At 37.3% G+C, this 72089-nt stretch overlaps 4 protein-coding genes and 1 pseudogene across 5 annotated transcripts; all 5 read left to right on the top strand.

Moving 5' to 3' along the window:
• The first annotated feature begins 7353 nt into the window (after positions 1–7353).
• Positions 7354–11930, top strand: LOC131532325 (protein-glutamine gamma-glutamyltransferase K-like). Its single transcript, XM_058763866.1, has 14 exons — positions 7354–7854; positions 8156–8295; positions 8392–8583; positions 8679–8930; positions 9035–9153; positions 9286–9393; positions 9522–9699; positions 9790–9928; positions 10255–10447; positions 10543–10696; positions 10783–11067; positions 11165–11325; positions 11493–11629; positions 11720–11930. Exons 2-14 carry the CDS (start codon positions 8166–8168, stop codon positions 11859–11861), a joined length of 2190 nt encoding a protein of 729 aa, XP_058619849.1. The 5' UTR covers positions 7354–7854; positions 8156–8165; the 3' UTR covers positions 11862–11930.
• Positions 11931–15962: 4032 nt separating this feature from the next.
• On the top strand, positions 15963–20100 carry LOC131532277 (protein-glutamine gamma-glutamyltransferase K-like). Its single transcript, XM_058763797.1, has 13 exons — positions 15963–16362; positions 16482–16673; positions 16801–17052; positions 17144–17262; positions 17626–17733; positions 17846–18023; positions 18119–18257; positions 18348–18540; positions 18626–18779; positions 18915–19199; positions 19336–19496; positions 19588–19724; positions 19953–20100. The coding sequence occupies exons 1-13, from the start codon at positions 15963–15965 to the stop codon at positions 20098–20100; spliced, it is 2466 nt and encodes an 821-aa protein (XP_058619780.1).
• An 8466-nt stretch (positions 20101–28566) lies between these two features.
• LOC131532278 (protein-glutamine gamma-glutamyltransferase K-like) lies at positions 28567–33878 on the top strand. Its single transcript, XM_058763798.1, has 12 exons — positions 28567–28978; positions 29088–29285; positions 29394–29645; positions 29720–29838; positions 30161–30268; positions 30398–30575; positions 30688–30826; positions 30917–31109; positions 31195–31348; positions 31484–31768; positions 33157–33317; positions 33407–33878. The coding sequence occupies exons 1-12, from the start codon at positions 28567–28569 to the stop codon at positions 33545–33547; spliced, it is 2340 nt and encodes a 779-aa protein (XP_058619781.1). The 3' UTR covers positions 33548–33878.
• Positions 33879–51132: 17254 nt separating this feature from the next.
• LOC131532388 (protein-glutamine gamma-glutamyltransferase K-like) lies at positions 51133–55738 on the top strand. Of its 2 annotated transcripts, none has more exons than XM_058763992.1 (14): positions 51133–51268; positions 51577–51965; positions 52081–52272; positions 52400–52651; positions 52726–52844; positions 53179–53286; positions 53416–53593; positions 53712–53850; positions 53938–54130; positions 54216–54369; positions 54505–54789; positions 54912–55072; positions 55164–55300; positions 55510–55738. In XM_058763992.1, coding segments are annotated over exons 1-14 (2457 nt in total). In that variant the 5' UTR covers positions 51133–51266; the 3' UTR covers positions 55658–55738. The 2 variants fall into 2 exon arrangements, with proteins under 2 accessions (XP_058619975.1, XP_058619976.1); XM_058763993.1 differs by having other exon boundaries at positions 51577–51959.
• Positions 55739–63793: 8055 nt separating this feature from the next.
• Positions 63794–68555, top strand: LOC131532279 (protein-glutamine gamma-glutamyltransferase K-like; annotated as a pseudogene).
• Positions 68556–72089: the final 3534 nt, after the last annotated feature.

A 72089-nucleotide genomic window follows, 5' to 3' on the forward strand; every position in this document is an offset into this window, starting at 1 on the left:
AATTTAGATCTCTTAAATCCCAACAACAATAAACTGATTGATGAGTTTATTGATTTAATGTTCAGTATGAGGTTTTTTCCACTAATAACTAAACCAAGCAGAATAACATCACACTGTGCAACTCTAATAGACAATATATTCACAAACAGAATGATAGTATAAAGTAGTAGTATAATAGTATAAAGAGTGTGTTACTACTTAATGATATGAGTGACCATTTACCAGTTTTTAAGACGTGACCATTAAGTTTTTAGTGACCATTTACCACACATTTTAAGACGTGTGCTTGTGATAATGTGAAGTTAAAAGATACTAATGGAATTAGCTACAGGAGAGTTAGAACAGTGGAATCAATAAATAAATAAGTGGTGAATTATTTAAACATAACTGGGAAAAATTGTATGAGGAAACTGATACTGATAAGGCATATGAAACATTCCTGATGATATTTAAATCTTTATATAATGAACAATGTCCTTTAAAACAATTAAAAAATAAGAATAAATTTAATGAGAAACCATGGATGACAAAAGGCTTACAATATGCTTGTAAAAAAAAGAATACCTTGTATAAAAATGTATAAAACACAGAACTATTGAATCAGATAATAAGTATAAAAGATATACAAATAAATTGACTAGTATTATGAGGATAAGTAAGAAAGATTATTATAATAAAATATTAAATGATAATAAAAGTGGTGGGGGGGGATTTCAACATTGTTGAAATGCTGCTTGATTTTGTTTCTGTTTGTCTTCCTTATGTTAACAGTTATAGGACGTGAATTGGAGTAGTATTTTTGTATTATGCAAAATGGTATGTCTGATTTATCATGGCTGATTGTGATTTGGTGTTGGTAATTACTGAGGGTAGGATCTGATAAGCCTAGGGCTTCTACCTACCCTTTTTCGAATGGGTTGAATATATGTAAAAAAAAATAAAAAATAAAAAAAAATAAAAAATAAAAAATAATAATTGTATTCGTTGATCTGGTTTTTAGTTTTTTGTTATTCACTTATATGTTTTTTTTTTTTTTAATAGATCGAAATAAAAAAAAAAAAAATCTGTGTGTACCTTTGGATTTATCAACTATATTAAAGAAGGCTTTGTCAAGTATGTCATGATTTTTTTTTTTTTTCTGAGACAACATAATTGTTCACCAACCTGAATGTTATGCTCCACCCAGAAGGCGTATGAGAAAATAAGGATATAGCCTTTAATGTGACCAATTAAATCAAAATGACCCAAAAACATCCATAACTCAACAGTTCAGCACATTATTAAAAGAACAATGGGCTTTAGATATTTGTTATGACATAACTATAGTCAGGGGTGGACAAAGTACACATCTTCATTACTTGAGTGAAAGTACAGATACTACTGGTCAAATACTACTCCACCACAAGTGAAAGTTGTAAAGACAGGTTTTTACTTAAGTAAAAGTACGGAAGTACATGCTTTTAAAAGTACTTAAGTATCAAAAGTAAAAAGTAAATGCATTGTTTTATTGTCACTTTGTATGTTTACAATACCTTATGCCACTAATCCAACCTACTGAATACACGGATTAGCTTGTATTACCTTTGGAATTAAGAGTTTTTACGTTACCAAACCAATAGAAATGGAACAACTGAATGAAGATAATCATCCTTGATTTTTATTTAACACTCCTACAGCTACATTGAACTCATTTTAATACTTGTTTAAAAGTTACAAAGTTATTTTTCAAAGAAATATTGAAGTCTATGATATGGTTCATTTTAGGCAAACAAAGCAACATTGAAAAGAAAACAAATCTTTAGTCTTTTCAGAAAACTGGAACACTCTCAGTATGGCCACGGGTGTGTACGTTGCACCATAGAACTTTTTGAATTTTGCCATCAACTGATCACTATTCATAAAATGCTAAGAAATCAGTGAACTTTACAACATGTGGCTAGGGTTGGGTATCGTTTGAATTTTATCCATTCTGATAATGATTCTGCTTATTGATTTCAATTCTTATCGATTTCCAGTTTAGATTCCGAAGTTGTAAAAAAAGTGAAGTAAAACATTTTGACCTGTGTGATCATTTAACCTACTTATTGATCATTTGTTTGCAAAAAAAAAAAAAAAAAAATATATATATATATATATATATATAAATGTGCAGTATTTTGACAATAAAATAATGTTCAGATTTATATACATCCTTGACCAGTTTTTAGCAGCAATTTACCAGTAGGCCTGAGTAGTAAGGTTTTTTTAATATATGGTAGCAGCCATTTTTGACAGATATATTAGCCTACCATTTGTATTGCCATAGCTTAGCTACAAATATTAAACTAGGCTATAGTTACTATAATGAAACTATGTTAAATGTGTAGTTACTGTAGTTTTACTACAAATAGCATAATTATGGTTACTATAGTGAGAGACTAAACATGTGGATACTGTGATTGTACTGCAAATACCATAGTTACACTAGTTACTATAGTAAAAACATGGTTAATTTTCCAAAGAGCTTTTATGTTTACGTTAGTTTAGTGGGGAAGGTCCCGAGGTTGCCAGATTTGCTTAAAAAAATCAGCCAAATATCCATTCAAATCTAGGCGGAAAACTCCAGGCTTAGAAATACTGTAAGACTTGGCAACACGGGAAGGTACTGGCAAATCGCAGGCCGGATTTTCTCAGAAAAAAAAAGGTTCAGTGAATCTGAAAATAAGCACACTGGAGAAACAGCTACATATAACGACTTTCTACTTGGGGACCTTGATATAAATGTAGCAGAGTAAAAAGAATGATATTTGTCTTTGAAAATCAAACAATAAATGTAGGCCTATTGAAGTTGAAATAGCAAGTTTACAGAAAAAATAATACAGATACTCAAAAAGTGTCCTTAAGTGCAGTACTCAAGTAAATCGTTGTTACTGTCCACCTCTGACTATAGTCTATCTAGTAATTCTGGTCAAACTTGACAGAAAACAACGAAAACAATCCATGCATCTATATGTGGGTCATTCCTGGTATTCGGTAACATTTCAACTTGGAATATCCTTTTTTTTTTTTTTTTCAACTGCATATGATTCATTTGCTAAATCCCCCACATCATTAGACACATATCAAACCTCAAAAAAAAAAAAAAAAAAAAATCATATTTTCCCACCTCAGGCATTAACTTTTAAAACTTTTATTTATTTATTTATTTTTTTTTCAGATTTAGACACCTTTTTTTCTCAACCCCGTAACGGACAAAATGGGATTGGTTTAAAAATAATTTTAAACAGAACTCAGTATAAAACAAACATCTATCTACTGCTCATGTGTCCTTCATAGCAATTTAATGATGAACAAATGCAACATTCATCATAATTTTCCACATTTTTATAGGACTGAAGCTAAAAATACACAAATTGTGTATAAAGACTGTAACACATTTTAAGTGGTACATTGCCTTAAATTTTGGTTTTGTTTCTCTCTCATATTGTCCCCATCATTCTGAGTCAACATATCTGCATGACCAACATTGTCTTTCTGCTGCAAAAGTGGGTACAATTTCTGATGTATGATGCTTGTCAAGGTATAAGTGGACATATTACCTGAAAAATTATATTTATAACAAAAATATCAGTTGGTAAGTATATATTCACTGAAACCATGACTTTAAAAAAAAAATATTAAAATTATTAATAAATGAAGTTAATAACTCACAAGTTTATAACCGTGTAACAGTAATAAATACATATATTTGTGATGGTGTTGTGGTTTTTCTCTTAAAGTGGCCACTTCTCCTCATGTAGTTAGGAGAGTTGACCATATATGGAAGCAATAAAATAAGTACATTGTATATTAGGGTACTTATGGATTAAAACAAAATGTTGAAAAATAATAATTTTCCATCTTAATTTTATGTGACAGGGCTGAGTTGTTAAGCTTGACAGTACCCTCCCTGACTATAATATGCCTCAAAAATATGAATAATACGTGTGATACTACTAACCATTTTCTGCACCACTATTAAAGAGATCTGAATGATGTCATTTCTGGTCAATGATGTCTCATGTGAGTGGAATCTAAATCATTATGGACTTAGATTGGTTAGTGTGAAGGGGTTGAGTTCAGACTGAGGGACATAACTTTTAAAGTCTGTTTTTTTTTTATAAAATATGCATTTTTTTTTTTTTTTAGAAAAATATTTTTTAGAAAGGAACACAAATAAATGCTTACATTATTGACGAAAATTTTGTAAATATTTTTCTAAGTACAGACTCAGTGAAGCGCCTCAGGGACATGACAAATTAATGAATGAGGCATTTATATAGCACTTTATTGTGAATTGCTGTGCACCCAAAACACTTTACAATCATGAGGAAGTCTCTCCTCAGCCACCACCACTGTGCAGCATCCACTTGAATGATGAGAATGGACCTCAGTTTAACATCTCATCCAAAGGATGGTGCTTGTTTGACAGTATAGTGTCCCCATCGTTATACTGGGGCATTAGGACCCACACAGACCACAGAGCAAGCACCCCCTGCTGGCCTCACTAACACCTCTTCCAACAGCAACCTAGTTTTCCCAGGAGGTCTCTCATCCAGGTACTGACCAGGCTCAACCCTGCTTAGCTTCAGTGGGCAACCAGTCTTGGGCTGCAGGGTGATATGGCTGTGATGACAAGGTGACAAAGTGACAAAGTGACAAAGTGACAAAGTGACAAAGTGACAAGATTCTTGTTTAAGATAGTTATGCATTGTTTTATGCTATTTAAAATAAATAAATAAAAAGATAAATATGATAATTATTTTTATTCAGTATAATGGGCATACTAAAGTATTATGAAAAGCTTCTAACAATTCATTTTGGTGAACCACCACTTTAAAAACTCCCAGGATTAACTCAATCCCAGTAATGACCCATGTATTGTTATACACATTGTTCTATACATCCATCTTTCTATTGTTCCATCCAATTCAAAATCAATCCATGTGAAAAGGTTTTAGTGGTTCTTGCAGTTACTAGCACTTAAAAATGTCCTTGTGTGAAGAAAAAAAAAAAAGTTCTTTATTTCCCTGACAATTATCTTGGAAACTCAAACTACAAGGGAATTTGCAAGGGAATAAATGTCAGGCTCAGTATGGCCAGGCTTGAAATGTCACTGAAAAACAATGAGAACAAATTATATAACCAATTACTGTATATGGTAACATGTAGTGCATCTCCCATTTCACCGTGTTTATCACAAACCAAAATAATTTAGTTCAGTCAGTGAAATCAATGTAATATGTGGCAAGCTGATGAAGATGTTGGGAGGAAACCAGAATAGCACAAGTGAAAAACTCTCAATAAGTGCCCAATGAGCTTACATCACTGTACTTTTGAAAACAGGGTTGCTCTGAAATGACTGTCTACTGTAAAGCATTTTATAATCTCCTAAATTGCTCTATTATGTATTACAGGCAATTATTATAATGCTTTAGTCAGTCTTACCCATAATTAATATGACATGCTGCAGACAAAGTCCATCAATACAGAAAAAAAGAAAAAAAAATCCAAGACAGCAGGAACCATACAGGACAGTGTTGATCGTCAATGCTTTTGTCTTGAAAAATAAAAACATGTATTTAGACAGGTTTGGGCATTTTCTCCTATTTAGCTACATCAGAGAAACTAGTAGACTTTTCGTGTTATGATCTGGTGTCTTTCTGTATCACTTCTCAGAGACTCAAATCTCTTAAATGTTGTGTGGAATTAAGTACTTAAGTTCAAGTTTCCATCTTTCACTTTCAGGCTTAATTAGTGCAGTGTACATAATTACTTCTGTTTTTTTAACCTCCTCTCTGCAGTCAGCTCTAGAGTATTAGGAAGGGTTGTGTTGCTCTGGATGCTTCTCTGTGGTCAACTTTACATTGACCGAATGTTAGGCAAGCATGATATGATATTTTTATCATGTAAAATTGGTGTTCTTTTAAATTTACTACATTTTATATTAATATTTATTGGCAGACAGTCCTTTCAAGAAAATAATCTCTTTAAGAGTTTTCCCTCTATGCATGCATGTACAGAAATAAAAGCATTCATTGTATTATTTTCAAGTTCATTATTTTTCATATCCTTTACAAATGTTATTTTGAAGCATAATGAAATAATTTCAGATCTAGATTGTTCTTGTTCAAATATATATTTAATGTATGCATTCATTTTGACAGTGTTCTGCATCATACCTTAAAATGTAATGTGGCATTTAGTATAAGGGGGAAACAATTATCTCTAAGCTACACATTCATAGCTTTATGTGTTACTTAATGTGTTTATCTTTATCAATTCTCAATGATCTCTACTCTCTAACAGGAGTCACTTAATTTGTTGTTGATATATTTAGTAAGAAATAACACAAAACAGCATTGTTACATAATATATTATAATCAACATTTTAAAGCCGCCTGGAAGCCCAGCTTCTCTATATGATGATCGGGTGAGCTCTCAAGTGGGCTTGCTATTAACAAATGACCAATAATTGACAGCAGTATGATTGACATTGACTGAAATTTAAAAACGCCACTCACAGACAGACACAAATGGTAGTCTTTCACAACTTGCAAAGGAGGCCACTCATATTATTTGGTGTCCATATTTTTTAATAATTGCCATTAATAAATATTGTAAATAAATAATTTCACAGATTAGTGGTAGTTTGAGCAGCAACAAGGTAGATTGTGCTTTTTTGTTGAACAAGGTTCATACAACTCCAGTGCCACAGTATGAACCAGAAAGCAAACTGTACGTGATTTAAATACAGTATCAGCCACCAACTTATATATATATATAGTGACAGGGTGAAGAATCACACGACAAGAGGACTTCAACAAAAAAAACCCCGGAGGGTGGTTTTTATTTAAAGACTGTGCTGGTGCTCAGTGTGGTGCTCCATGCTGTGCTGGCAAACACTCCTTGTGTGTCCTAGGTGCTGTGGGTCGGTGTCGTGCTCTCGTGCTCAGGCAGACCGGTCAAACACTGCTCTCTGGGAAAGGGCATCAGTAACAGCATCAGTAACAGCATCAGTAACAGCATCAGTAACAGCATCAGTAACAGCATCAGTAACAGCATCAGTAACAGCATCAGTAACAGCATCAGTAACAGCATCAGTAACAGCATCAGTAACAGCGTCTTCTGGAGATCTCTCTCCCCATTGTGCGTGCTACAGCGGCTTTTAAAGGCAGTGTCTGATGAGCCTCAGCTGTGGCTGGTCTGCCGGTGACGAGGGGGCGCAGGTGTTCCTCCTTTGTTCCCAGGGCGACGCTGATGAGGGCTCGGGACACGTGTCACTATATATAAACATGTAGGTCAATAGATATCACCTTTGTTACATAGGGAAAATACATAAGTAGGTCACTTAATCCTGAACATCTATCATTATGTGTACATTCTTCCATTATCAATAATCAGCATTAAGTTCACCTCAAAAATGAGATTACATTGATATAGCCATCTGGATACACAAAACAATGCCAGTGACAAAATAGTGTGTTAGAAAACTGCATAATTGCTTGCTTTTACATTTCTAACTGACAGCTCAGCACCACAGCAATTATACAACAATGTTCCTGTATTCTACACTATTCATTTGACTCATTATGTTTCGTAAAATAACAGTTTAAAGGAAAAACGTGACTCACCATGAAGAAAAGATTTTCACACACTATGTGCAGTTTGGGTGGAGAGGAGGTCATTATATACCGATGTGTTTTATTTGGAGTTGCAGCAGTTTGTCCCGGCAAGATCTTCTTTCACATGCTTTATTAATTCAAGCTCTCTGAGAACAATTACTCTTTAAATAAACTGATAAAAGTCAATTTCAGGGACAAGGACTACTAACATGTAAGTATTAAAACATTAATTATTTTAAGATTGTGACCTGGTTTAACATATAATCATTGCATTTAGAACACTGGCATCTGTATTTTATCTATCTTTTAAGATCAAGTAAGAAACAGAAATACAGTATCAGTCAAAAATTATATTTTAAATATATATTTAAAATTTTCATGTACTGTATATTAAGACTGACATTTTAAACAAATAAATAAATGAATACATTTCAGATCAACATTATTATCCATCTAAAATGACAGCTTTTATTCTATTTGTCCATTCTCTTTCTCATGTCTATTTTTTAAAGCTTTTAAAATATGTCTTGGGAAAATATTTGCACTGGAATCAAACTGGTATCGGAAGAGCAGGAGGGGGCATGTGGCCGGCCAGTTTGCAATATCAGCCCATGCAGTGATTTCAAAGGCATACAAGCGTGTGGAAGTGTTGGTAAGAGCTGTAAATCAGCTTATTGCACTGCATGGTGGGAATGAAACGTCTAATGTCAAGGTCTTTGATTGTTTTTCTGCTCTTGCTTGTCCTCAGATGCAGCACTGCAGGTGTGCTCTGTTGACCTCCTCAAAGGCAGAAAAGGGCAAAATCAACTGGAGCATCACACAGATTGTTATCAGAGTGATCACCTTGTCATCCGCAGAGGACAGTGTTTTCAGATGTGGGTTGAGCTGAGCCGAGCTTTTATTCCAAATAGAGACAAACTTCACCTGGAGCTGAAACTTGGTCAGCTATAGCCTTTTTTTTTTTAACAACCACATGACAAACAGTTTATTATTTCAGCCTCACTGGAATCTCTTGTTCTTCTCTGTGTTGTACAGGTCATATCCCATCCATTCGGGACGGCACTTATGTGATTGTTCCAATAGTGGAAGAATTCAAGAAAGACTGCTGGGGGGCAAAGATTGTGGAACATGGACAAAACCGAATCAAACTGTGTGTGCACTCTGTTCCGACTGCTTGCGTTGGACGATACCAGCTCAGTGTCGTGACACACTGTCCAGGAGGCAGATTCACTTTACCTTGTGTTCCTGAAAATGAAATTTACATGTTGTTCAACCCCTGGTGTAAAGGTATGCGTTTCATTATACAGTATATCTGAAATCCAAACACACATACACATTTGTCAGCAACAAACAAATGACTTCAACTATCTCTGTTTCTGTATCTGTATCAGATGACTGTGTGTACCTGGACGATGACTCAGAGAGATCTGAGTATGTGCTGAATGACATGGGCAGAATCTACTATGGAACTAAGCAGCAGATTGCCTGCAGAACATGGAACTTTGGTCAAGTAAGAGCCAGAATTTCACTCAAATTTTGCAGAACACAGTAATAGAAACTCCAGTCTGAGACTTTGCGGTTTGTAAAGTGTTTCTAAAGAAATGTTTCTATATTTTCTTCCTCTCTGCTGTCCGTTTCTTAGTTTGAGGAGGGAATCTTGCCTGCATGTATGTATGTGTTGGAGAAGAGCTGTACACCTTGCTCAGGATGGGGAAGCCCCATTAACATTTCCAGAGTGTTGTCTGACATGGTGAGTCTTCATTTTCTTCTTATCAGCACCCTGATTTGAAGTTGGAAAGCCCGACACAATGGTCTGATTTGCTTTGTTTTGAGTGCAGTGCATCTGCATGAATATTTTCAATCATCTCTCCTTATCAGGTTATTGCCAACAAAGACTGTGGTGTGCTGGCGGGTAACTGGTCAAACTTCTATGGAGATGGAACTGCTCCGACATCCTGGTGCGGCAGCAGTGCCATCCTGAAACAGTACCACAAATGTGGAGGAATACCTGTCAAATATGGACAGAGCTTGGCTTTTGCTGGAGTCACCAACACACGTAAGAGTTTCTGCAGACTGGACGAGGACAAAAAGTTTTGAGAAAGTGATTATAGATGTAATGCATTTATTTCTCCTCTCTTTCTCGTAGTGTTGAGGTGTTTGGGTATTCCTGCTCGTCCAGTTTCAAACTTCTGTTCTGCTCATGACACTGACGTTTGCTTGACAACTGACGTCTATTTAGATGAGAAATGTCAGCTGCTCGATCACATGAACTGTAATTCAATCTGGTAAGTATTATTCTTGCAAACAAAGTTTTTACACTGTTGCATATGTAGACTATATTGATATATAGTCTCTGAAGTTTCCTGTAGCTCAAATAGTAGAGCATGGCGCTAGCAACGCCAAGATCATGGGTTCGATTCCCTGGGAAAGCAAGAGCTGATAAAATGTAAAAAAAAACTGTAACTTGAATGCAATGTAAGTCGCTTTGGATAAAAGCATCTGCTAAATGCATAAATGTAAATGTATGAAGTTATTAATTTTTGCTATCACTCTTTTCTTTCCTTTCACAGTTCGTTTTCTCTTTTCATGATTCACGTTCTCTTCCATGTAGGAACTACCACGTGTGGAATGAGGCCTGGATGACTAGATCAGACCTGCCATCTGGTTTCGGAGGTTGGCAGGTGGTTGATTCCACTCCTCAACTGACCAGCCAGGGCTTCTTCCGCTGCGGCCCCACCTCTGTTGCTGCGATCCGCACTGGACAGACCTTCCTGAAGCATGACGTACCATTTGTTTTTGCTGAAGTGCGTCAGTTCCTTAATATTCCATCATGAGTGTTTTGACGTTTCTCTCCCATGTAAACACAAGTGCTATAGTAGTACTGTTGATTGTGTTTTAGGTGAACAATGATAGAGTGTACTGGCAGCAGAGATATGATGGGACCTTTGGTGTTGTTCACGTTGAAAAAAATGCAGTCGGTCACTGCATCAGCACCAAAGCTGTCGGTTCAGACAAACGCTTTGATATCACACACCTCTACAAACATCCACGAGGTGCAATTTCACACATCCTATTAAGGTAACAGTCACAATTAGGAAATGTCTTGATGTTAAATGTCGACTTTATTAACATTTATCAGGTACAGAGGAGGAGCGCATTGCTTTAGAAACAGCAATTCGTCATGGCTCCAGGAGGTGTACCTACCCACTGCCCTGTGCTGAGGACGTGACTGTTAAAGTCACCATGCAGGGTGATGGACCATGCGTGGGCAAGGATGCTGTGCTTTCCATCGTTTTGAAGAATAAATGCAACTCACCTTGTACCGTCACCCTGTACAGTCAAGTGGCAGCCACATACTACACCGGAGTCCATAATGCCTTAGTGAGGAAGAGCCAAATGAACATTGAGATGAAGGCCTGTGAGGGTAAGTGATGATAATCAACCCTGTACTGTAAGAGAAAGATTGCAACTGTTTAAAAGTATACTTGAATTAATTCAGTGTTTAACTCTTTGTTCTATAGTCCAGACTGTACCTTGGACCCTGCGATATGATGAGTATAAGAACCACCTAGTAGACCAGGCGGCCTTGATGCTCCATCTCTTTGGACACGTGGATCAGACCAAGCAGATTCTTGCAACCCAGTTCCACTTCAGACTGCGCACACCAGATCTTGTTATTTCTGTGAGTTTAGCAGGTTCTGTCTGTTAAACACCTCGTGGGTTGCTGATGGCCTAGACTAGAGGGTAACAATTGCAACATTATTGGTGGAAACTGGCCATTGATTGTGAGTTTTGCCTAAATGTGTCAAATGTTATGGTATATAAAATTGTGATATTTTTACCTTTCAGCCTGTATGTGATGCTGTTGTGGGTAAAGAAGTGCCAGTAAAAATCACATTCCAGAATCCACTTTCTTGCAGTCTAAAGAATGTGATATTCCGCATTGAGGGTCTGGGCTTGAAGCATGCCAGAATGGTTAACTATGGGTAAGATTAATTCAACCCTGACCTCACAGGAAAATGTACCTATTTGTATTTCTACATATAATATTTCTAATAATTCTCTCTCTTTCTTAGTGATATTGCAAGCCTGGCCACAGTGACCCTGACAGAGACATTTGTTCCAGTGCGGCATGGCACACATAAAATTCTGGCATCACTTGACTGTTCCCAACTTAATCAAGTGCATGGAGTTGCCAACATTACTGTTAACCAGTGAAAAAGTATTTAATTACCTGAAGAGAAGAAATGGCTGTTGCTTTGAACTGTAAACTTATTCATAATGATCTCAGATACACTGTTTTTTTCATGTTGTCATGAAAGAAAAACATTCATTAAAAACCTTTGAAAACTCAAATATTTGTGGTTGTTTTATGGTGGATATTCTTCATTTAGGTGTATTGTTAATTGCTGCCTCAGCATTAAAAATATTAATAATTTAATCACTTTGATATAGTTTTAAGAGTGGGTGAACTGAGAAACATTAATTATGAAAGTTATGCCTACTATGTTTCAGTACATTCAAATGATAATAAATGTATATACAGTATAAACACACCCATCTCTGTGTCAATATTTATAGTAGGTGTATAAAGGCAGTGGGTTGATCCATAGGTGTGTGCAAGTATATTTACAGTATAAGCGTAAGCCTTAAATTTTCAGTAATTCACATTCAAATTCATGTCCAAAGCCTGAGACTATATTGAAATACTGAGTTTCAAAATATAATAAAAACCTTGAATGAAGACCAATTTTACACTGTAAAATGAATAAGACATTTCATATTTTGCACTTTCAAATGTAAGTAAATGAGTGCCACGTAGTGTCATTGACTCCTTGTGCAGACAGTCAGATGTTCTTCCTCTGAACATCTCAAAGCTTGCTGGAGAACATAAGTAGTTTTTTCAGGTCAGATCCAGTGCTGCTGTCGAAAGAAAGAAAGAAAGAAAAAGAAAGTCAAATTCTGCAGACACTTTTTTTTTTTTAAATTCAAATTTTACTCAAATTATGTTGATCATATCATATGCAAAATATTTGTATTAAATTTTAACTTTTTATTATATACAATTACTTTCACTAACTCCACTTTGAGTATTAAAATGAACTGAAATACTAAAATAAAAAGTAAGTGTTATAGCTGATTTATACATATCCAGCATACACACCTGTAACATAACTCACAGTCAATTCTCTACTGATCAAAAGTGTAGACTTTTACTTCGAAGGATGCACACACATGCACACACTATTTCATTCTGCTTAAGGCATGAGAAAATATTTTGTGCAAGACTGTGTTTTATGTTTATGTATCCATCACAAGCTATTATCTGCTGGAAAAATGGTGGTGAGCTATAACAAATAAGGTTTTGTACTGGTTTTGTATAAATCACACCCTTCATTGTAGTAGGCTTACATTGCAGATCTGCATGATGACAGTATCTGTTCACATAATTGAATCCATGAACAATTTTTTTTTTTTTACACAGGAACCAGCAATTATTTTCACTGCATATAGTTTTGCTTTTGTAACTCATCACATTATTAATTAACTCTAACAGTTCAGTCCCTGGACACAATCTGGTCTCAACATCTCTCAACATGTCTTTCTGAAGTTATTCCTCTAAATAGTATCTGTTGACAAGAGAACCTGTTATACTTGAACAATGAACAAATAGTTTACATGAAGGGACCACCTCTGGCTCTGCACCCCTTTACCTAAATTCAGTACTTCAGACCTATGCCCTCTAGAAGCTTGCGTTCTGCAAGTGAATGACACATTATTGTGCCATCCCAAAGAGGCACAAAATCACTTTTATGGACTTTTTCATTAACTGTTCCCACCTGGTGGAATGACCTGCCCAACTCAATCCGAGCAGCTGAATCCTTAGCCATCTTCAAGAAACGGCTAAAAACACATCTCTTCCATCTTTATTTGACCCTCTAACTCAAGCACTCTCTATTCTAATTCTATTTTATCTATCTGTCTTCTTTTTATTAAAAAAACAACAACAAAAAAAAAAACACACACACACACACTTGACCCTCTATCAGTTGCATATTTATTCTCTAACTGCTAGCTTTTCTTGAAAAGCTCTACTTCTCTACTTGTTTCTTAAAAAACAACAAACAACAACAACAAAAAAACACTAGTAGTGTAGTATATTTTCTATATTCTATCTACTTGTTTTCTTTAAAACAAAAAACAAACAAACAAAAAAAAAAAACCTGCTGCGTGTACTGCGTTAGGCTAACTGAGACACTTGCATGTTATTGCTCTTTTGTTGGTTTTGATTGCTTCTATTGTCCTCATTTGTAAGTCGCTTTGGATAAAAGCGTCTGCTAAATGACTAAATGTAAATGTAAATGTAATGACTCAAAAATGAGTGCATGTTTAAAAACAAAGATGCAGACAGAGGAAGATGTGAAACTTCACAACTTATCCTACTAATTACACTAAGCAGGACTAGTACACACCCAGTGCATTAACACTTACTATGCAAATCTGAAATGCATTCGGTGATGATGGCTCATATGTCCAGTTAGTGGTTCAAAAGGAGTGAATTAATTAATGCCACGTATAACACCAATTTAATTTTTACTGTTGCTATGCATTTTGTTAAATATTTGAAACTAGGAAACTGCATGACAATTGCAAAGGAATGTATGTGCCCTAAAAAATGAGGTGCACTAGTTAAAGCTAGACTATGACTGTTTTCCAAAGGAAACATTTTAAAACTTTAAGTAGCAGATGTTGATGTATTTGCAATCAACGAGATGATTTTCCAGCGACATCATGTCTGTTTTAACCTAAAATGTATTTAATTCAAAAATAAAAACAACTTGAATTAATTTAGCTTTGGTTCTGTAATCAATGTCATGGCCTTTAAAGTAGAACTATACATTTCCACGAAACACATGAGCAAAAATGTTAATTAACCAGGAAATTAAGCAGGCAAGTTATTAATTTGGTGAAACACACTCTCTAAAAAGATAAATAAATATACAGAAATAATAAATCCATAGCACAGGTAAGCTGTTCTACCTGTGTGGCTTTTCAGCCTGACGCACCTCCTCTGGTGCCATTAGGTCAGCTGCAGGGTCGTCAGCTGGTTACCACTGTTCACCGATGTTTCGCCCCCTATACTAGTAAATCTCTCGGCAGGGGGGCAGTGGCATATTAGGGATGTCTCCCTGCCACCCCTGTAGCTGCCTTTATTGGGGTGTTAGCGCCCAGCTGCTCTCCTTCCTCTGGAGCCACAGCCAATAGTTGGCTTTCTCTGCCTCTTCCTCCAACTCCTTCACCGCCTTCCACAGGTTTGCACCCACCATGCCAGACTCACGGAGTACTTGCACCGTTGCTCTACTGACGAAGTTCCGGCATCTGACCTCCATGGGGTAAACCTTAGCGTTCCAGCCTGCCTCCTGGTACTCCGCTGCCAACTCAGAATACTATAGATGTTTCCTTTCATGGGCTTCTGTGATGTTTTCTTCCCACGGGACAGTCAGCTCAATGATGAAGACTCTCTTATACTCAGCTGACCATATGACAATGTCTGGAAATTACTTTAATTCAGATTAAATCCTTTTTAAAAATTTAACATGCTTTTTCAACATATGCATATAAAAAATCCATTATATGAGAATTAAACCAGTGACCTTGCCATTACTAGTTTAGCATTGGCATTTTGTCATCATTATAAATAAGCATTTTCTCCTTACTCTGGGATTTCTCAATTACATCGCTATCAGTCCACAACAATTAAACTAAGACATTAATTTGACTTTATTCCCTGAAACAGAGCATTCAAATTAACATGTGACTCACCCAAAATCCTTTCTTCTTGCTCACAGAAGATGCGGATGGAGTGGAGACGAACATGAAGTATATATACATCCAGGGCTGCAGTGGAAAGATGAGCTGGTTAAAGTAGGACTTACTGTTCACTTGCTTCAGTAAATCAACTTCTCACTTCATTTACTTGTTAACAACAAGGACAAGGACTAAAAACATGTAAGTAATCAACTTTGATGTTACTTCATGCCTATTATATGCTTTTACTTTGCACATATTCATTGGTTTCATGGATATTAAATAAGCCACAAGAAGACAGTTAACATTATTTAACTTGCTGTCTAATAAATGTAGCTTGAGAAGGAAGAGAAGTTCTACAAACCTGAATTTAATGGATTTAAAGGCTGGAATATTCAGGGGAAAAGTTAAATTATAAATGATCCACCTGAACTTGTGAATGAGCAAACAATGATAATGTTGTATATTTTATTATTTTCCCTTCAAAATCTTCTTTCCTTTTTGCACAGGATGCCTTTTGTCAACAATCCATACAAAAACCACTGCACCGTCGGCCGTTTCCCACGTATTAAACTGCAGTCAGAGAACAGCTGGAAAGGAGCATGCTATGCACCGGTTTACAATAACCCATGCACAAACCCTTGTGCTAACCCTTGCACAAACCTATCTGGTGACCCCTGGGCAAATGTTTACGTGAACCCATATGTAAACCCATGCATTAACCCTTGCACTACTCCATATGCTACAACATTAGCTACTCCATATGTTACTCCTTGCACCACTCCATGCACTACTCCATACACTAATCCTTATGGCTTTGTCACTCCATGCCGTGATTATGAGACTAAAGAAGTTGTCATCAAGGAATACGTGGATGATTGCACAAGCAAGCGAGTTTGTGAAGGCAATGGTAAGAGTCACAGATCTTTGTCCTGCAATGCATGATGTGAATTATACTTACTCATAGTAACTCAATGAATGATCTGTTTGATAACTAATTACTTGTTTCTGCTTTTTTCATTTTCTCAGATGCTATCCTCCGGGTGTGTAAAGTTGACCTTCTCAAATGCAGGACCGAACAGAATCGTCAGGAGCATCACACACATTGTTTCCTTGATGACCGTCTCATTGTCCGCAGAGGACAGTGTTTCAACATGTGGGTTGATCTGTCCCGTTCTTTCAATCCCAGTTGTGACAAGCTTCACCTGGAGCTCAAACTAGGTTAGTTTCTATATGACCCATGACAACAGAGGACATACAGGTACAGTATGTAGAGGAGGAACATGTGAGGAGCTGAACTAGCATTTCACCCTCACTGGAATCTCTTGTTCTTCTGTGTGTTTTACAGGTCACATCCCATCCATCCGGGACGGCACTTATGTGATTGTTCCAATAGTGGAAGAATTCAAGAAAGACTGCTGGGGGGCAAAGATTGTGGAACAAGGACAAAACCGAATCAAACTGTGTGTGCACTCTGTTCCGACTGCTTGCGTTGGACGATACCAGCTCAGTGTCGTGACACACTGTCCAGGAGGCAGATTCACTTTACCTTGTGTTCCTGAAAATGAAATTTACATGCTGTTCAACCCCTGGTGTAAAGGTATGCATTTCATTTCACTTATTATTATGACATATTACTCAGTTATCATGAACCTGAATATATGCGTAAAGTGCAATGCTCTCTTTATCAGATGACTGTGTTTACCTGAGAGATGAGGCAGAGAGAGCTGAGTATGTGCTGAATGACATGGGCAGAATCTACTATGGAACTAAGCAGCAGATTGCCTGCAAAACATGGAACTTTGGTCAAGTAAGAGCCAAACTTTCACTCATATTACAAAAGTGCTTACACATGAGTTAACATTATGTCAGAGAGCTACTGTGAATCCACTGATTTCAGTGGGAATAGTGGGTCACAGGAAAACAGCAGAAATGACAAAACTGTTATTTTTCTAGTGTGTAATTAAGTCCATAAGTAACAAGGGTGTGCGTTAAAAGTGTTGGAACCTATTGGGGTTGCTGCTGGAAATGTCTTTTCACATTCAATTTCTCTTGAAGCATCTGAGATCAAATTCTACACAACAAGCTCTACTCTATAACAACATTTTCATGCACAAGAGACAGTATGAAGTTTTCAGTTTCCAATTTCCTCACTCTTCTGTCTGATTTATAGTTTGAGAAGGGAATCTTACCTGCGTGTATGTATGTGTTGGAGAAGAGCTGTACACCTTGCTCAGGATGGGGAAACCCCATTAACATTTCCAGAGTGGTGTCTGACATGGTGAGTCTTCATATTGTTCTTATCAACCTTAATTTTTCATGATTTCACCCTGATTAAAATAGCCTGATTTGTTCTATTCTGGGTGTGGTTTCTAATCATCTCTCTGTATCAGGTTATTGCCAACAAAGACTGTGGTGTGCTGGTGGGTAACTGGTCAAACTGCTATGGAGATGGAACTGCTCCGACATCCTGGTGCAGCAGCAGTGCCATCCTGAAACAGTACCACAAATCTGATGGAATACCTGTCAAATATGGACAAAGCTCGGCCTTTGCTGGAGTCACCAACACATGTAAGAAAGAGTTCCTGCAGACTGGATGAGGAAAGAAGTTTTGATGAAGTAACTGTAGACGTAATGCACTTATATTTTTTTTCTCTTTCTCGTAGTGTTGAGGTGTTTAGGCATTCCTGCTCGCCCAGTTTCAAACTTCTGTTCTGCTCATGACACTGATGTTTGTTTGACATCTGACGTCTATTTGGATGAGAAATTCCAGCTGATCGATCACATGAACCGTGATTCAATCTGGTAAGTGTCATTACCATTTGTGATGTCCTAAAGAGTTCCTCTGAATGTGCATTATGTGTTTGTATTTCTTTCATGTTCTCTTCCATGTAGGAACTACCACGTGTGGAATGAGGCCTGGATGACTCGGCCAGACCTGCCATCTGGTTTCGGAGGTTGGCAGGTGCTTGATTCCACTCCTCAACTGACCAGCCAGGGCTTCTTCCGCTGCGGCCCCACCTCTGTTGCTGCGATCCGCACTGGACAGACCTTCCTGAAGCATGATGTGCCCTTTCTTTTCGCTGAAGTATGTTAATTCCTTTAATTTAGCTTTCTGTCATAAAGTTAACATATAAAGACTTAAGATTCTTGTTTGTCTCCTTGTGTTCTAGGTAAATAATGATAAAGTTTACTGGCAGAGGAGATGTGATGGTACATTTGGTGTTGTCCACGTTGAGAAGGATGTAGTAGGTCACTGCATCAGCACCAAGGCCATTGGCTCAGATCAACGCGTGGATATCACAAACCTCTACAAACACCCACTTGGTAAAACCCACATGCATTTCCATCTATTCCAGCACTCAACACTTTGAACCATGGTGCTTATACTATTGATGAAGTTTGGGGTCTTTTTTATGATTCCTTCCCATTGTCAATTTTACTCTTTCTTTTATTGATCAGGTTCTTCTGAGAAGTGCACTGCTTTGGAAACAGCTGTTCGTCATGGCTCCAAGAGATGTGCATACCCACTGCCCTGTGCTGAGGATGTTGTCTGTGAAGTCAACCTGAAAGGGGATGGACCATGTGTGGGCAAAGATGCTGTGCTTTGCATCAATCTAAAAAACAAATGCAGCTCACCTCGTAGCATCACTCTCTACAGCCAGGCTGCAGCCATGTACTACACCGGAGTCAGGAAGACCTTCCTGAAAAGAGACCACACATGCATTGAGCTCAAGCCCTCTGAATGTGAGAAATGCTGAAGTTTTGTAAGAGTTGCAATAGATGAGACCACACAGTTGGTATAGTGCAGCTTATAGGTAAAGAAACTTTTAATGAAAGCATGAGAATTCAATCAGTATTTTTCACTTTTTTCCCACATTAGGCAGACCTCTGGATTGGACCCTGAGTTATGACGAGTATAAGGAACACCTGGTGGATCACGCCTCACTGATGCTCAACCTCTTTGGACACGTGACTCAGACTAAGCAGGTTCTGGCCACCCAGTACAGCTTCAGACTGCGCACACCAGACCTTGTTATCACTGTGAGTTTAAAATTACAGTTCAACTGTTTAATTATTTGATTGTTTGAAATCATTTAGTGCTAAATTGTGTCTTGTATGTGGTAATTCTCAGCCGGTATGTGATGCTGTCTTGGGTCAAGAAGTGCCAGTCAAAATCACTTTCCAGAATCCACTGCCTTGTGTCCTGAAGAACACTGTATTCCGCTTTGTGGGACTTGGGCTGCAGCATGCCAGAGTTGTCAACTATGGGTAAAATGAATTTAATTAATTACTCAATAAATAATAAATTATTTTTGCATTATTCTATTTAATTTTCAATTAATTATATAAATCATGATTGTTGAACATAATACTAAACTCCATATATGTTGCCATATATGTTAAACCATTTGTTATTATTTTATCTAAAAAATACAAATAATTTAAAACATATATAGTAGCATAAAATCACCTTTTTTTTTTTTTTTTTTTTCACAGTGACATTGCAGGGCATGCCACAGTGTGCCTGACGGAGAAGTTTATTCCCAAGTGTCACGGCCCACAGAAGCTTGTGGCATCATTCAATTGTCCTCAGCTTACTCAGGTGCATGGATTCGCCAACATTGTTGTCAAACAACACTGTTAAACTAAAAAATAGAGGATTTATTTATTTTTTTTTGTAATTTTGGAAATAAAGTGCTGTTGACTAAATTCAGCAGTAAAATATTACAATGTGTGTTTCACATGATTGATTTGCAAACTGAATTATCAGTTTTGTTTCACGTCACCTACAATATACTAATGTTAAAGTTGAAATGTCTGTGTTCATTAAAGAAATCATCTGATAAAACATCTTTGAAAAGGCCTTGAAAAAGATTTGTTGTGTTTTATGTTGACTGTTTTCTAATTTAGTATTGTTGTTGTGTACTGCCTAAGTATTTAGAAAAAACGTGAATAATTTAATCTCTTTGATATGTGGTTATGAGTCTATAACTAGTACAGGATATCTGGACCAACAAAAATATATTCATAATATTCAGTACTGGGTAGATTACTTATAAAATGTAGTCCATCCTGGGCACCACTATCTCTCAGGACTTTAAGTGGGACACTCACATTAGCTGGGTTTCCATTCAAAGTTACAAATTGAACTTATGCGCAAATTTTGGAATATCGCATAAACATTAGCTCGGACGTAGCACAGTGCTCATTCAACAAATGCACAGCTAAATAGATGAGTATTGAGTCTGGATTTAAATGTGGCTAATGTTTTAGCCATCTGATCTCTTCTGGAAGCTGGTTCCAACTGCAAGCGGCATAATAGCTAAAAGCGGACGCCCCTTGTTTTGTGTGGACCCTTTGTATTTCTAACTGACTCGATCCTAATGATCTGAGTGGTCTGCTAGGTTTATATTTGGTGGTATTTTTCTGGTTCTAGTCAGAATCCTGGCAGCAGTGTTCTGGATGAGCTGCAGCTGTCTAATATTCTTCTTTGGAAGGCCGGTGAGGAGACCATTACAATAATCCACCCTGCTGGTGATAAAGGCATGAACAAGTTTCTCCAAGTCTTGACTGGACACAAAACATCTAATTCTTGCAATGTTTTTGAGATGATAGTATGATGAGTTAGTTACTGCTTTGATATGACTACTAAAACTAAGGTCTGTCTCCAGAATCACCCCAAGATTTTTTAATTTTAGTTTTAAAAAGCTAATAATTAAAAAATAAAAATGTAAAATCAAAACAAATAATTTTTAAATTAACAGTTAAAATAAAACACATATTCAAAAAGATGAAATATTTGTTTACCTGGATTTCATGTGACCATTAACCAACGTCAGAGAACCGTGAACATGCCACTGTGTTACTTCTATTAACTTTTTAATTATTAATTTGTTACCTTAAAATCTCAGGGAGTAATTCAAGTAAATATATTAGGTTAAAGCTGTTGGCCAATTAATGTGTTCATCAATGTTGAAATTTTGAGAAAACACTTCTTAAAATTAAAATATTTTTTTGTAAATCCAGTCCTCAAATACGTGGCCTCTCAATTTTTAGTTTAATTATAGCCACCTGACTAGTGACTGGACTAGTGTGAAACTGGAACAAAACAAAAGATTTTCTGAATGTATAAAAGTGGTAGGCTATTTTAGAAGGAACAATTTAAAAGATGAGAAAGAGCAATTATGGAAAGTCAATTATGAATAATTTCTTGCTATTGCGTAGCTATGTTATCATGTAATCAATAAAAAAGTAACTGTAGTCTTATTATGAGTATTTAAATGTAATATAATCTAATTAATTTCTTTCTGCAGTTTTTGCTCTTTATTTTCTATCTTTTTGGTTTTGTTCCTCAGCAATCTTGCTTATATTTTCTTGTATACTATCTTTAGTCTTGTTTCGAGTTTTGAACTACTTTGATTTTATACTTTCGTTTTCAGTAGTCTATATTTTGATATTTCCTTTACCCTTTTATTTTACTTTAGTTACTTATTATTTTCCCTTTTATTACATGTTTCTTGTGTTGTTGTTGTGTGGTTTTGAGTGCTGTCTTGTTGTGTGTTTGCTGTGTGTTCCCTCCAGTCCTGCTCTACCAACCTGAGACTCCCTGCCTGTTGGTTGCCCAAGGCAGTCTGCCAACTAGGCTTGGTGCAGAGAGCCTTTCATTGATACTAGCCTGCTTTATGCCCCTTCACTCTGATTGCATGCCCTACTGGTCTCTGCTCTGGCCTTCTCCCCATTCTGCTGCTTGGTTTGGCCACTGACTGGGACTGTTCTCCAGACCGTCTACCTCTGGAGGCATAGTTCTCTCCTGCTGGTTGGAGTTGTCCCAAGACTGTTCACCCCTGTGCACTCCCCTGAACTTGTGCTTTCAATAAATATTTGTTTCACTCACTCTGCATTTGGGTCCCTTCCTGCTGACCTTGACACCAGTGGTGTAGTGGTGCCTAGAGAAGCGGGTATACTCTTAATTCATGCCCCAATTTTTTATTTTTTTTAAACGGCCCTGCAAAGGATGAACGACCTGTGTCATAAACAGTGACATGTAAAACTAGTCTTGCAATTTTAGTTCACTCCAAAATGGGCCAGTAATATTTGCACACTGTCACTTAACTTCTGCTGCTTGAGTAAGGATCATTATAAAAATAATATTATCCACAGAGGAGGTGCAGATTTTGCAATAAATAATTAACTGCAGCAACTGACATTTTGTCAGAACCTCTAGTAAATTGCATGTTATTTTGTTTAGTTGTCTGTTCAGAATTGTGGGAGAATTGTGATCTCTATTTGAAACAAACAATTTTTTTTTGATTTTGACAGAAGTGAGGGGGACAGAAATGTCTAATATAATAACTTTTTTTGTATAATTGACAGGTTTTATAACGATCATTATTATTATTATTATTATTATTATTAATTATTAGGCTACCTCTTGCTTTTAATTGGCTGAGAAATCAAATACACAGCTGGACAATAAGCAATAATTTATAATATTTTTCCTGTATTTTCCTAATGACAATTTTATGATTTGTTTAGCCTATATACTACATTTCCCCCCATTTTTATCACAGAATAAGGCAGAATATATTTTATAGCCTAGTATCTATTGGCAAGTGTAATAAATGCTATCAATTAGCCTACTTAGCACTGCATTATTCAGAATCAGATGCTTTTTTATTACCTGGAGATTGAAAACACACATAAACCATACTGTCGCAATCATGCGTTTACTGTCTTCATGTTTCTATTTATTCAGCTTAGCCACAGTAGACATAGATTTGGCTACAGCGATAGCTGGATTCTTGCGTCGTGACTCGTGAGTTACTTCTATGAGGCTGTTTTGGACTTTCTGCGAGAGCGCCATCCTATAAATGAAACATACACTGCATGAGAGTGTTTACGTCTTTACTGGATGTTTTAGAGAATATTTGCATTTATTCACATGCGATTGGATTAGTTACTCATATGCTGGACTGTCATGATTTGGCTAGTGCAGGACACTACTGAATGATGCGCATCAGAGGGGATTTAGAAGTAGGTATACGGAATGCCGACTGATAAAGAAGTGGGTATACGCCGTATACCTGCGTATACCCTCCACTACACCACTGCTTGACACTACACTCTTAAAAATAAAGGTGCTTCAAAAGGTTCTTCAAGCTATGCCATAGAAGCTTGCTTTTTTTTTTGGTTCCACAAAGAACCATTCAGTCAAAGGTTCTTTAAAGAACCATCTCTTCCTTACCTTTTTATAATCTGAAGAACCTTCTTTCACCACCAAGAACCTTTTGCGAAACAGAAAGGTTCTTCAGATGTTAAAGGTTCTTTATGGAACCAAGGTTCTTCTATGGCATCGTGAATCACCTTTATTTTCTATCTTTTGGTTTTGTTCCTCAGCAATCTTGCTTATATTTTCTTGTATACTATCTTTAGTCTTGTTTCGAGTTTTGAACTACTTTGATTTTATACTTTCGTTTTCAGTAGTCTATATTTTGATATTTCCTTTACCCTTTTATTTTACTTTAGTTACTTATTATTTTCCCTTTTATTACATGTTTCTTGTGTTGTTGTTGTGTGGTTTTGAGTGCTGTCTTGTTGTGTGTTTGCTGTGTGTTCCTCCAGTCCTGCTCTACCAACCTGAGACTCCCTGCCTGTTGGTTGCCCAAGGCAGTCTGCCAACTAGGCTTGGTGCAGAGAGCCTTTCATTGATACTAGCCTGCTTTATGCCCCTTCACTCTGATTGCATGCCCTACTGGTCTCTGCTCTGGCCTTCTCCCATTCTGCTGCTTGGTTTGGCCACTGACTGGGACTGTTCTCCAGACCGTCTACCTCTGGAGGCATAGTTCTCTCCTGCTGGTTGGAGTTGTCCCAAGACTGTTCACCCTGTGCACTCCCTGAACTTGTGCTTTCAATAAATATTTGTTTCACTCACTCTGCATTTGGGTCCCTTCCTGCTGACCTTGACACCAGTGGTGTAGTGGTGCCTAGAGAAGCGGGTATACTCTTAATTCATGCCCCAATTTTTAATTTTTTTTAAACGGCCCTGCAAAGGATGAACGACCTGTGTCATAAACAGTGACATGTAAAACTAGTCTTGCAATTTTAGTTCACTCCAAAATGGGCCAGTAATATTTGCACACTGTCACTTAACTTCTGCTGCTTGAGTAAGGATCATTATAAAAATAATATTATCCACAGAGGAGGTGCAGATTTTGCAATAAATAATTAACTGCAGCAACTGACATTTTGTCAGAACCTCTAGTAAATTGCATGTTATTTTGTTTAGTTGTCTGTTCAGAATTGTGGGAGAATTGTGATCTCTATTTGAAACAAACAATTTTTTTTTGATTTTGACAGAAGTGAGGGGGACAGAAATGTCTAATATAATAACTTTTTTTGTATAATTGACAGGTTTTATAACGATCATTATTATTATTATTATTATTATTAATTATTAGGCTACCTCTTGCTTTTAATTGGCTGAGAAATCAAATACACAGCTGGACAATAAGCAATAATTTATAATATTTTTCCTGTATTTTCCTAATGACAATTTTATGATTTGTTTAGCCTATATACTACATTTCCCCCCATTTTTATCACAGAATAAGGCAGAATATATTTTATAGCCTAGTATCTATTGGCAAGTGTAATAAATGCTATCAATTAGCCTACTTAGCACTGCATTATTCAGAATCAGATGCTTTTTATTACCTGGAGATTGAAAACACACATAAACCATACTGTCGCAATCATGCGTTTACTGTCTTCATGTTTCTATTTATTCAGCTTAGCCACAGTAGACATAGATTTGGCTACAGCGATAGCTGGATTCTTGCGTCGTGACTCGTGAGTTACTTCTATGAGGCTGTTTTGGACTTTCTGCGCGAGAGCGCCATCCTATAAATGAAACATACACTGCATGAGAGTGTTTACGTCTTTACTGGATGTTTTAGAGAATATTTGCATTTATTCACATGCGATTGGATTAGTTACTCATATGCTGGACTGTCATGATTTGGCTAGTGCAGGACACTACTGAATGATGCGCATCAGAGGATTTAGAAGTAGGTATACGGAATGCCGACTGATAAAGAAGTGGGTATCGCCGTATACCTGCGTATACCCTCCACTACACCACTGCTTGACACTACACTCTTAAAAATAAAGGTGCTTCAAAAGGTTCTTCAAGCTATGCCATAGAAGCTTGCTTTTTTTTTTGGTTCCACAAAGAACCATTCAGTCAAAGGTTCTTTAAAGAACCATCTCTTCCTTACCTTTTTATAATCTGAAGAACCTTCTTTCACCACCAAGAACCTTTTGCGAAACAGAAAGGTTCTTCAGATGTTAAAGGTTCTTTATGGAACCAAGGTTCTTCTATGGCATCGTGAATCACCTTTATTTTTAAGAGTGTACCCAGTACTGCTAATATTCAAAATGGTGTGTGCCTACTGCATGTTGCAGTAACAATCTATATACAGTAAATTAATATAGAAACACACCCATGTCTGCCTCATTTACAGCAGGTGTATATACTGCAGGCAGTGGGTTGTGTGCAAGTATGCACCTAAGTGTCAGCATCCAATTGTGAGTCACTCACATGGATGTATCGAAGTGGAAGTACTCTACATATGTAAAAACTCTACATTGAAAATCTGATATTCAAAATCTCATTAAAACCTGAAATAAAAAAAAATAAATATGTTGTAAAATGAGTAATTTCACAATGATAAAAGTAAGGGTTGCTGTCTGATGGGGAAATATCAGTCTCCTTTGAGTAAGACCATAGTCAAATCATACACTGGGAAAAAATGGTGTAGAAACAAGAAATTTGGAGTATTTTTATATTCATGTATCCATCACAAGATGGTGTGTATGTTGGGGAAAACTGTGGTAAGTTTTCTACTACTTGTTCACTGGTTTTGCACACAGCCCTTATTGAAGTGGGCTTACATTACAGATCTGCAAGACATCTGTTGACAGAAATGAATCTATTGAAAACATCACTTCATTACACAGGAACTAGTAACTCCTTTCATTGCACACTGTAAGAATCTATAGTCTGCCCCAACCCAGATTCCACTCCACAATATATGTTTGATCATGCTCATTTCCCAAAATGGCTTAATTATTATAGAGAAGAAGAAAGTCAACAGTTATGTTGTTTCTAGTCCATTTGGGATAATCACATCCTGAGCAAATGGTGACCAATTGTAGAATGGAAGCGGGTGTGGGACACTATGAACCATCTCAGACAAAGAGGTGTCAGAACTTAAATAACATACAGACTAAAGCTGTTACAACAGGAGCAATTTCATTTACATTAAGGGTAGTAAACTGTAACTGTATAAAAGGTTTGAATTTAGGATGTTCTGGGTTCATTCTGACTCCGTTGAACCCAACAGGTACTACATGTGCTTTGCCACTAATATGCTGCAATAAACATCTTCATCGAGATCTTCAACGTCCTCTTCACTTTTTCTTACAACACCTTTTACTTACAGATGTCTTAACAGTTTTAGTTATAACTTATACAAACACTTAAGTACTAGTACTGTCACCCAGATATATTTTTTAGTTTCAAAATGTGTCCTTCTGAAGTCATTCCTCTCAACAGTATCTGCTGACAACAGAACCTGTTATACTTGTTCACAACAATATAGCCAATAAACGAAGATTTTACATGAGGTGACTTGAGTAAAATTAGTATACATTTAAAAACAAAGATGCTGACAGAGCAAGATATGAAACTATGCATTAATTTTACAATTACTAATTACACTAAATAGGACTTGTACACACCCAGTGCATTAACACTTATTATGCAAACCTGAAACACATACAGTATAGTGATGATGACTCATAAGCCCAGTTAGCTCAAGAAGAGTTAATCTGCTCTACTGCTCCAATTAATGCCACGTATAACACTGTCTCATGAGTCATATTTAATTTTTATTGTTGCTATGCATTTTGTTAAGTACTGTATTTGAAACTCTGAAGCCGCATGACAGATGTAAAGCAAAAATTAGGTGCACTAGTGAAAACTAGGCTATTACTGTTTGGCAAAATAAATATTTTAAAACATTAGGTAGCAGATGATCATGTTTTGCAATTATAGAGATACTTTTCCAAAAGTTGTATATTACTAAAATGTATATAATTCAAAAATAAAAAGATAACTAGAATTAATTTAGCTTTGGTTCTGTAATTTGTACAGAATTATATTTTTCTATACAAACAATGCAATTTAATTTAATTTACACAAACCCTACCAGAGAGAATGTTAGAAATGTATTAGGTTAGTGAAACGCTCTCTAAAATGATAGAAATATACAGAAATAATTAATTATATAAAATCAGGTCAATTAAATATACTTTTTTTTTTTTTTGAATCTTTTACAATACATGTAAAACTAATGCATTATATGGGAATTAAACCAGTGACCTTGCCATGACTAGTTTGGTATTGGTATTTTGTCATTATTATAAATAAGTTTTTTCTCCTTACTTTGGAATTTCTCAATTACATCTCTATCAGTCCACAACAATTAAACTAAGACATTAATTTGACTTAATTCCCTGAAACATGACATTGAAATTAACATATGTCACTCAACGAAAATCCTTTTCTTCTTGCTCACAGAAGATGCGGATGGGGTGGAGACGAATATGAAGTATATATACATCCAGGGCTGCAGTGGAAAGATGAGCTGGTTAAAGTAGGACTTACTGTTCACTTGCTTCAGTAAATCAACTTCTCACTTCATTTAATTGTTAACAACAAGGACAAGGACTAAAAACATGTAAGTAATCAACTTTGATGTTACTTCATGCCTATTATCTGCTTTTACTTTGCACATATTCATTGGTTTTATGGATATTAAATAAGTCACAAGACAGTTAACATTATTTACCTTGCTGTCTAATAAATGTAGCTTGAGAAGGAAGAGAAGTTCAACAAACCTGAATTTAATGGATTTAAAGGCTGGAATATTCAGGGGAAAAGTTAAATTATAAATGATCCACCTGAACTTGAGCATGAGCAGACAATGACAATGATGTATATTTTATTATATTTTTCCTTCAAAATCTTCTTTCCTTTTTGCACAGGATGCCTTTTGTCAACAATCCATACAAAAACCACTGCACCGTCGGCCGTTTCCCACGTATTAAACTGCAGTCAGAGAACAGCTGGAAAGGAGCATGCTATGCACCGGTTTACAATAACCCATGCACAAACCCTTGTGCTAACCCTTGTCCTAACCCTTGCACAAACCTATCTGGTAACCCCTGGGCAAATGTTTACGTGAACCCATATGTAAACCCATGCATTAACCCTTGCACTACTCCATATGCTACTACACATGCTACTCCATGTGTTACTCCTTGCACCACTCCATGCACTACTCCATACACTAATCCTTATGGCTTTGTGACTCCATGCCGTGATTATGAGACTAAAGAAGTTGTCATCAAGGAATACGTGGATGATTGCACAAGCAAGCGAGTTTGTGAAGGCAATGGTAAGAGTCATCTTTGTCCTGCAACGCAATATGTGAATTGTACTTACTCATAGTAACTCAAAGAATGGTCTGTTTGATAACTAATTACTTGTTTCTGCTTTTTTCATTTTCTCAGACGCCGTCCTCCGGGTGTGTAAAGTTGACCTTCTCAAATGCAAGACCGAACAGAATCGTCAGGAGCATCACACACATTGTTTCCTTGATGATCGTCTCATCGTCCGCAGAGGACAGTGTTTCAATATGTGGGTTGATCTGTGCCGTCCTTTCAGTCCCAGTTGTGACAAGCTTCACCTGGAGCTCAAACTAGGTTAGTTTCTATATGACCCATGACAACAGAGGACATACAGGTACAGTGAGGAGCTGAACTAGCATTTCAGCTTCACTGGAAACTCTTGTTCTTCTGTGTGTTTTACAGGTCACATCCCATCCATCCGGGACGGCACTTATGTGACCGTTCCAATAGTGGAAGAATTCAAGAAAGACTGCTGGGGGGCAAAGATTGTGGAACAAGGACAAAACCGAATCAAACTGTCTGTGCACTCTGTTCCGACTGCTTGTGTTGGACGATACCAGCTCAGTGTCGTGACACACTGTCCAGGAGGCAGATTCACTTTACCTTGTGTTCCTGAAAATGACATTTACATGCTGTTCAACCCCTGGTGTAAAGGTATGCATTTCATTACCCTTTAAAATAATCACGAACCTGAATATTTGCTTAAAGTGCAATGATCTCTTTATCAGATGACTGTGTGTACCTGAGTGATGAGGCGGAGAGAGCTGAGTATGTGCTGAATGACATGGGCAGAATCTACTATGGAACTAAGCAGCAGATTGGCTGCAAAACATGGAACTTTGGTCAAGTAAGAGCCAGACTTTCACTAACTTATTACAAAAGTGCTTACACCTGAGTTAACAATTATGTCAGAGAGATGGGCCACAGGAAAACAGCAGAAATGACATAATTGTTATTTTTCTGCATAAGTAAAACGTGTGTGCATTAAAAGCATTGGAACCTATTGGGGTTACTGCTGGAAATGTCTTTTCATGTTCAATTTCTCTTGAAGCATCCGAGATATAATTCTACACAACAAGCTCTACTCTATAACAACATTTTCATCCACAAGAGAAAGCATGACAAATTTTTCAATTTGCAATTTCCTCTCTCCTCTGTCTGATTTTTAGTTTGAGAAGGGAATCTTGCCTGCATGTATGTATGTGTTGGAGAAGAGCTGTACACCTTGCTCAGGATGGGGAAACCCCATTAACATTTCCAGAGTGGTGTCTGACATGGTGAGTCACTTTTTTCATCTTATCAACACCCTGATTTCATGATGGTATGCCTTTAAAATAATCAGATTTGTTCTTCATGAAGCTTGCTGACTTCAAAATAAAATAGTTTTAATCATCTCTCTGTATCAGGTTATTGCCAACAAAGACTGTGGTGTGCTGGTTGGTAACTGGTCAAACTGCTATGGAGATGGAACTGCTCCGACATCCTGGTGCAGCAGCAGTGCCATCCTGAAACAGTACCACAAATCTGATGGAATACCTGTCAAATATGGACAAAGCTCGGCCTTTGCTGGAGTCACTAACACATGTAAGAGTTCCTGCAGACTGGACGTGGAAAAAAAGTTTTGATAAAGTGATTGTGTGAAAGTAATTGATGTAATGCACTTATATATATAATATAATTCTTCTCTTTCTCGTAGTGTTGAGGTGTTTGGGTATTCCTGCTCGTCCAGTTTCAAACTTCTGTTCTGCTCATGACACTGATGTTTGTTTGACAACTGACGTCTATTTGGATGAGAAATTCCAGCTGATGGACCACATGAACCGTGATTCAATCTGGTAAGTGTCATTACTGTTTGTGATGTCCTAAATAGTTCCTCTGAATGTGCATGAAGTGTTTCTATTTCTTTCTTCTTCTCTTCCATGTAGGAACTACCACGTGTGGAATGAGGCCTGGATGACTCGGCCAGACCTGCCATCTGGTTTTGGAGGTTGGCAGGTTGTTGATTCCACTCCTCAACTGACCAGCCAGGGCTTCTTCCGCTGCGGCCCCACCTCTGTTGCTGCGATACGCAGCGGGCAGGTCTTCATGAAGCATGATGTGCCCTTTATTTTCGCTGAAGTATGTTAATTCCTTTAATTTAACTTTCTGTCACAAAGTTATCATATAAAGGCTTATGATTCTTGTTTGTCTCTTTGTGTCCTAGGTGAATAATGATAAAGTTTACTGGCAGAGGAGATGTGATGGTACATTTGGTGTTGTCCACGTTGAGAAGGATGTAGTAGGTCACTGCATCAGCACCAAGGCTATCGGCTCAGATCAACGTGTGGATATCACAAACCTCTACAAACACCCACTTGGTAAAACCCACATGCATTTCCATCTATTCCAGCACTCAACACTTTGAACCATGGTGCTTATACTATTGATGAAGTTTGGGGTCTTTTTTATGATTCCTTCCCATTGTCAATTTTACTCTTTCTTTTATTGATCAGGTTCTTCTGAGAAGTGCACTGCTTTGGAAACAGCTGTTCGTCATGGCTCCAAGAGATGTGCATACCCACTGCCCTGTGCTGAGGATGTTGTCTGTGAAGTCAACCTGAAAGGGGATGGACCATGTGTGGGCAAAGATGCTGTGCTTTGCATCAATCTAAAAAACAAATGCAGCTCACCTCGTAGCATCACTCTCTACAGCCAGGCTGCAGCCATGTACTACACCGGAGTCAGGAAAACCTTCCTGAAGAGAAACCAGACGTGCATTGAGCTCAAGGCCTCTGAATGTGAGAAATGCTAAAATTTTGTAAGAGCTGCAATAGAGGAGACCACCCAATTGGTATAATGTAGCTTATGGGTAAAGAGACTTCAGTATTAGGGCCCAGCATTTCGGCCCGGGCCCGACGGGTCCCGACTTTTTTACGTCCCTAGGGCCGGGCTTCGGGCCAATTTTCACGTCATAGTTCAGACGAGGGCCGGGCCTCGGGCATGATTTAGTTTTCTCCTTATTTTTATATTTTAGACATCCATCAATTAGTGATGAAAAAAAATTTCCGCGCTGGTGGAAACAACACGAGACTGTGCTGCCGCGACTGAGAGTGGCTCGGCGGTGTTTAGTGTCCCGCTGCAGCAGAGCGCGCCGTCAGCAGCAAAGCTTGCTGTAAAGCCCCAGCAAAAGTAATTACCATGAATGTGTCCGGGGGAAATAGTAAGGAGATATTTGAATTACTTACTAATAAACTGTTTTCTGTGTCGGTGTTGCATCAATGTGGATTCATCTCCTCATTAGACGCACCTTTAGAGAGAAGTGCATCTTCACGGATTTTTTGTTTTCGATTTGATTTATTTTGTTAAACAGTAATTTAAAGGTTTCTATAGATATATTTATCATGTCTGTGAGGCATGTATTCGCTGACTTTCGGTTCATTTTTGTGAAGCCCTCCTGTTCAAGACGAGACGGCAGAAAGCGTATCGTTTTCTTCAAAGCACGACATTTTGTTGATATTGTGAGTGCAAACAAATATAAGTAGACCCTTTAGAGTTCCGAATGATTTATTACTCTTACTTTTTTGAGCAAAAATTACGGCCTATTTTAAGTTGTTTCCATTGAAAAAAAAAAAAAAAAATGCAATTGATTGTGCTGGTGCCTCCATGTCCTTGTGCCTTTAGCTTCCACTCTCCGCACAAACTATTGGATGCAGCACACATTTTTCTAGGTTTAACCTTTAAACATTGTTATATGCTTGAACTGTTTTAGTATATCTATAGATTTTATTTTAGGCAAGTCGTGATGATTTGAGAAGGCTAAATTGATCAAACATGCTACGATCAGCCTGCCAGTCTGCCGCTGGCCGTTTGGTCGTTACAAGAAATAACTTATTTAACGAACAAAAAATGCTCCAAACGTTTTTCAAAATTAACTTAAAAAAAAAAAAAAAAAAAAAGGAAAAAAACTATTATATACAAAACTGAACTATTTTAATAGCTGAAACATGAGCAGTTTTGGGAGAAGGGCTCGGGTCGGACTCGGCCGGTAATTCTGATAAGCTGTCAGACATGGGCCAAGCTAGGGCCTGAGCATCTCGTGCCAGGGCCGGGCTAGGGCCTAAATTTGAGGCCCGTGCAGTGCTCTATTCAGTATGCATTCAATATTTGTCACGTTTCCCCAATATAGGCAGACCTCTGGATTGGACCCTGAGTTATGACGAGTATAAGGAACACCTGGTGGATCACGCTTCACTGATGCTCAACCTCTTTGGACATGTGGCTCAGACTAAGCAGGTTCTGGCCACCCAGTACAGCTTCAGACTGCGCACACCAAACCTCGTTATCGCTGTAAGTTCAAAATTACAATTCAGCTGCTTAATCTTTTGATTGGTTGAAATGATTTAGTGCTAAATTGTCTTGTATGTGGTTCTTCTCAGCCTGTTTGTGATGCGGTCTTGGGTCAAGAAGTGCCAGTCAAAATCACTTTCCAGAATCCACTGCCTTGTGTCCTGAAGAACACTGTATTCCGCTTTGTGGGACTTGGGCTGCAGCATGCCAGAGTTGTCAACTATGGGTAAAATTAATTTAATTGATCAATAAATGAATTATTTTTGCATTATTTTATTTAATTTTAAATTATATAAGTTATGACTGTTGAACATAATTCTAAACTCAGTATCTGTTGCTAAACCATTTGTGATTATTTTATCTAAAAAAACACAACTAATTTATAACATATATAGTAGCATAAAATAATCTCTTTATTTCACAGTGACATTGCAGGGCATGCCACAGTGTGCCTGACGGAGAAGTTTATTCCCAAGTGTCACGGCGCACAGAAGCTTCTGGCATCATTCAATTGTCCTCAGCTCACTCAGGTGCATGGATTCGCCAACATTGTTGTCAAACAGCACTGTTAAAAAAAAAAAAAAAAAAAAAAAAATATATATATATATATTGCAATGCGCGTTTCACATGATTGATCTGCAAACTGAATTAACAGTTTTGTTTCATGTCACCTACAATATATTAATGTTAAAGTTGAAATGTCTGGTCATTAAAGAAATCATCTGATTAAAAATCTTTGAAAATGCCTTGAAAAAGATTTGTTGTTTTACATTGACTATTTTCTAATTTAGTATTTTTGTTGTGTGCTGCCTAAGCATTTAGAAAAAACAAAAACATGAATAAATTTAATCTCTTTGATATGTGGTTATGAGTCTATAACTAGTACAGGCTATCTAGACCAACGAAAAGATATTCATAATATTCAGTGCTGGGTAGATTACTTATACAATGTAGTCCATTACTGATTACAAATTACATGATAAAAATATAGTTAGTAATGTAATTTATTACATTACACATTTTAGGAAAAAAAAAATCATACTACTTTAGACTTAACTTCATTCATTTATTAACAACGTGAAGTGCATATAACATTACCTCAAACTTTCCCAAACTGGGGTTTGTGAAGAAACTGCCAGGGGTATCATAGGTTCAATGAAAAGCTAAAAATTAAAACATAAAAATGTAAAATCAAAACAAATCATTTTTAAAATAACAGTTCAAATAAAACACATTTAAAAAGATGAAATTTGTTTACCTGGATTTCATGTGACCATTAACCAACGTCAGAGAACCATGAACATGCCACTGTGAAGTACAGAGAGTACTTCAAGTAAATACATTAGGTGAAAGCTGTTGGGCAATTAATGTGTTCATCAGTGTTGAAATGTTGAGAAAACACTTCTTAAAATTATTTTTTTGTAAATCCTGTCCATACGTGTGTCACGGTGTGGTGAGAGAAGCACTAATACGACAAAGAACAGGCACACGGGCAACACAGACATAAGACCAGACAAAAAACATTGAACTGAATACAACTTATATAGGGAGGTTAATTGACGAGACACACCTGAACATAGAGACACAATCAAACAAAGACAGAAACTAGGTCACACAGAGCACATGGGGAATGAAAAACACAACAAAACAGTTCTGGGGTGTGACACATGGCCTCTCAATTTTTTTGTTTAATTATAGCCACCTGACTAGTGACTGGTCTTTGTATGAAACGAAAATGAAAGATTTTCTGAATGTATAAAAGCGGTAGGCTATTTTAGAAGGAACAATTTAAAGGATGAGAAAGAGGAATTAGGGAAAGTCAATTATGAATAATTTCTTGCTATTGCGTAGATATGTTATCATGTAATCAATAAAAAAGTAGTCTTATTATGAGTATTTTAAAATGTAATATAATCTAATTACCAGGGTCGTGCACAGACATTGAGGGGCAGTGGCCCAAACCAAAAATAAAAGGGGCACAAAGGGGGGTGGGTGCTTGTTAATACAAATTTTCCAATTGTTACAAATATACAATTAAAAGAGAAGACTGCACACTCTGTTTAGTTTAGTTTAGTTAATTTATTTATAAAGAACATTTAAATCAACAGGAGTTGCAACCAAAGTGCTGTACAACAAATATAAAACAAAGTAAAAACATACCCAATCAAGACAAACAAAGGGACAAATACAATTGTACACCCTCAAACAGAATTAAAACATACAGAATAAAAATGGGTTTTCAAAGCAGATTTAAACAAAGAAAGAGAAGGAGAAGATCGTATGTAGAGGGGAAGACTGTTCCAAAGCCTAGGTGCTGCCACAGCAAAAGCCCGGTCGCCTTTCGTTTTAAAATGTGAACGAGGAACTGAAAGAAGTAATTGACTAGATGACCGAAGAGATCTAGAGGTGGAATGCGGAGTGAGGAGATTACAGATATACTGAGGAGCATAACCATGTAAAGCTTTAAAAACAAAAAGCAAAATCTTAAAATCAAAACTGAACCAGGAGCCAGTGTAGAGAGGCTAGGACCGGGGTAATGTGCTCACGTTTTCTGGTGCCAGTCAATAATCTGGCTGCCGCATTTTGCACCAATTGCAATCGGTTCAGAGATGATTTAGGGAGACCCAGATAAACTGAGTTACAGTAATCCAACCTTGAAGTTATAAACGCATGAATTACAGTTTGAAGGTCCTTCATAGAAAGCATCTTCTTGATTCTAGCAATTGATCTTAATTGAAAGAAACTGCTTTTCACAACAGTACTAATCTGCTTATCAAAAGACAGCACAGGATCAAAGACAACACCAAGGTTTCTAACATGATCACGTACATTTGATGACAGAGGGCCAAGCTGCTTGACGATGCCAGTGGACACAGCTGTTGGACCAAAAAACATTATTTCAGTTTTATCATTATTTAACTGTAAAAATTTTACATCCAGTATTTAATGTCCTGAAGACATGCAAACAGAGTAGACATAGAACAGTTATTGTTTTTAATAGGAAAATAAAGTTGAGTATCATCGGCATAGAGATGATATTATAATTTATGTTTCTGAAAAATATAACCAAGTGGAAGGATATATAAGGAGAAAAGGAGAGGACCCAGAATAGAGCCCTGTGGAACACCATAGGACATTTTAGCCCGAGATGAGAAATAGTTTCCCAGATTTCCCACTCTGTAATAATTTCAGATTTTATTGTAGATGTGTTGATAAGAGTGGGCTCTCAATTCAATTCATATTGCTTTATTGGCATGACATACTTGGATACATATTGCCAAAGCATTGTACATAGCAGAATAAAAACAAATATACATCCATAAATAAACAAAACAAAATACATCCATATATATTTATATAAACATTAATGGTACTACTAATGCAGATGTGTTCACTCTTTACTTCCTAGTTAATGGCATTTATAGATATATTGTGCTAATAAAGAGGAAGTAGGTCCTTCACCAAGTAATATTCCTAGTTTGTCATTTTCATGGAGTGACTGGAACTCAGGAATAATCTGCTGTATTTGACTGTACAGTGCATCTCTTAAGGAAGTGTATTTGTCGCAGTGGAAGAGGAAGTGTTCCTCCGTCTCAACTGATCCTGATCTAAATTCGTTACAGATTTGCTCTTCTTTAGGTAACCATGTCTTTTTATGTCGTCCTCTTTCTATGGCCAGCTGGTGGTCACTCAGTCTGTACTTCTTCAGTAAATGTCTGTGAGTTATATTCCTGACTGAGACCAGATAGTCAGCCAGTCTGTACTTTCTGTTGAGTTTCAGATAACATTGGAGACGACTTTGGTCTTTGGTTTGTTCTTTCCAATGCTGTATGTATGTTTCCTTCTCTTCATTCATAATTTCTTTGATTCTTCCTAGTTTTACAGGGTTGGTGATATTGAGTGCTTTGTTAGCCAGATCTGACACCATTACACAAAGATGACTTTTTTGAGCACTAATTTTTTTGTGTTTTTAGTGCTTTTCACGAGTTCGCCTGCCCATTCAGCCCTGCCAGATAATGGTAAACAAACTTGGCTTGCTGTCTGCGAAAGAGGCTCGAACCCGAGGCTCGGCTCGAGCTCCGAGTAAGAACATCCCCCCCGCCCCCATGATGAGGTGTGGATGAAAGAGAAGGGATTTAAAGGAGGAGAAGGGGTGGTGGAGGGATGCCGGAAGAATAGTCGCTTGGATGGAACAATGACTGCTGCTTATATACGGTCGAAACGATGATTGGCAGGACTGGATGATTAGGCTCCTCCCGAACCTGTGTTGTGAACTTCATTAAAATGAAGAGAATCTTCAGAACTAGAGTTTAAGTGGATCCAGGACTTTAAAGCTCTTTTTTTAATGATTAGATTCAGGGGGAGATGGCCTAACTCCGCTCTGCAGGCGTTATTAGGTGTGTTTCTGTGTACATGAAGGATGCTTCTGCAGAATTCTACATGCAGAGCTTCTAAAGGGTGTTTGTGCCAATCTTTATGGCTGTAGTTACTCGTTGGGCCCCAGATCTCGCTTCCATACAGGGCAATAGGCAGTATGACACTATCGAAAATCTTTGTCCAGATTCTGATGGGGATGTCTATTTTGAATAATTTTGTTCGAATAGCGTACAGTGCCCTGCGGGCTTTTACAAGTAATGTTTTTATTGCCAAATTGAAATTTCCAGTGGAAGTTAAAAACAGACCAAGATAATTATATTGTAAAGCATGTTGAAGTGTGGTGTTGTTTAAAGTAAATAGATGTTTATGTTCTAGATTTCTGTTTTTTTTCTGAAATATCATAATCTTAGTTTTTTGTATATTGACTTCTAAGTTCCAATCGTGGCAGTATTTAGTTAAAATGTCAAGGTTGTTCTGGAGACCTTCTGATGTTTTAGATAGAATTAGCAAGTCATCAGCATACAGTAAATATTTGACTTCTCTGTTGAATAATTGTAGTCCTGGACTGTCTGATTGGTCCAGTAGATCTGCCAATTCATTCTGCCAAGTCGGGCTGAGGCAGCAGCCCTGTCTCACTCCTCGCTGTTGAGAAAAATAGTCTGTCCTTTGCTGTCCAATTTTTACTGCACATTTATTTTGGTTATACATGTTTTTAATTAAGTCATATATTTTACCCCCTATGCCACTTTGAATGATTTTATAAAACAATCCATTATGCCAAATGGAGTGAAAAGCCTTAAAATCTATGAAGCATGCAAATATTTTTCCCTCTTTCTTTTGGTGTACATGTTCATTTATTAATGTGTGTAGTGTGTGAATATGGTCAGTTGTTCGATGTTTAGGGAGGAAGCCAATTTGAGATTTTCTGATGACATTGTGCTGCTTTAAGAAAGATGAAATCCGAGAGTTGATTATAGAGCAAAATACTTTTGCCAGATTACTGGTTACACATATCCCTCTGTAGTTATTAGGATCTGTTTTGTCTCCACTTTTAAAGATAGGAGTTTTCCAGACCTCAGGAGAAACGCCGGAACTCAAAGTCGAATTAAAAAGTTTGAGTAGTGCACTCTGAAGTTCAGGAGAGCTGTTTTTAAGCATCTCATTTTTTATGTTGTCAGGGCCACAGGATTTCTTACATTTGAGGGATTTCAGTTTTCCACTAAGTTCTTGTTGGGTTATTGGATAGTCTAGTGGATTTTGGTTGTTTTTGATACATGATTCAAGAGCATTCAATTTTTCAAGGACTTTTAACTGGTTGGGATTATTCAGATGGTCAATTTGATGTGTATAGAGCTTCTCAAAATAACCTTTTTTTGACTATTTCATAATACATGTTTCAGCCTATATGGTGTTTTGAGCTTATGTAGATGAATTGGCTTTTTATGAATTTATCTTGATTTGATGTTTTCACCTTTAATGCAAAGATTGATCTGGCTGTGATCAGACAGGGGTGACTGAGCTTTGACAGTAAGTGCACTGAAATGGGAGGGGCTTATATTTGATATGGCATAATCTACAACACTGTTGCCGAGATTTGAGCTATAGGTAAACTGTCCACAGGAATCTCCTTTGATTCTACCATTGAGGATATAAAGACCTAAAGTTTGACAAAGGTGGGCTACCTCTTTCCCATGCCTATTGACTCCAGTATCCTGGTTATTTCTTCTAGGTAGAGTACTGAAGAGATCTTGGGGTAAATGTGTGAACAGATGTTTATCTCCCGAGTTATCAATATAGTCTAATTCTAAACCAGTTCGAGCATTTAGATCTACACATAGTAAAATTTTCCCCAGAGTTTGATATTGATTAATTTCTCCCTGTAAAGTGTAAAATACTTCCTTGTCGTAGTATGGGGAATCTGATGGAGGAATATAAATTCCACAGATAAAAAGGTATTTTTCTAGAATTCTAAAGCTTTATCCAATTTTAACCAAATGTGATTTTTGCCTTGCTGTACTGGTGATGTAAAAGGGGCAAGGTCATTTTTTATCCATATGACTCAACCTCCAGAATCTCTACCACGGTGTATTGGGTTGAGTTTCCAGGAGGGCACTATTCAGAGTAACTTGCAGGACACTGAGTGGACACATCTGATTTACACCATGTTTCTGTTTAGAATGTTAGGATGTCAACAGTTGTGATGCTATTTAAAAAAATCTGTGTTTGTGCTTTTTAATCCAAATGTTTTAGGGCACAAACCCCGAATATTCCAAAAGCTAATATTTAACATTTTTATATGAACGGCGATTAAGTAGTACTGCTGTTTATCTGGAGGCAAAACCCAGGAAAAAACAACAACAAAAAAAAAAAAAAACTTTTTTATAAATAAAATAAATATTAAAATAAAACAAAACAAAACCAAATAACAAAGTAATAGTAATAACAGAGCAAGTAAAAAGGTAGTCAAACTGATTAAAATAAATCATTGTGAATAATGACTTAAAATAGTAGTAATATTATAGTAAAAATAACAATAACAACAATCGATAATAAAAATAATCACAATGATAATAATCATTGTGTTGTGATCAGTCATTGTAGATTACAGTTGAGCATTTTGTTGCAGAGAAGGTTTAGCTCTCCCTCACTCTCTGAACCTGCTTCTGCCTCATCTTCATTGGAAGTAGGGGAGAGTGGGGTAAGTTGACCCACCCCCTGTATCTTGGCAACTGTACATTTTTACTGTCTGTGACCATGTATTTTGGAACCACCCATCATTTCTGCCAGACTGTAAAAAGGAGAAACACATGAGGGGAATGGAAGACAACCATTTAATTTAAAAACTGTTTTCGGCTTGTCAAAGTAAAATTTTAGCATAACAGATGTAATGCCCCACATAGCAAACAGACTTGGCCCAAATGTGGCCTCAAGCTGGCACTGCTGGCCTCCTGTCAGCAATGTACCCATTCAGCCAGAGCTGGGCCATGTGTGGCAATGATGGCACGGCGTGGATCATGGCAAACAATATGAAGGCCGATTGTTGGTGGGAGGAGTGTGGCCCAGATCAGTCCGGTGATCATGTGGCCCAGATCGGGCAGTGACCTGACAGATAAATAAAATATGATAAAATGATCACAGAAATTTTAATTAAGTGTAGTATTGTTTAAATTTAATCTTTGAAATAGCAAGTCAAAACAGCAACATTGTGTTGGCCCAGATCCGGCCCACATCTGGCCCGTGTGAAATCCATGCGGGCCAGATGTGGGCTGGATCTGGGTCAACACTGCTTGCTGTCAACATGATCATTTCAAAATAAAGCAAATCAGTAATCAGTCAACTGCATTAAACTGCACTTAATTATAATTTGATTATTTATTATTATTCTCAGTACAAATAATCTTAGAATCTTTACATGAAGAGAGAGAGAGAGAGAGAGAGATCATTTAATCATTATCATGTTCATTTGGTTTAGCATGGGGCACATAATTTTATTAATATGCTGTCATGCACAAGTATTAAATAAAATTATCATAAAATTATTATTTTTTAAATTCAAATCCTCGGTATCCATGTGATGATTTGTGTGCATTAATTCATCGGCAATATGTATCTCTTTTCTCTGTAGCTATAGAAGCAATAAAAAAAAATTGCTGTTAAGCAGTTTTACAACAAGTTTTACGGCAGCGATATCAAACGCTCATTGGCTCTTGCCGGTTTCGTCATAGATAAAGTATGCCGTGTTTCCGGTGATGCGTGTTTTGAATGAGAGTCCAAGTGGAAGGGAAAGGGTTAATCCAAAATACAAAGGCAGGAGAACAGCAAACAGAAAAAGGAAACACGAAATGACTAGACTAGACTAGAACCTGACACTGAGACTAGAAACTAAGACAGGGAAATGGCTCCGTAGAGTGTTATCACTAGGAGAGCGATAAACACAGACAATACAGGAACTAAACAGAAAACACAGAATGGTTCGGTAAGGCAGCTAACACTAAGGGAGTGCTATACGCAGAACAATACTCGGCGATCTGTGAAAGGAAGTCCATGGTTTATGTAGTGTGTGTGACTGTGTGATAGTTCTCAGGTGTGAGCTAGTTAATTACAGACCGATCTCAAATCTCCCTTTTCTGTCAAAGATACTAGAAAAGGTAGTATCCTCACAATTATATTCCTTCTTAGAGAAAAATGATATCTGTGAGGAATTCCAGTCAGGATTTAGATCGTATCGTAGTACTGAAACTGCTCTCATTAGAGTTACAAATGACCTGCTTCTATCATCTGATCGTGGTTGTATCTCTTTATTAGTTCTACTGGATCTTAGCGCTGCGTTCGACACTATCGACCACAACATTCTTTTGAATAGACTACAAAACTTTGTTGGCATTAGTGGAAGCGCCTTAGCATGGTTCAAATCGTACTTATCTGACCACCATCAGTTCGTAGCAGTGAATGAAGAGGTATCATATCGATCACAAGTGCAGTATGGAGTACCTCAAGGCTCAGTACTAGGGCCGGTATTTTTCACGCTTTACATGTTACCGTTGGGAGATATTGTCAGGAGACATGGTGTTAGCTTTCACTGTTATGCTGATGATACTCAGCTCTATATTTCTTCGCGGCCCGGTGAAACACACCAAATTGAGAAACTAACGGAATGCATAGTCGATATAAAAAACTGGATGACGAGTAATTTTTTACTGCTAAATTCTGAAAAAACAGAGGTGTTAATTATCGGACCTATAAACCCCACCTGTAATAACCTAGAACATTATCTAACACTTGATGGCTGCTCTGTCAATTCTTCTTCATCAGTCAGGAACCTAGGTGTGCTGTTTGATAGCAATCTTTCATTTGAAAGCCATGTTTCTAGCATCTGTACAACTGCGTTTTTTCATCTCAAAAGCATATCTAAATTGCGACCTATGCTCTCAACGTCAAATGCAGAAATGTTAATTCATGCGTTTATGACCTCAAGGTTAGACTATTGTAATGCTTTATTGGGTGGTTGTTCTGCACGCTTGATCAATAAACTACAGTTGGTCCAAAATGCAGCAGCTAGAGTCCTTACTAGCACCAGGAAATATGACCATATTAGCCCGGTTCTGTCAACACTGCACTGGCTCCCTATCAAACATCAGATAGATTTTAAAATCTTGTTAATTACTTATAAAGCCCTGAATGGTTTAGCTCCTCAGTACTTGAGCGAGCTCTTATCACATTATAGTCCTCCACGTCCACTGCGTTCTCAAAACTCTGGCCGTTTGATAATACCTAGAATATCAAAATCGACTGCGGGCGACAGATCCTTTTCCTATTTAGCACCCAAACTCTGGAACAATCTACCTAACACTGTTCGGGAGGCAGACACACTCTGTCAGCTTAAATCTAGATTAAAGACCCATCTCTTTAGCCTGGCTTACACATAACACACTAATACGCTTCTATTATTCAAATCCGTTAAAGTTGTTAGGCTGCATTAATTAGATCAACCGAACCGAACACTCCCCATAACACACGATGTCCTCGTTACATCGTAAGTAGAATGGCACCTACGCTAATATTTGTCTGTTTCTTTCCTATTCTGTTTCTCAGTCCGTATCCGATCAGATGGTGGATCAGCACCAAGAGATGATGTCTACAGCCCTGATCGTCAGCGGAGACCAGGACACCCAGATGACCCCAGAGACATATCCCCAGCGAAAACCTCGATTGAATACAATAAAACTAAAAAATATAACTAAATAACTAAAAAATATAATAAAATACCTAACTACATAATACTACTATTGTTAGAAATTGCAACAAAATTAAAATAGAAATATAAACTTTTGAACTGCGGGTTTCGTCTGGTCAGAGGAGAACTGGCCCCGACTGAGCCTGGTTTCTCCCAAGGTTTTTCTCCATTCTGTCACAGAGGAGTTTTGGTTCCTTGCCGCTGTCGCCTCTGGCTTGCTCAGTTGGGGACACTTAATTTCTAGCGATTATCGCCGATTTGATTGCACAGATACTATTTAAACTAAACTGAGCTAGACAATGACATCTCTGAATTCAATAATGAATGCCTTTAACTGACAATTGAGTGTTTAATCTTATCATTACACATTACTGACACTCTATCCTCCAATTTCCAATCTGTATTGTTAAAAGCGCTATATAAATAAAGGTGACTTGACTTGACTTGTGAGCCTGTGATTAGTGAAATGGCTGCTGGGAAATGTAGTCCAGGGTAATATGTGAAACAGTCTGTGCAATGTGAGAGTCAATGTGATGGAGGAGTGACCTCTGGTGGCGAGCGCATGGAAGTCCATGGACCTGATTCATGACAATATGTGATCAGTTACTACACTCTTAAAAATAAAGGTGCTTCAAAAGGTTCTTCAAGCTATGCCATAGAAGAACAATTTTTGGTTCCACAAAGAACCATTCAGTCAAAGGTTCTTTAAAGAACGATTTCTTCCTTACCTTTTTATAATCTGAAGAACCTTCTTTCACCACAAAGAACCTTTTGCGAAACAGAAAGGTTCTTCAGATGTTAAAGGTTCTTAATGGAACATTTAGACAAAAAGGTTCTTCTATGGCATTGTGAAGCACATTTATTTTTAAGAGTGTACCCAGCACTGCTAATATTCAAAATGGAGTGTGCCTACTGCATGTTGCAATAATAATCAACTGATCAATTAATATAGAAACACACCCATGTCTGCCTCATTTACAGCAGGTGTATATACTGTAGGCAGTGGGTTGGCCAATAAATGTATGCAAGTATGCACCTAAGTGTCAGCATCCAATTTTGAGTCACTCACATGGATGTATCGAAGTGTTTCAGATATGTAAAGTACTCTGCATATGTAAAAAATCTACATTGAAAATCTGATATTCAAAATCTCATTAAAACTTGAAAAAAAAAGAAAAATAAATATGTTGTAAAATGAGTAATTTCACAATGATAAAAGTAAGGGTTGCTGTCTGATGGGCAAATATTAGTCTCCTTTGAGTAAGACCATAGTCAAATCATACACTGGGAAAAAATAGAAATCTGGAGTATTTTTATATTCATGTATCCATCACAAGATGGTGTGTATGTTGGGGAAAACTGTGGTAAGTTTTCTACTACTTGTTCACTGGTTTTGCACACAGCCCTTATTGTAGTGGGCTTACATTACAGATCTGCAAGACATCTGTTGACAGAAATTAATCTATTGAAAACATCACTTCATTACACAGGAACTAGTAACTCCTTTCATTGCACACTGTAAGAATCTATAGTCTGCCCCAACCCAGATTCCACTCCACAATATATGTTTGATCATGCTCATTTCCCAAAATGGCTTAATTATTATAGAGAAGAAGAAAGTCAACAGTTATGTTGTTTCTAGTCCATTTGGGATAATCACATCCTGAGCAAATGGTGACCAATTGTAGAATGGAAGCGGGTGTGGGACACTATGAACCATCTCAGACAAAGAGGTGTCAGAACTTAAATAACATACAGACTAAAGCTGTTACAACAGGAGCAATTTCATTTACATTAAGGGTAGTAAACTGTAACTGTATAAAAGGTTTGAATTTAGGATGTTCTGGGTTCATTCTGACTCCGTTGAACCCAACAGGTACTACATGTGCTTTGCCACTAATATGCTGCAATAAACATCTTCATCGAGATCTTCAACGTCCTCTTCACCTTTTTTTTTTCACAGTGACATTGCAGGGCATGCCACAGTGTGCCTGACGGAGAAGTTTATTCCCAAGTGTCACGGCCCACAGAAGCTTGTGGCATCATTCAATTGTCCTCAGCTCACTCAGGTGCATGGATTCGCCAACATTGTTGTCAAACAGCACTGTTAAACTAAAAAATAGAGGATTTATTTTTTTTTTTTTTGTAATTTTGGAAATAAAGTGCTGTTGACTAAATTCAGCAGTAAAATATTACAATGTGTGTTTCACATGATTGATTTGCAAACTGAATTAACAGTTTTGTTTCACGTCACCTACAATATACTAATGTTAAAGTTGAAATGTCTGTGTTCATTAAAGAAATCATCTGATAAAACATCTTTGAAAAGGCCTTGAAAAAGATTTGTTGTGTTTTATGTTGACTGTTTTCTAATTTAGTATTGTTGTTGTGTACTGCCTAAGTATTTAGAAAAAACGTGAATAATTTAATCTCTTTGATATGTGGTTATGAGTCTATAACTAGTACAGGATATCTGGACCAACAAAAATATATTCATAATATTCAGTACTGGGTAGATTACTTATAAAATGTAGTCCATCCTGGGCACCACTATCTCTCAGGACTTTAAGTGGGACACTCACATTAGCTGGGTTTCCATTCAAAGTTACGAATTGAACTTATGCGCAAATTTTGGAATATCGCATAAACATTAGCTCGGACGTAGCACAGTGCTCATTCAACAAATGCACAGCTAAATAGATGAGTATTGAGTCTGGATTTAAATGTGGCTAATGTTTTAGCCATCTGATCTCTTCTGGAAGCTGGTTCCAACTGCAAGCGGCATAATAGCTAAAAGCGGACGCCCCTTGTTTTGTGTGGACCCTTTGTATTTCTAACTGACTCGATCCTAATGATCTGAGTGGTCTGCTAGGTTTATATTTGGTGGTATTTTTCTGGTTCTAGTCAGAATCCTGGCAGCAGTGTTCTGGATGAGCTGCAGCTGTCTAATATTCTTCTTTGGAAGGCCGGTGAGGAGACCATTACAATAATCCACCCTGCTGGTGATAAAGGCATGAACAAGTTTCTCCAAGTCTTGACTGGACACAAAACATCTAATTCTTGCAATGTTTTTGAGATGATAGTATGATGATTTAGTTACGGCTTTGATATGACTACTAAAACTAAGGTCTGTCTCCAGAATCACCCCAAGATTTTTTAATTTTAGTTTTAAAAAGCTAATAATTAAAAAATAAAAATGTAAAATCAAAACAAATAATTTTTAAATTAACAGTTAAAATAAAACACATATTCAAAAAGATGAAATATTTGTTTACCTGGATTTCATGTGACCATTAACCAACGTCAGAGAACCGTGAACATGCCACTGTGTTACTTCTATTAACTTTTTAATTATTAATTTGTTACCTTAAAATCTCAGGGAGTAATTCAAGTAAATATATTAGGTTAAAGCTGTTGGCCAATTAATGTGTTCATCAATGTTGAAATTTTGAGAAAACACTTCTTAAAATTAAAATATTTTTTTTTTGTAAATCCAGTCCTCAAATACGTGGCCTCTCAATTTTTAGTTTAATTATAGCCACCTGACTAGTGACTGGACTAGTGTGAAACTGGAACAAAACAAAAGATTTTCTGAATGTATAAAAGTGGTAGGCTATTTTAGAAGGAACAATTTAAAAGATGAGAAAGAGCAATTATGGAAAGTCAATTATGAATAATTTCTTGCTATTGCGTAGCTATGTTATCATGTAATCAATAAAAAAGTAACTGTAGTCTTATTATGAGTATTTAAATGTAATATAATCTAATTAATTTCTTTCTGCAGTTTTTGCTCTTTATTTTCTATCTTTTTGGTTTTGTTCCTCAGCAATCTTGCTTATATTTTCTTGTATACTATCTTTAGTCTTGTTTCGAGTTTTGAACTACTTTGATTTTATACTTTCGTTTTTCAGTAGTCTATATTTTGATATTTCCTTTACCCTTTTTATTTTACTTTAGTTACTTATTATTTTCCCTTTTATTACATGTTTCTTGTGTTGTTGTTGTGTGGTTTTGAGTGCTGTCTTGTTGTGTGTTTGCTGTGTGTTCCCTCCAGTCCTGCTCTACCAACCTGAGACTCCCTGCCTGTTGGTTGCCCAAGGCAGTCTGCCAACTAGGCTTGGTGCAGAGAGCCTTTCATTGATACTAGCCTGCTTTATGCCCCTTCACTCTGATTGCATGCCCTACTGGTCTCTGCTCTGGCCTTCTCCCCATTCTGCTGCTTGGTTTGGCCACTGACTGGGACTGTTCTCCAGACCGTCTACCTCTGGAGGCATAGTTCTCTCCTGCTGGTTGGAGTTGTCCCAAGACTGTTCACCCCTGTGCACTCCCCTGAACTTGTGCTTTCAATAAATATTTGTTTCACTCACTCTGCATTTGGGTCCCTTCCTGCTGACCTTGACACTACACTCTTAAAAATAAAGGTGCTTCAAAAGGTTCTTCAAGCTATGCCATAGAAGCTTGCTTTTTTTTTTTTTTTTTGGTTCCACAAAGAACCATTCAGTCAAAGGTTCTTTAAAGAACCATCTCTTCCTTACCTTTTTATAATCTGAAGAACCTTCTTTCACCACCAAGAACCTTTTGCGAAACAGAAAGGTTCTTCAGATGTTAAAGGTTCTTTATGGAACCAAGGTTCTTCTATGGCATCGTGAATCACCTTTATTTTTAAGAGTGTACCCAGTACTGCTAATATTCAAAATGGTGTGTGCCTACTGCATGTTGCAGTAACAATCTATATACAGTAAATTAATATAGAAACACACCCATGTCTGCCTCATTTACAGCAGGTGTATATACTGTAGGCAGTGGGTTGTGTGCAAGTATGCACCTAAGTGTCAGCATCCAATTGTGAGTCACTCACATGGATGTATCGAAGTGGAAGTACTCTACATATGTAAAAACTCTACATTGAAAATCTGATATTCAAAATCTCATTAAAACCTGAAATAAAAAAAATAAATAAATATGTTGTAAAATGAGTAATTTCACAATGATAAAAGTAAGGGTTGCTGTCTGATGGGGAAATATCAGTCTCCTTTGAGTAAGACCATAGTCAAATCATACACTGGGAAAAAATGGTGTAGAAACAAGAAATTTGGAGTATTTTTATATTCATGTATCCATCACAAGATGGTGTGTATGTTGGGGAAAACTGTGGTAAGTTTTCTACTACTTGTTCACTGGTTTTGCACACAGCCCTTATTGAAGTGGGCTTACATTACAGATCTGCAAGACATCTGTTGACAGAAATGAATCTATTGAAAACATCACTTCATTACACAGGAACTAGTAACTCCTTTCATTGCACACTGTAAGAATCTATAGTCTGCCCCAACCCAGATTCCACTCCACAATATATGTTTGATCATGCTCATTTCCCAAAATGGCTTAATTATTATAGAGAAGAAGAAAGTCAACAGTTATGTTGTTTCTAGTCCATTTGGGATAATCACATCCTGAGCAAATGGTGACCAATTGTAGAATGGAAGCGGGTGTGGGACACTATGAACCATCTCAGACAAAGAGGTGTCAGAACTTAAATAACATACAGACTAAAGCTGTTACAACAGGAGCAATTTCATTTACATTAAGGGTAGTAAACTGTAACTGTATAAAAGGTTTGAATTTAGGATGTTCTGGGTTCATTCTGACTCCGTTGAACCCAACAGGTACTACATGTGCTTTGCCTAATATGCTGCAATAAACATCTTCATTGAGATCTTCAACGTCCTCTTCACTTTTTCTTACAACACCTTTTACTTACAGATGTCTTAACAGTTTTAGTTATAACTTATACAAACACTTAAGTACTAGTACTGTCACCCAGATATATTTTTGGTTTCAAAATGTGTCCTTCTGAAGTCATTCCTCTCAACAGTATCTGCTGACAACAGAACCTGTTATACTTGTTCACAACAATATAGCCAATGAACAAAGATTTTACATGAGGTGACTTGAGTAAAATTAGTACATATTTAAAAACAAAGATGCTGACAGAGCAAGATATGAAACTATGCATTAATTTTACAATTACTAATTACACTAAGTAGGACTAGTACACACCCAGTGCATTAACACTTATTATGCAAACCTGAAACACATACAGTATAGTGATGATGGCTCATAAACCCATAAAGAGTTAATCTGCTCTACTGCTCTAATTAATGGCACGTATAACACTGTCTCATGTGTCATATTTAATTTTTATTGTTGCTATGCATTTTGTTAAATATTTGAAACTCTGAAGCTGCATGACAGTTGCAAAGCAATGCACTGTATCTTCCCTAAAAAATTAGGTGCACTAGTAAAAACTAGGCTATTACTGTTTGGCAAAATAAATATTTTAAAACATTAGGTAGCAGATGATCATGTTTTGCAATTATAGAGATAATTTTCCAAAAGCTGTATATTCCTAAAATGTATATAATTCAAAAATAAAAAGATAAGAATTAATTTAGGTTTGGTTCTGTAAGTTGTACAGAATTATATTTTTCTATACAAACAATGCAATTTTATTTAATTTACACAACCTACCAGAGAGAATGTTAGAAATGTATTCAGTTAGTGAAACACTCTCTAAAAATGATAGAAATATACAGAAATAATTATTGTTACGAGTTTTTACTAAAGCGCACGACAAAGGAGAATCAACCAAAACAGAGTCTTTTAATAATAATCCAAATCAAGAAACAGAGATAATCCAGGAGCGAGGGGTAGCAAACACGTAGATCAAATAATAGCAGACCAAGAAACAAAGATGAACACAGGCTTTAAATACTAAACATAATCAAGGGGAAACAGAAACAGGTGTGGAGATAATTAACTAATGAGGTTAACTAAGGAAATTAGGTCAACATGTAACATTTCGCCCCCTCCCGGAACAGCGCGTCCCCGCGCCGACAAAAGCAGTCCAACAGAGGAGGGAGGGGGGTTCTGGAGGTGGGCGTGGAGCAGGAGGGGCAGGCAACGGGAAAGGGGCACAGTTCATAGGGCCAGGGTGGAGTCGATGGAGGAAGGAGCCAGGGAGGAGCCTGGAGCAGGAGGCAATCCAGAGGCCAGCGAGGATGGCGGCCCACGGCGGAGTTGACGGCGGGAGGAGCCATGGTGGAGAAGGGACCAACGACACCATGGGGCCGACTGACGGAGACTGAGCTGCTGGAGGTGGAGACCCAGGTGGAACGGAGCAGACGGAGAATCGGGGTGAAACTGAGGATCCGGAGGGCCAAGGCAGAGCTGAAGGCTCAGGCGACTGAGGAGGAGGCGGGGATCCGGAAGACCGCGATGTAGACGGTGCGACTGAGGATGAAGGTGGAGCTGGAGGGAAGGAGGAGCCTGAAGCTAATTAACTAATGAGGGTAAATAAGGAAACTAGGTCAACATGTAACAATTATATAAAATCAGGTCAATTAAATATACTTTTTTTTTTTTTTTATCTTTTACAATACAAGTAAAACTAATGCATTATATGGGAATTAAACCAGTGACCTTGCCATGACTATTTTGGTATTGGTATTTTGTCATTATTATAAATAAGTTTTTTCTCCTTACTTTGGAATTCCTCAATTACATCTCTATCAGTCCACAACAATTAAACTAAGACATTAATTTGACTTAATTCCCTGAAACATAACATTGAAATTAACATATGTCACTCAACGAAAATCCTTTTCTTCTTGCTCACAGAAGATGCGGATGGGGTGGAGACGAATATGAAGTATATATACATCCAGGGCTGCAGTGGAAAGATGAGCTGGTTAAAGTAGGACTTACTGTTCACTTGCTTCAGTAAATCAACTTCTCACTTCATTTAATTGTTAACAACAAGGACAAGGACTAAAAACATGTAAGTAATCAACTTTGATGTTACTTCATGCCTATTATCTGCTTTTACTTTGCACATATTTGTTGGTTTTATGGATATTAAATAAGCCACAAGAAGACAGTTAACATTATTTACCTTGCTGTCTAATAAATGTAGCTTGAGAAAGAAGAGAAGTTCTACAAACCTGAATTTAATGGATTTAAAGGCTGGAATATTCAGGGGAAAAGTTAAATTATAAATGATCCACCTGAACTTGTGCATGAGCAAACAATCATAATGTTGTATATTTGATTATTTTTCCTTCAAAATCTTCTTTCCTTTTTGCACAGGATGCCTTTTGTCAACAATCCATACAAAAACCATTGCACCGTCGGCCGTTTCCCACGTATTAAACTGCAGTCAGAGAACAGCTGGAAAGGAGCATGCTATGCACCGGTTTACAATAACCCATGCACAAACCCTTGTGCTAACCCTTGCACAAACCTATCTGGTAACCCCTGGGCAAATGTTTACGTGAACCCATATGTAAACCCATGCATTAACCCTTGCACTACTTCATATGCTACTCCATGTGTTACTCCTTGCACCACTCCATGCACTACTCCATACACTAATCCTTATGGCTTTTTGACTCCATGCCATGATTATGAGACTAAAGAAGTTGTCATCAAGGAAAAAGTGGATGATTGCACAAGCAAGCGAGTTTGTGAAGGTAATGGTAAGAGTCATTTTTGTCCTGCAACGCAATATGTGAATTATACTTACTCATAGTAACTCAATGAATGATCTGTTTGATAACTAATTACTTGTTTCTGCTTTTTTCACTTTCTCAGATGCTGTCCTCCAGGTGTGTAAAGTTGACCTTCTCAAATGCAGGACCGAACAGAATCGTCAGGAGCATCACACACATTGTTTCCTTGATGATCGTCTCATTGTCCGCAGAGGACAGTGTTTCAATATGTGGGTTGATCTGTGCCGTCCTTTCAGTCCCAGTTGTGACAAGCTTCACCTGGAGCTCAAACTAGGTTAGTTTCTATATGACCCATGACAACAGAGGACATACAGGTACAGTATGTAGAGGAGGAACATGTGAGGAGCTGAACTAGCATTTCAGCCTCACTGGAATCTCTTGTTCTTCTGTGTGTTTTACAGGTCACATCCCATCCATCCGGGACGGCACTTATGTGATCGTTCCAATAGTGGAAGAATTCAAGAAAGACTGCTGGGGGGCAAAGATTGTGGAACAAGGACAAAACCGAATCAAACTGTGTGTGCACTCTGTTCCGACTGCTTGCGTTGGACGATACCAGCTCAGTGTTGTGACACACTGTCCAGGAGGCAGATTCACTTTACCTTGTGTTCCTGAAAATGACATTTACATGCTGTTCAACCCCTGGTGTAAAGGTATGCATTTCATTACACTTTAAAATAATCACGAAACTGAATATTTGCTTAAAGTGCAATGTTCTCTTTATCAGATGACTGTGTGTACCTGAGTGATGAGGCGGAGAGAGCAGAGTATGTGCTGAATGACATGGGCAGAATCTACTATGGAACTAAGCAGCAGATTGGCTGCAAAACATGGAAATTTGGTCAAGTAAGAGCCAGACTTTCGCTCATATTACAAAAGTGCTTACACATGAGTTAACATTATGTCAGAGAGACGGGTCACAAGAAAACAGCAGAAATGACATAACTGTTATTTTTCTAGTCTGTAAGTAACTGCATAAGTAATAATTGAGTGCATTAAAAGCATTGGAACCTATTGGGGTTGCTGCTGGAAATGTCTTTTCACATTCAATTTCTCTTGAAACATCTGAGATATAATTCTATAGAACAAACTCTACTCTATAACAACATTTTCATCCACAAGAGAAAGCATGACAAATTTTTCAATTTGCAATTTCCTCTCTCCTCTGTCTGATTTATAGTTTGAGAAGGGAATCTTGCCTGCGTGTATGTATGTGTTGGAGAAGAGCTGTACACCTTGCTCAGGATGGGGAAACCCCATTAACATTTCCAGAGTGGTGTCTGACATGGTGAGTCACTTTTTTCATCTTATCAACACCCTGATTTCATGATGGTATGCCTTTAAAATGATCAGATGTGTTCTTCATGAAGCTTGCTGAATTCAAAATAAAATAGTTTTAATAATCTCTCTGTATCAGGTTATTGCCAACAAAGACTGTGGTGTGCTGGTTGGTAACTGGTCAAACTGCTATGGAGATGGAACTGCTCCGACATCCTGGTGCAGCAGTAGTGCCATCCTGAAACAGTACCACAAATCTGATGGAATACCTGTCAAATATGGACAAAGTTCGGCCTTTGCTGGAGTCACTAACACATGTAAGAGTTCCTGCAGACTGGACGAGGAAAAAAAGTTTTGATAAAGTGATTGTGTGAAAGTAATTGATGTAATGCACTTATATATATATATATAATATAATTCTTCTCTTTCTTGTAGTGTTGAGGTGTTTGGGTATTCCTGCTCGTCCAGTTTCTAACTTCTGTTCTGCTCATGACACTGATGTTTGTTTGACAACTGACGTCTATTTGGATGAGAAATTCCAGCCGATCGATCACATGAACCGTGATTCAATCTGGTAAGCGTCATTAGCATTTGTGATGTCATAAATCGTTCCTCTGAATATGCATGAAGTGTTTCTATTTCTTTCTTCTCTTCCATGTAGGAATTACCACGTGTGGAATGAGGCCTGGATGAATCGGCCAGACCTGCCATCTGGTTTCGGAGGTTGGCAGGTGGTTGATTCCACTCCTCAACTGACCAGCCAGGGCTTCTTCCGCTGTGGCCCCACCTCTGTTGCTGCGATACGCAGCGGGCAGGTCTTCCTGAAGCATGATGTGCCCTTCCTTTTAGCTGAAGTACGTTAATTCCTTTAATTTAGCTTTCTGTCACAAAGTTATCATATAAGGGCTTATGATTCTTGTTTGTCTCTTTGTGTTCTAGGTGAATAATGATAAAGTTTACTGGCAGAGGAGATGTGATGGTACATTTGGTGTTGTCCACGTTGAGAAGGATGTAGTAGGTCACTGCATCAGCACCAAGGCTGTCGGCTCAGATCAACGTGTGGATATCACAAACCTCTACAAACACCCACTTGGTAAAAACCACATGCATTTCCATCTATTCCAGCACTCAACACTTTGAACCATGATGCTTATACTATTGATGAAGTTTGGTGTCTCTTTTATGATTCCTTCCCATTGTCAACTTTACTCTTTCTTTTATTGATCAGGTTCTTCTGAGAAGTGCACAGCTTTGGAAACAGCTGTTCGTCATGGCTCCAAGAGATGTGCATACCCACTGCCCTGTGCTGAGGATGTTGTCTGTGAAGTCAGCCTGAAAGGTGATGGACCATGTGTGGGCAAAGATGCTGTGCTTTGCATCAATCTAAAAAACAAATGCAGCTCACCTCGTAGCATCACTCTCTACAGCCAGGCTGCAGCCATGTACTACACCGGAGTCAGGAAGACCTTCCTGAAGAGAGACCAGGCGTGCATTGAGCTCAAGCCCTCTGAATGTGAGAAATGCTAGAATTTTGTAAGAGTTGCAATAGATGAGACCACCCAATTGGTATAATGTAGCTTATGGGTAAAGATACTTGAGTATGCATTCAATATTTGTCACGTTTCCCCAATATAGGCAGACCTCTGGAATGGACCCTGAGTTATGACGAGTATAAGGAACACCTGGTGGATCACGCTTCACTGATGCTCAACCTCTTTGGAGATGTGGCTCAGACTAAGCAGGTTCTGGCCACCCAGTACAGCTTCAGACTGCGCACACCAGACCTTGTTATCGCTGTGAGTTCAAAATTACAATTCAGCTGCTTAATCTTTTGATTGATTGAAATCATTTAGTGCTAAATTGTGTCTTGTATGTGGTAATTCTCAGCCGGTATGTGATGCTGTCTTGGGTCAAGAAGTGCCAGTCAAAATCACTTTCCAGAATCCACTGCCTTGTGTCCTGAAGAACACTGTATTCCGCTTTGTGGGACTTGGACTGCAGCATGCCAGAGTTGTTAACTATGGGTAAAATTAATTTAATTGATTGCTCAATAAATAATGAAATATGTTTGCATTATTCTATTTAATTTTTAATTAATTATATAAATCATGATTGTTGAACTGAATATCTGTTGCTAAACCATTTGTGATTATTTTATCTAAAAAAAAAACCACACAAATAATTTAAAACATATATAGTAGCATAAAATCACCTTTTTTTTTTTTTTTCACAGTGACATTGCAGGGCATGCCACAGTGTGCCTGACAGAGAAGTTTATTCCCAAGTGTCACGGCCCACAGAAGCTTCTGGCATCATTCAATTGTCCTCAGCTCACTCAGGTGCATGGATTCGCCAACATTGTTGTCAAACAGCATTGTTAAACTAAAAAAATAGAGGATTTTTTTCATGTGTGTTTCACATGATTGATTTGCAAACTGAATTAACAGTTTTGTTTCACGTCACCTACAATATACTAATGTTAAAGTTGAAACGTCTGTGTTCATTAAAGAAATCATCTGATTAAAAATCTTTGTAAATGCCTTGAAAAAAGATTTGTTGTTGTTTTATTTTGACTATTTTCCTAATTTAGTATTGTTGTTGTGTGCTGCCTAAGCATTTAGAAAAAACATGAATAATTGAATCTCTTTGATATGTGGTTATGAGCAGAGCTGGGTAGTAACTGATTACATGTAATCTGGATTACGTAATCAGATTCCAAAAATTAAGTACTTGTAATAGGAGTAAATTACATTTTAAAATACTTGTAATCAGACTACAGTTACTTTTTTATGGATTAAATGATTACATATTATTCATAATTCATTGATTCTCCCTAACTTCTTTTTCAACTTTTACATTTTCCTTTCTAAAATAGCCTACTGATTATATAAATATTATATATGTACAGTATATATAGTCCAGTTTTGTGGACATTCACATAAAGATCAGTCATTAGTCAGGTGGCGACAGCATTTGAACACTGGATTTACAAAAGTAATTTCAGGTTTAAGAAGGGTTTCAACATTGCATCAACTACTGATGAACACATTCATTTAATTTGAATTATTACTCTGTAGGTTTTTTAAACCATGTACAATTAATTATAACTAATTAAAATGCACGTTCACGCTATTTCTTAGTTACATGTAATGCGGGCATTCCAAAACTTTTTGTCATCTAAACCTTATTCACCAAATATATTTGCTTTAATTATCCCTGAGATTTTAAAATAAATATTTCAATAATTAAGAATCACATTTGCATGTTCACGGTTTATTTGGTGTTGATTAATGATCACATGGCATGCAGGTAAATAAAAATATTTCATCTTTTTAGTAAGTGTTTTATTTGATTTTGTTAAAGTGTTTTAACAAAGACTATAGGAATACAAAGACGGTTCACTCCTATACTTATGAATGGGAGAAACTGCAACGCACAACATGGAGGAATAGTCCCAACTTCTAAATGAAAGAGCCAAATTTCCCATAGAAACCTGAGGCTGGACCAGCCGATGTGGGTGCGCGGTCATAAGCACGTTAAGACTCCGCATGCGCATTGGCTGGTCTAGCCTGAAAAACAAGCTTTTTAAAGGCTATTTGAGCATAAGAAACAACATTCATGGGGCAATTAATTTCAGATTTTTGTTGCTGATTTGACATATGTAATTTAACTGTGAGTTCAGCGAGCAGTTTTTGAGATTTCAGGATTCCCTCATTCATTAAATCCATTACAATTTAATCTAATCATGACAAACTACATATATATATATATATATATATATATATATATATAATCTCAAAATTCATCCTTTGAAACCCATTTTAAAATCAGACATTGCATTACCATGGAAATGGTACATCAAAATCATGTTACAAAATGTTTTCATTCATGAATTATAAAAATTTAAGTTTGGATAGTGCACCTTAATGTATATGTTCAAAACTGTGAGTTATAGTTAAGGGGTTAAGATAGGTCTTGTACGAGCTGCCCGGAGGCATTGCAAATATGGCGGCCCAGTGAAGAGACTTTCCTCGAAAGGGAGTTTGTTTTAAAATGAATAATTATTATTTTTTTTTTTATGATTTAATTAATTGTCAGCTTTCATTAAACTCACAACCCCCTAGTTTTTAGAAACCTTGATGTAATGTTATGTTTAATGCACTTCATGTTGTAGATTACAATGAATGGAACAAGTTTTCTTACTCTTTGCATTTTTTTTTTTTACATAATTATGGTACAAGATAATGCTATTTAAACGTCAACACACCAACTTCTTACGCAAATAAGATTGGGAAATCCTATTAGTAAGTTTGATTTTATTTATTTATTAATTTATTTACAATGAATAACAGTAAAATATATTAAAATAACTACATTATGTGCATATTTACATAAAACATGAATAAACTTCTCCAAATCTATACGTGCTAAGAAAGGCTTGATCTTACTAATCATTCTTAATTGGTAGAAGCTAGCTTTGACAACTTCATTTATTTGAGAGTTAAATTTTAAAGCACTGTCACAGATCACACCCAAATTTTTTACTTCATGTTTCCTAAAAGGGCTTAATGTTCCCAAGTTAACTCCAGCCTTATCGCTCATTTCAGAGGGACCAAATACAATTAAATATATGTGATCAGTTACTACCAAGCACTGCTAATATTCAAAACGGAGTGCGCCTACTGCATGTTGCAATAACAATCAAATGATTCATTAATATAGAAACTCACCCATCTCTCATTTACAGCAGGTGTATATGGGTAGTTAACAAATAAAAACTGGACTGTGTCCTATGGTGTGACATAGCAAAAATGTAGAAAAAAAAAAACTTAACATAAAAATAACATGAGAAGAATGTATCTTCATTCTTAGAGTTACAAATTGCATGAGAGTTTTATCTTCAATGTTAGAGGTTTTATTTTTATTTTTTTCACATTTTTCTGTCACACCATAGGACACACTGATACGTCAACTACCCATATACTGTAGGCAGTGTTATTTTGTAAAATGTTATTTTGTAAAATGATTAATTTCACACTGATAAAAGTAAGGTTTGCTGTCTGATGGGAAAATATTAGTTACTTTTGAGTGAGACTAATGTAAAAAAAAAAAAAAAAAGGGTAGAAACAAGAAATTTGGAGTATTTTTATATTCAACACAAGCTGGTCTGTTTGTTGGGAAAAACTGTGGTGAGTTTTAACAAATATACTACTTGTTCTCCATCAAGCACACTGGTTTTGTGCACAACTCTCATTGTAATGGGCTTCCATTACAGATCTGCAAGATACATGTTCACAGAAATTAATCTATTGACAACATCACTTCATTACACAGGAACCAGCAATTCCTTTCATTACACACCTTTTACTTACAGATACCCAAACACTTAAGTACTAGTACTTTCATCTGGATATATTTTTTGGTTTCATAATGTGTCCTTCTGAAGTCATTCCTCTCAACAGTATCTGCTGACAACAGAACCTGTTATACTTGTTCACAACAATATAGCCAATGAACAAATATTTTACATGAGGTGACTTGAGTGAAATTAGTACATATTGTAACGGGCTGAAGAATCACACGACAAGAAGAGCTCAATAAAGGCCCCGAAGGGTGCGTTTATTGGTGAAATATTGCGTGCCAATGTGTCTTGGTGGGGTGAAATCGTGCTCCGAGATCCGCTTCTGCCTTCAATCCAAGTGTCCAGGTGCTGGGTGTCCGTGCTGTGCTGTGCTGTGCTCAAGCGTCATGGCTGGCCGGTCACACACTGCTCTCTGGAATTCAAACAGAGGATAGGTTAGCGGGAAGTCTTCTGGAGACATGCCTCACCAGTGTGTGTGACTCGGCGGCTTTTGTAGCTGTCTCCTGATGAGGCTCAGCTGTGACCGGCCAGCCCGTAATTTATTCACAATAGATCATGGAGAACATAACAAATGTTTAAACTGAGGAATGTTACACACTGTAAAAAAAAAAAAAAGTTGAGCCAACTTAAAATTTTAAGGCAACAAGCTTCAGCAGATTTTTGAGTTTACTCAACTTATTTTTGTAGGAGGTTTTTGAATTGTCTCAACTTTTTGTTGTATAAACCTAAAACAACAAGTTTAGAAAACTCAAAAATCTGCTGAAGCTTGTTGCTTTAATTTTAAGTTGGCTGAACTTTTTTTTTTTTTTTTTTTTTTTACAGTGCACTTTTATCCACTAAATGAGCTCATTTCAAATTTGATGCCTGCTACAGGTCTCAAAAAAGTTGGCACAGGGGCAACAAAGGGCTGAAAAAGCAAGACATTTTGAAAAGATTCAGCTGGGAGAACATCTAGCAACTAATTAAGTTAACTGACATCAGGGGCCAGTTGCATAAACTTAGCCACGCTGTTAAGTCTTAAGAACTAGTTTAACTAACTAGCAGTTGCCAAGGGGTAATCATTCTTACTTTTTTCAATACAAATAAGACCAATCTACCTTTTCATAACTGAAAAAAAAAAATAGACGACTAATTTTTTAAGACTAGTCTAAACAGTTTATGCAACTGGCTCCAGGTCTGTAACATGATTTGCTATAAAAGGGATGTCTTAGAGAGGCAGAGTCTCTCAGAAGTAAAGATGGGCAGAGGCTCTCCAATCTGTGAAAGAGTGCATAAAAAGATTGTGGAATAATTTAAAAACAACGTTCCTCAACCTCAAATTGCAAAGGCTTTGCAACTCTCATCATCTACTGTGCATAACATCATTAAAAGATTCAGAGAAACTGGAGAAATCTCTGTGCATAAGGGACAAGGCCGAAGACCTTTGTTGGATGCCCGTGGTCTTCGGGCCCTCCGACGACATTGCATCACTCATCTGCATGATTCTGTCATTGACATTACTAAATGGGCCCAGGAATACTTCCAGAAACCATTCTGCAGATGCCAACTAAAGCTCTATCATGCAAAAAGGAAGCCATATGTGAACATGGTTCAGAAGTGCCGTCGTGTCCTGTGGGCCAAGGCTCATTTAAAATGGACTGTTTCAAAGTGGAAAAGTGTTCTATGGTCAGACGAGTCCAAATTTGACATTCTTGTTGGAAATCACAGGCGGCGTGTCCTCCAGGCTAAAGAGAAGGGAGACCTTCCAGCGTGTTCAAAAAGCCAGCATCTCTGATGGTATGGGGGTGCATAAGTGCATATGGTATGGGCAGCTTGCATATTTTGGAAAGCACTATGAATGCTGAAAGGTATATAAAGGTTTTAGAGCAACACATGCTCCCCTCCAGACAACGTTTATTTCAGGGAAGGCCTTGTGTATTTCCGCAGGACAATGCAAAACCACATACTGCAGCTATTACAACAGCATGGCTTCGTAGTAGAAGAGTACGGGTGCTGAACTGGCCTGCCTGCAGTCCAGATTTTTCACCTATAGAGAACATTTGGCGCATCATTAAACGAAAAATACATCAAAGACAACCACAAACTCTTCAGCAGCTGGAAACCTATATCAGGCAAGAATGGGACCAAATTCCAACACCAAAACTCATAACTTCGATGCCCAGATGTCTTCAAACTGTTTTGAAAAGAAGAGGAGATGCTACACCATGGTAAACATGCCCCCGTCCCAACTATTTTGAGACCTGTAGCAGGCATCAGATTTGAAATGAGCTCATTTTGTGCATAAAACTTTAAACTTTCTCAGTTTAAACATTTATGTTATCTATATTCTATTGTGAATAAAATATTGGCTCATGTGATTTGAAATTCTTCTAGTTTTCATTTTATTCAAATTTTAAAAAATGTCCCAACATTTCTGGAATTCGGGTTGTATAGTGATGATGGCTCATATGTCCAGTTAGCCGTTCAAGAGGAGTTAATCTGCTCTACTGCCCTAATTAATGCCACGTATAACACTGTCTCACCAAATGTGTCATATTTAATTTTTATTGTTGCTATGCATTTTGATAAATATTTGAAACTCGGAAACTGCATGACAGTTGCAAAGCAATGTACTGTATGTGCCCTAAAAAATGAGGTGCACTAGTAAAAACTAGGCTATTACTGTTTTGCAAAAGAAAGATTTTAAAACTTTAGGTAGCAGATGGTAATGTTTTTGCAATTAACGAGCTAATTTTCCAAAAACATCATGTCTGTTTAAATGTATATAATTAAAAAATAAAAAGATAACTGAAATTAATTTAGCTTTGGTTCTGTGATCAATTTGTACCTTAGTACAAATAACATTTTTCTATACAAATCACAATGCAATTTAATTTAATTTACACAAAACCTATAAATTAGTGAAACTCTCTAAAATTATAGAAATATACAGAAATAATAAATTATATAACATCAGGTTAATTAAATATACTTTTTATCTTTTACAATATATGTTAAAAAAAAATCATTATAAATCATTATAAATAAGCTTTTTCTCCTTACTCTGGAATTACTCAATTACATCTCTATCAGTCCACAACAATTAAACTAAGACATTAATTTGACTTAATTCCCTGAAACAGAGCATTCAAATTAACATATGTCACTCACCCAAAATCCTTTCTTCTTGCTCACAGAAGATGCAGACGGGGTGGAGATGAACATGAAGTACAGTGGGGCAAAAAAGTATTTAGTCAGCCACCAATTGTGCAAGTTCTCCCACTTAAAAAGATGAGAGAGGCCTGTAATTTTCATCATAGGTATACCTCAACTATGAGAGACAAAATTAGAAAAAAAAAATCCAGAAAATCACATTGTAGGATTTTTAAAGAATTATTTGGTAAATTCCTCGGTAAAATAAGTATTTGGTCACCTACAAACAAGCAAGATTTCTGGCTCTCACAGACCTGTAACTTCTTCTTTAAGAGGCTCCTCTGTCCTCCACTCGTTACCTGTATTAATGGCATCTGTTTGAACTCGTTATCAGTATAAAAGACACCTGTTCACAACCTCAAACAGTCCAACTCCAAACTCCACCATGGACAAAGACCAAAGAGCTGTCAAAGGACACCAGAAACAAAATTGTAGACCTGCACCAGGCTGGGAAGACTGAATCTGCAATAGGTAAGCAGCTTGGTGTGAAGAAATCAACTGTGGGAGCAATTATTAGAAAATGGAAGACATACAAGACCACTGATAATCTCCCTCAATTTGGGGCTCCACGCAAGATCTCACCCTGTGGGGTCAAAATGATCACAAGAACTGTGAGCAAAAATCCCAGAACCACACGGGGGGACCTAGTGAATGACCTGCAGAGAGCTGGGACACACTGCGCCGCCAGGGACTCAAATCCTGCAGTGCCAGACATGTCCCCCTGCTTAAGCCAGTACATGTCCGGGCCCGTTTGAAGTTTGCTAGAGAGCATTTGATGATCCAGAAGAGGATTGGGAGAATCAGATGAAACCAAAATAGAACTTTTTGGTAAAAACTCAACTTGTCGTGTTTGGAGGAGAAAGAATGCTGAGTTGCATCCAAAGAACACCATACCTACTGTGAAGCATGGGGGTGGAAACATCATGCTTTGGGGCTGTTTTTCTGTAAAGGGACCAGGACGACTGATCTGTGTAAACGAAAGAATGAATGGGGCCATGTATTGTGAAATTTTGTGTGAAAACATCCTTCCATCAGCAAGGGCATTGAAGATGAAACATGGCTGGGTCTTTCAGCATGACAATGATCCCAAACACACCGCCCGGGCAACGAAGGAGTGGCTTCGTAAGAAGCATTTCAAGGTCCTGGAGTGGCCTAGCCAGTCTCCAGATCTCAACCCCATCGAAAATCTTTGGAGTCCGTGTTGCCCAGCGACAGCCCCAAAACATTACTGCTCTAGAGGAGGTGCATGGAGGAATGGGCCAAAATACCAGCAACAGTGTGTGAAAACCTTGTGAAGACTTACAGAAAACGTTTGACCTCTGTCATTGCCAACAAAGGGTATATAACAAAGTATTGAGATGAAATTTTGTTATTGACCAAATACTTATTTTCCACCATAATTTGCAAATAAATTCTTTAAAAATCCTACAATGTGATTTTTCTGGATTTTTATTTTTCTCATTTTGTCTCTCATAGTTGAGGTATGCCTATGATGAAAATTACAGGCCTCTCTCATCTTTTTAAGTGGGAGAACTTGCACAATTGGTGGCTGACTAAATACTTTTTTGCCCCACTGTATATATACATCCAGGGCTGCAGTGGAAAGAGGAGCTGGTTAAAGTAGGACTTACTGCTCACTTGCTTCAGCAAATTAACTCCTCACTTAATTTACTTGTTAACAACAAGGACTAAAAACAAGTAAGTAATCAACTTTGATATTATCTCATGCCTGTTATCTGGTTTTACCGTGCACATATTCATTGCTTTTATGGAATTTTAATAAGCCACAACAAGAAAAACATTAAGATGACTTGCCTTGCTGTCTAATAAATGTAGCTTGAGAAGGAATATTCTGGGGAAAAGCTAAACTATGAATGATCCATCTGAACTTGTGCATGACCAAACTGATAATGTTGAAATTTTTTTATTCATGCTTCACAATCTTCTTTCCTTTTGGCACAGGATGCCTTTTTTCAACAACCCATACAAAAACCTCTGCACCGTCGGCCGTTTCCCACGTATTAAACTGCAGTCAGAGAACCGCTGGAAAGGAGCATGCTATGCACCGGTTTACAATAACCCATGTGCTAACCCTTGCACAAACCTATCTGGTAACCCTTGGGCAAATGTTTACATAAACCCATATGTAACTTTGCGTGAACCCGTGTGCAAATCCTTGTGTAAATCCATGCACTACTCCATTTGCTACTACATACGCTACTCAATATTTTACTCCTTGCACTACTCCATGTGCTACTCCATACGCTAATCCTTGCGGCTTTGTCACTCTGCGCTGTGATTATGAGACTAAAGAAGTCGTCATCAAGGAATGCGTGGATGATTGCACAAGCGAGCGAGTTTGTGAAGGCAAAGGTAAGAGTCATAGATTTTGCATGATGGGAATTATTCTCACTCATAATAATTCAGTGAATGATCTGTTTGATAATTAATTACCTGTTTTCTGCCTTTTAATTTTCTCAGATGCTGTCCTCCGGGTGTGTAAAGTTGACCTTCTCAAATACAGGACCGGACAGAATTGTCAGGAGCATCACACACATTGTTTCCTTGATGATCGTCTCATCGTCCGCAGAGGACAGTGTTTCAATATGTGGTTTGATCTGTGCCATCCTTTCAATCCCAGTTGTGACAAGTTTCACCTGGAGCTCAAACTAGGTTAGTTTCTATATGACCCATGACAACAGAGGACATACAGGTACAGTATGTAGAGGAGGAACATGTGAGGAGCTGATCCAGCATTTCACCCTCACTGGAATCGCTTGTTCTTCTGTGTGTTTTACAGGTCATATCCCATCCATCCGGGACGGCACTTATGTGATCATTCCAATAGTGGAAGAATTCAAGAAAGACTGCTGGGGGGCAAAGATTGTGGAACAAGAACAAAACCGAATCAAACTGTCTGTGCACTATGTTCCGACTGCTTGCGTTGGACGATACCAGCTCAGTGTCGTGACACACTGTCCAGGAGGCAGATTCACTTTACCTTGTGTTCCTGAAAATGAAATTTACATGTTGTTCAACCCCTGGTGTAAAGGTAAAACCTAAATATGAAAATGTAATAGAATGAGTAAAGTGAGCACTATTAAAACTTAATGAAGCTTTTCCATTTAAAGTGCAATGTTCTCTTTATCAGATGACTGCAAGTAAGAGCCAGACTTTCACTCATTTATTACTAAAGTACCTACACATCAGTTACATTGTGAATCCACTGATTTCAATGGGAATGGTGTGACAAGAAAATGGCACAAAATGTTCTATCACATCTTTTTTTAGTATGTAGGCATGAGTGTGCATTAAAAGTGCTGGAACCCAGCTGAGGTTACTTCTGGATAAGGCATCTGAAATATAATTTCACAGAACAACCTTTACTATATAACATTTTCATGCACAAAAGAGCATGACTGATTTTGAGTCTCTAATTTTCTTTCTACTCTGTCTGATTTTTAGTTTGAGGAGGGAATCTTGCCTGCATGTATGTTTGTGTTGGAGAAAAGCTGTACACCTGGCTCAGGATGGGGAAACCCCATTAACATTTCCAGAGTGGTGTCTGACATGGTGAGTTTATTTTCTTCTTATCAGCACCATAATTTCATGTTGGAAAGACTTTAAAAAGGTCTGATTTGTTCTCTTCTAGTGCAGTACTTCTGCATGAAACTTGCTGCATTCAAAATAAAATATTTACTTTCATCAGGTTATTGCCAACAAAGACTGTGGTGTGCTGGCGGGTAACTGGTCAAACTGCTATGGAGATGGAACTGCTCCGACATCCTGGTGCAGCAGTGGGCAGGTATTCCTGAAGCATGATGTGCCCTTCCTTTTTGCTGAAGTATGCTAATTCCTTTAATTTAGCATTCTATCATACAGAGATTAACATGTAATGACTTGATTCATGTTTGTCTCTGTGTGTTCTAGGTGAACAATGATAAAGTTTACTGGCAAAAGAAAAGCAATGGAACATTTGGTGTTGTCCACGTTGAAAAGGATGTAGTAGGTCACTGCATCAGCACCAAGGCTGTTGGCTCAGATCAACGTATAGACATCACAAACCTCTACAAACACCCACTTGGTAAAAACCACAGCATTACTAATAAAACATCTGGTTCAGCTCCCAACACTTTGAACCATGGTGCTTGTACAAATTATGAAGTTTGGCGTCTCTCCTGTGATTCATCCCTCTCTAAATTTTCCTTCTACTTTCGTTGATCAGGTTATTCTGAGAAGTGCACAGCTTTGGAAACAGCTGTTCGTCATGGCTCCAAGAGATGTGCATACCCACTGCCCTGTGCTGAGGATGTTGTCTGTGAAGTCAGCCTGAAAGGTGATGGACCATGTGTGGGCAAAGATGCCGTGCTTTACATCAATCTAAAAAACAAATGCAGCTCACATCGTAGCATCACCTTCTACAGCCAGGCTGCAGCCATGTACTACACCGGAGTCAGGAAGACCTTCCTGAAGAGAGACCAGACATGCATTGAGCTCAAGCCCTCTGAATGTGAGAAATGATAAAGTTTTGTAAGAGTTGCAATAGATGAGACCACCCAATTGGTATAGTGTAGCTTATGGGTAAAGAATCTTGTAATGAAAGCATGAATATTCATTCAGTATGTCACTTTTTCCCACATTAAGCAGACCTCTGGATTGGACCCTGAGTTATGACGAGTATAAGGAACACCTGGTGGATCACGCCTCACTCATGCTCAACCTCTTTGGACATGTGACTCAGACTAAGCAGGTTCTGGCCACCCAGTACAGCTTCAGACTGCGCACACCAGACCTTATCACTGAGTTTAAAATTACAGTTCAACTGTTTAATTTATTGATTGATTGAAATCATTTAGTGCTAAATTGCGTCTTGTATATGGTTCTTCTCAGCCTGTGTGTGATGCTGTATTGGGTCAAGAAGTGCCAGTCAAAATCACTTAACAGAATCCACTGCCTTGTGTCCTGAAGAACACTGTATTCCGCTTTGTGGGACTTGGACTGCAGCATGCCAGAGTTGTCAACTATGGGTAAAATTAATTTAACTGCTCAATTAATTAATCATGATTGTTGCTTCATTCTGTAATTTAAAAATATTTAAAACAAAACATTTAAAAATGTTTAAATAGTATTGAATAATCCTCCTTTCTTTCACAGTGACATTGCAGGGCATGCCACAGTGTGCCTGACTGAGAAGTTTATTCCCAAGTTTCACGGCCCACAGAAACTCCTGGCCTCATTCAATTGTCCTCAGCTCACTCAGGTGCATGGATTCACCAACATTGTAGTCAAACAGCACTGTTAAACCAAACAAATAACTAAAACAAAGGAAAGTTTTATTGGAAAGAAAGTTCTGTAGACTACCTGTAACAGTTCAACTTTCTAATGTGCATTTTACATGAATGATTTGCAAACAGCTTGACTGTGGTCTTTGAAACATGTTCTTCAAATATTAGCATTTCTCATTCTCTTGATTAGTCATTTTTCTTTATTAAAGCTGCAGTCCGTAACCTTTTTTTGGTTAAAAATGATCTGAAATCAATATTTGAGCAAGTACATAACCACCCAGTGTTCAAAACTATCGCCTTACTTTAGCCCGATTCACAATGGGTAGCTTATAATAATGTTTTCTAATTTGATCACTGCGTCATTACGTCACGTCTGTAAACATTAAAGAAGCTGCCCCGGGTGCTAGGCTATCGCATGCGAGGATCCTGCAGGTGGCGAATCGTTTAGCCTTTTCTCACAGCAGCTAGAATAATTAAATGTATAATTTTGATGGCGGATTGTGATCCAGAAAGGATTGTGTTTATGAAACACATTTGAATGAAATTAAATTATATTCCCGTTTTAAATGTGCTTCTGATTACAGATAGCCTGGGATTAAACAAGATTTGTATTTTAAACAAAACCAGTTCGAAGGGAGCATAATTTGCTTTTTGGGTTAAAAGAATTTCTTAATATGAAATTCGAATTGCATGACAATTAGATTAGACTGTACAGAAATTGAAATCTACACGCTAATACACACTATACTCATAGTCACACAATGCTGATGTTGTTAACATTAATAATTTGAGAATAAAGTATAACAATAGCAATAATTTGCACAGTTTTATGTGATATGAGCTAAACGATCTTTAGATTGAATCACCATTGGTAGTGCGATTTACGGTAGTGTTTTTTTTCCTCATTTGGTCAGAACAAACGTGGAAGACTTGTTACTTGTTCAGATGGCAATGTATGGTGAAAATTCTTATTTGGGTCATATATTCCAAGACATAGGCTAGAATCTGTGATTGTGAAGTACAGTAAATATCCACACTGGTGCAGTGACTGACAGCCACACATTCACCTCAAAACATTAGATTCATCCGGGCTGGAGCCGTGTATGGAAGCAAATAAGAGACATAACTATTTGAAATTTAATTATGTTTGGAACACATATGCTATATAGCTATGGTTTGTGTGACTCGTCTCCCTATGTAAGTTAAGTCCGCTAAACAAAGAAAAACACAACTATGCATTGAACAATCTGATGAATTTTCTCTGTACATTAAGTTTAAAGGTTCCTATTGAACTTCACTATTTTCCAGAATCGAGAGGCTTTGGAGAGACCTGTGGGTAGCTGTCACAAACATCTACTATGTTGTTCTCCACTACCTTGAAGAAGAGGGCTTCCTCAACATCACCAATGCTACACACCTCCTCTGTTGCCATTGTGTTCCTGCCACGGCTGCAAGATTCCCTGGACACTTTCCGCAGTGGCTGGGACAATCATCCAATAAGAACAGAAGGCCATATGACCCCTAATCAGCTGTGGGAGCTGGGCCGAATCCATCACCCAATTCAAGGCCCAGAAAATATGGAGGTATGTACCAAATGTACAACTTGAATGCTTTCAATAGTGTAAATCCCTACATTTGTGCTTGCAAACATTAGTTATGAAGATATTGCACGTATGTCAATACTCCCTTACCAAAGGCTGGCCTCAAAGGAATACTTTACTGATCAGCATTAAGCTTTGTGTCCGTAGTATCCCGGTAGTATTTTCAAACGAAAGTGCATCGGTCCCTCATATCCCACTGCTCTGTTTTGTGTGGATATTCCTCACATTGAGTGGGAAAACAGTGGACTTACTGCTGATGGCTACTCCAGTGTCATCGTCCCAGACACAGAAAGCCCACTGACTGATGAACAAATGGCAGCTTTAAGAGCGGTTGTTGACCCAAGAGCTGCAACCCAGTCCTTTGGCTGTGATATCTATGTTGCTGCTGTTCAATTTTGTGAGCATGTTCTATCTGAAACCTGAAAGACACACACATGCCCCCCTTGTTTCTGTTGTTTGAAACTCTTTTTTCCATAGTGTGTCAGATCAGGGCAAGCTAACTACCAACATTTACAAGACATAAAACAATTACAAGAAATGCCTAAAATGCATTTGAGTTTTATGAACGGGCCTTTATACTGTACAGATGTGAACAACTTAATTGAACTGGCAATAAAAACCCTTTGTAAGACTGGCAGCAGCTGCTAATGTGTCTATTTGAGCAAACGCCCCACAAATTAATCAGTACATGAGTTGTAGTGACCTACCGTATATGACTCTTATTCAATTGACAAGTCATCACTTTGACAGACATCCATTGCAAAATGTGCTATTACCACTGAAGATCAAACTGACCCTGCATCACAATATACACATTTTCCTTGAATAACCGGAGGATTAAACATGCACTATTTTCATATTTAGGATGTTATGAAGTTAATCAGACTGAAAACTGTTGCTAAATTGCAGTCAAATGACCCTTAAAAGCACAGATGGTTGTTAAGATGATCAGTGTCATGTCTTTATAGAAGTTATTTGGTACCAAAGATTGGAAAAGCATGTTTGCAAAAGCAACAAAGGTTATAGTGGATTTGTTCTAGGCATTGAACATTCATTCTGGAGACAGATGCATTTCTGCATAAGATGTTAAGCACAGTGAAATAAAACAGGCATCATATGAGTTAATCTATGAGTTTCCATCATTCTAATCTGAAACAATAAATGTCAATCACTGATGATTTTTTTTGTAATGAAAACACTGACGGATCTGTCATGAACACAATGATACATTTATTATAAGAACCTCGCAGACAAATACTGATGAAGCAATCTGAGAAAAGCAGCGGCAACAAAATATACTTCATCCAAATATTTCTGTGCTTAACTGCATTTGTACGTAACTAAAATAACATTTAACTTTTTTTAAAAGGACATTAACTTTGAAGTTGCTACATTGCTTGCAGGTTGCATGCCAATTAATATAACTGTCCATCAAAAAACATAATGAACTTTGTATTCGTAATTTAGCATATTAATATGCAATCATTTAAACATTTAACATTAACGTTATTCAGTAACATTAGCGTTATTCAGTAACCGTAACGTTATTCACCACTGCTTTGTCCCTACACAAGACCAAATCCTGTTTGGCAAGTGCCAATACAAGCCAGGATGTCATTTTTAAAGGATGCATAGTCCTTGTAATGTCCTGGGATTCGCAGGGTCTCAAAACAGGTGGAGGCTGTTGGGAAGCTGCCTTTAACCACCTCAATGGATAGGTTATTCCTTGGCATAATCTCCCACCCTGTCCAGAATTTCAACAGGTCAGTCAATTCATCAGGTGACGCTGTGGATTAAACAAAATGGATCAAATGATAGGTTGCTACAAACAATGGAAAATAATTTAGAAAATTAATAGAATGTTTAGTATTCAATAAATGTATCATAGTAGCTCTGTTATGTAACAAATAAAGCAGTTTCTTGAACAGAAATACCATAACACCATATACCCTGGTGAAATGTCAAAAAGGTATGAAAAAATACTATTAATAAAGCTGTGTGTGAAGAGTGTGCAGTTATCTACTCTTCCTGTCCTATATACAGGTGTGCAAAGAGAGTCTTAATAATAACCTTAATGAATTTAACAATTTCTATAACTAACTGTTTAAAAAGTAACCCAAAGTGTAATCTGCATAAACAGCTGTTTATATCACACAAATACCCCGCTGTTACGTTATACTTTGTGATGACTCTTTTAACCGTATCCATCTACATTGATGGCTCCCAGTCTATCTGTGAGCTTCTACCATTGAAATCTTTTTTTTTTTTTTTTTTTGCCGTTTAAAAAAAAAAAATATGCGGCGCCAAATCAAATGTTTTATTGTCAAGATTCATCTCGGAGCTCTTGGCTTGGTTCCAGGCTTAACCCTTTTTATAAACGTTAATGTAGCTTTCAGCCAAAAAGTGGGCGGCCACCGTTGAGCTCTAAAGTTATCTTGCTAGCTATAACGTGTTGTTTAGCTGACTTAACTTACATAGGGAGACGAGTCACACAAACCATAGCTATATAGCATATGTGTTCCAAACATAATTAGCAACAACATACTTCTGTTCTGTCAAGCCCTGAGTCCGATTGTACATAAACGGCAAACTTACCGGGGCGCCTTCGTTTTCCCTGGAAGTCATCTTTACAGGTTCTTTACATCTTTACTTCTTAGATCATGACGGACAGGTCGTCATGCTGCTCTTCTTCTTTCCGTTTCATGGCCGTTCACTGCTTAGGAGTATTACCGCCACCTACTGTATACCTTGCACACATGATCGTCGTGATCGTTTTTCCTATCCTGGGTAGCCCGGATGTTACCATGTGAATATTTAACTTGAATTTTTCGATCTGAATTTGAGCAGTCGAATTAGACTGTTTTCTTTGAAAAATACTAACTTGAAATTTGAGATCTGAATTTGAGCAATCAAATTTGATCAACCTGAATCTATTTTATCTGAAATTCTGTAAGTTGTTTTTTTTTTTTTTTTTTTTTTGAATCTGAATTTGTGAGCATTGAAAAATATTCATCGAAATTCAGGTTTTGAGAGGTAAATTCGAAACAAATAAATTCAGATACATGGTTTCCAAAGTAAAATAATTTCAAAGGGGTGAATTCAGAGCAAATGAATTCAGATAAATGTTTTTCAAAATAAAATATTTCAAAACTAGGTATTCAGTGGCTGTTAAATTTCAAATAGTTATGTCTCTTATTTGCTTCCATAGCCGTGCCAACTCACAACCCATGCAAGCAAGATAATTCCGCAAAAAGCTGCAATTGCAGGATTTCAAACTGAGATGGCGACAAAGAGGCAAAACGTACAGCCTGCAGTTTTAAGTAAAATACACTCTTAAAAAAAAAAAAAAGGTGCTATATAGCACTAAAAGTGG

The sequence above is a fragment of the Onychostoma macrolepis genome, chromosome 23, assembly GCF_012432095.1.
Source record: "Onychostoma macrolepis isolate SWU-2019 chromosome 23, ASM1243209v1, whole genome shotgun sequence".
Taxonomy (NCBI): Eukaryota; Metazoa; Chordata; class Actinopteri; order Cypriniformes; family Cyprinidae; genus Onychostoma; species Onychostoma macrolepis.

Excerpts from the sequence above, each read along its gene's own strand:
- LOC131532325 (XM_058763866.1), top strand. The coding sequence starts at position 8,166 with ATGTCTTGGGAAAATATTTGCACTGGAATCAAACTGGTATCGGAAGAG. Across the intron at positions 9,394-9,521 it reads CCAGAGTGTTGTCTGACATG|GTTATTGCCAACAAAGACTG; the intron begins GTGAGTCTTCAT and ends TCTCCTTATCAG. Across the intron at positions 11,068-11,164 it reads TGAGATGAAGGCCTGTGAGG|TCCAGACTGTACCTTGGACC; the intron begins GTAAGTGATGAT and ends TTTGTTCTATAG.
- LOC131532277 (XM_058763797.1), top strand. The coding sequence starts at position 15,963 with ATGCCTTTTGTCAACAATCCATACAAAAACCACTGCACCGTCGGCCGT. Across the intron at positions 16,674-16,800 it reads TCACCTGGAGCTCAAACTAG|GTCACATCCCATCCATCCGG; the intron begins GTTAGTTTCTAT and ends TGTGTTTTACAG. Across the intron at positions 17,263-17,625 it reads AAACATGGAACTTTGGTCAA|TTTGAGAAGGGAATCTTACC; the intron begins GTAAGAGCCAAA and ends TCTGATTTATAG.
- LOC131532278 (XM_058763798.1), top strand. The coding sequence starts at position 28,567 with ATGCCTTTTGTCAACAATCCATACAAAAACCACTGCACCGTCGGCCGT. Across the intron at positions 31,769-33,156 it reads TGAGCTCAAGGCCTCTGAAT|GCAGACCTCTGGATTGGACC; the intron begins GTGAGAAATGCT and ends TCCCCAATATAG. Across the intron at positions 33,318-33,406 it reads CACCAAACCTCGTTATCGCT|CCTGTTTGTGATGCGGTCTT; the intron begins GTAAGTTCAAAA and ends GGTTCTTCTCAG.
- LOC131532388 (XM_058763992.1), top strand. Across the intron at positions 52,845-53,178 it reads AAACATGGAAATTTGGTCAA|TTTGAGAAGGGAATCTTGCC; the intron begins GTAAGAGCCAGA and ends TCTGATTTATAG. Across the intron at positions 54,131-54,215 it reads TGCCCTTCCTTTTAGCTGAA|GTGAATAATGATAAAGTTTA; the intron begins GTACGTTAATTC and ends TTTGTGTTCTAG.